At 35.5% G+C, this 72,089-nt stretch overlaps 1 protein-coding gene across 2 annotated transcripts; it reads left to right on the forward strand.

Moving 5' to 3' along the window:
• Positions 1-489: 489 nt before the first annotated feature.
• LOC123548416 (uncharacterized) lies at positions 490-37,173 on the forward strand. 2 transcript variants are annotated; one of them, XM_053546435.1, is made up of 9 exons: positions 490-679; positions 3,716-4,391; positions 8,951-9,178; positions 10,935-11,252; positions 15,407-15,625; positions 19,490-19,807; positions 24,735-24,899; positions 28,584-28,901; positions 33,981-37,173. In XM_053546435.1, the coding sequence occupies exons 1-9, from the start codon at positions 549-551 to the stop codon at positions 36,111-36,113; spliced, it is 4,506 nt and encodes a 1,501-aa protein (XP_053402410.1). In that variant the 5' UTR covers positions 490-548; the 3' UTR covers positions 36,114-37,173. The 2 variants fall into 2 exon arrangements, with proteins under 2 accessions (XP_053402410.1, XP_053402411.1); XM_053546436.1 differs by having other exon boundaries at positions 9,002-9,178.
• The last annotated feature ends 34,916 nt before the right edge of the window (positions 37,174-72,089 follow it).

Raw genomic sequence — 72,089 nt, forward strand, 5'->3', positions numbered from 1 at the left:
TATATCAAACTTTCTTTTAATTATATACAGAATATCTTTCGAGTATTTCACATGTCAAGAATTAAATTTGATGCAGTCTAAAACATACATTCAGAAATCATGAATTATCATTAATCAATACTTATTATTTTAATAGATCTAATTTAAATAGAACATAAACTTCCTAAACGAATCCATAATTCCAGACAATTCCAACACTACTCCTTTAATTTTTAAGGGGCACTTGTGATTTTTCAAGGGAGCTCTGCCTTTAGGTAGCACCTAATTTCATATTATTACATATTAACGACTCTGTATGTCCGCTAAGACAGATCAGTGTAACATACTAAAGCCGAACCTTATAGGTTAGGGCCTGGACCTATATATGCACGAGTCGATCCCTAGACTCTTCCACGCGTTTATCCGACAATATCTGTATTGGTAGTCAGATCAGCGTAAACACGTTAGACTAGCCGATCCCCTGGGATTCTTTTCTGCAATTAAATATATTGTGGCCTTTTAAATAAACACCTATGTTGTCGTTCCTGAAATGCGAGTAAAAATAAAACATGGCATTTACATGTGCAGTAAAGAAATGTTCAAATGGTTCATACTGGCTTAATAAATGGAAAAATCAGTTATGCGAAAAATGCGGCTGTTTACACAAGGAAAGGGAATGCCGTTGCGACCCGCCATTTAGGTTGGTATAATCTGGCGGACTCGTCCCTTAGCCAACTCGTCCCAATTATATCAATTTTAAGTCTGAGGTCCAACGCGACTAAATTTTATGACTATATGTATCCCAGAAAACATGGGGCATTGTTCACAGCGCTGGAACACATATGTAGACCCATTTCAGAGTACAAAACCAGGCCTCAGGCTCAATTTGAAGAATTTCGATGCCAAGACATTTCAACCCCAACTCCTTAGACATTTTGCCCTATAGTTATGAATGGTATATATATGTAAAAAGATGTTAATTTATTTGAAAAGTGGTGTACTAATCCCATTTTTGATCCGATTCTGTCATGTGCATGGTAGGTTAAAAGATATTGATTTTTATTTAAAAAGTGGTGTATATTAATCCCTTTTACAGATAATTAATAAAACTGATTTTTTAATATACTAGTATAACATGTAAAAGAATGACAAAAACAGGATTGTGTTGATGTTTTCTTTTTAAAGGTAATACAGGTTTGGAAATTTAATAGTACCGATGTTAAGATAACTGAGTAAATTAAAACTGATATAATGCTTGATTAAAATATATTTTAGTATTTGTCCATCTGTTTGTCACCACGGGGGGTAGTCCAATAAATAAGCCATAACATGTGCAATTTTACCTTCAAACTTTATTTTTTAATGATATTTTACGTTTTTTATTTCCATAACATGCGATGAAAATAAAAAACGTAAAATATCATTAAAAAATAAAGTTTGAAGGTAAAATTGCACATGTTATGGCTTATTTATAGGACTACACAGGGGGATACATATTGTTTTTGCCCTGTCCGTCCATCTGTGATGTCACACTTCATTTCCGATCAATAGCTGGAGAACCATTTGACCTAGAACCTTCAAACTTCAACCCGGGGCTAGAGGGCGTGGACAGTAGCCTGCATTTCCACTACCGTCCATGAACAGACTCAATCAAACCGAGCCTGCAACATTTTCGTTTTTGTCGTGTTGAGCGACCTGTGAAGTTTCCACTTTTCTCTATTTCATAGGATGGGAGGGCTTATGGAGTAGACGGCTCTGTTGTTTTTGGATCACTTTATCAAAGGTCAAGGTCACAGGGGCCTGAACATGGAAAACCGTTTCTGATCAATAACTTGAGAACCATTTGACCAGAATGTTGAAACTTCATAGAATGATTGGACATGCAGAGTAGATGACCTCTATTGATTTTGGGGCCACTCTATTAAAGGTCAAGGTCACAGAGGCATGAACATTTAAAGCCATTTCGAGTCAGTAACTTGAGAACCACTTGACCAAGAATGTTGAAACTTCATAGAATGATAGGACTTACAGTGTAGATGACCCCTATTGTATTTGGGTCACTCTATTAAAGGTCAAGGTCGCTGCAGACAGAACATAGAAATCTGCTTGAGAACCATTTGACTTAGAACCTTCAAATAATTAGAGACTGATAGGACTTTAAACAGAGTAGATGACCCCTATTGTTTTTGGGGTCACTTCATCAAACGTCAAGGTCACAGGGGCCTGAACATGGAAAACTGTTTCCAGTACATAACTTTAGAACACTAGGCCCAGAATGTTGATACTTAGTGGGATGATTGGACATGCCATGTAGATGAACCAATTATGGTAGCCAACCATCAATGTCTCTTTGACTTTTGCTCCTGTCTCCTTTTGACTTCTTGCCTATATACGATTATGCATTGGGAGAGACATGCGCTTTTCTACAAAAGCATCTTCAGGTTTTACTTTAGTTTGATAATGTTTTATTGCACATATAAATATGGTGCCATATGATGTGCGCAATTGATCTAATACAGTGTGCATATAATATTGTAAAGTTGAATAATAATAATGGTTTAACTCAGTCTCACTGTCTCAGTAACAGAATCTCCTCAAAAACAAGCTCATAATCATACCTGATCAAAAATATTCCCTAAATCTGTGTTTTTAAAGTCATAATTGCCCTCAGAAACAAACTTAAGTCAAAGTAGTACTGGATCAAAACATAAAGATACTTCTGCGGGGTTGAAATGTCTTGGAGTCGAAATGACCAAGGAAATCCACTTTTGGGGTTGAAGTGTCTTGGGGTCAAAATGTCTAACATTCAAAGAATTCTCCTATGTTTGTCTTGAGCTTGGGATTAACGTGGTCTTACTAAAAAGCAACAAGAAGAAATAAATCTTCCTGTTGCTTTTCTAAGTCTCAGACCTGATTATAGGGATTATCAGTACTGTTGTTTCCTGTCACTTGCAATATATACCAATATTTAAAACCACACAAAAAAATAAGACCAAATAAGTACTTGACCAAGGATTATGAAACATTACAGAAATATTATTTAGCATGTGAAGTTGTGCACCAGATGTTTTGTTAGAGATTTCACTCAGTCAGACCAGAGTTATGGGAGACATTAGTTCATTCTGTGAAACTCAACATCATTGCAAAATGCAAGTGTATTCAGTATCAAGGTCATGTACTTGTCCATATAAAGTGACCTTTACCTTTGACCTAATGACCCCATATAGCAAAAGGGTCATTTGTTCACTAACAGACCATGCAGTGAAGTTTGATGGCCTTAGCTGTTGATCAGAAACCACTTGAGGATTCAAGATTACTTTTACCTCATCCTCAGTCTATAGAATAAAGATGAGTTTTACATGTTTTAATACCTTTTTGTTTTTTTAGGTCAAAGATCAAAGACATAGTGATCTTAAGCCTTGAAATGGTTTCTGATTAATAGCTTGCAAGGGCTTAAAATGAATGGACACTTGAGACAAAATTGAACCCCTTGAAGGATTTTGAAGAAACTTGACACAAATGTTTACCACATTGAGATGTCATGCAGAGCACATGTTTTGGATTGCTCGATTCAAGGTCAAGGTCATACTTAGGGGTCAAAGGTCATACCTTCGGGCGCCTGTTGCTCTGCATGGCGGTGCTCTTGTTTGATTTAGAGGGATACAGATTTTTACAGAACAGAACCAAGTTTAGAGAATATGAGCAAAATATTTTAGCAATCATTGTTTGGTTTCAGATTGTACACCTTCCCTACAGAAAATAAAAATCCAGAGAAAAGAGAACAGTGGAAGCAGCTGATTGGCCGCCATGATGGGAAAAGGCTGTGGTCGCCTTCTAAAGATAGTAGAGTTTGTAGCGACCATTTTATAGAAGGAGAGCCAACTTGCCAGAATCCATTTCCAACATTAAAACTTGGTCATGAGGAAAGAGAAGCACATTTCAAACGAAGGAGTCACTTTAAAGGACCTGATCCAAAGAGGCTGAAAGAAACAGCGAGTCTAAAGCCAAATACTGAAAGTGAGATATCAAACGTTGTAGGTCAGGGTCACACTGAAAAAAGAGACGATCGTGAAATTAAAAGTTTTTGTGATAAGCCCGTAGTGTCATCTGTTGTAACGCTTGAAGAAAATGAAGAAATGAGGTTAGGACCAAGGAGACATTACGGCTGTATTTGTAGAAATTACAGAGAAAAAATTATCGATGGACAGAGTATTACATTACATCGGTTTCCAGCAGATGATAAACTAAGAAATGCTTGGATTAAACAGATTAAAATCCATGACCCAAATTTCATTACAGACTGGGCTAATGCTTATGTGTGCTCGGCACACTTTGTTGGTAACCAAATACCTAATGTGTTTACAATAAATAAACAAAGAGAGGGTCAGGAGCAGGTTGGCAAATCAGCAAAGGTAGGTAACTAAACATTTCAGTTCAAAATGTCTTAAGAAGAGCCTTTGGCTTCCTAGAACAAAACCAACTGAAAGAACATAAGGTAGACTCGTTTAATTTCGTGGGTTTAAAATTTTAGTTTGAAAAAAACCTTCTATTTTAGTAGAGATGTAATGAATTCATTGATGTTTCCCTTTTGTAGTCTAACTAATTGTAAGCAGGTCGTGATATTGTGATAAATTTTGCACAGGTCATCTGACATACTGTTAATGTCAGTCTGTGAAATTGGTCTGCCTTGCAGTAAATAAACTGAGACTATACATTCTTGAGACGGCATGCATGGAGATTTCTCTTCAGGGCTTTTTTAGCTAAAGTTGTGAAAGAGCCTGGGCCTGGTCATTTTGTGAAAAATAGTGTGGCATTTGGAAAAATTGTGAAAAAATTACAGGCAGTACTACAAAATTGTGAAAAGAAATATAGTAACTAAATATATAAACTGTGGTTGTAAAGTTGCAATAATAATTACGTGACTAGCAATGGACATTTGTTAAAATAAACTGTTCTTTTTTTGTACACCATTGAAAGGATGTATAATGGGATCACCTGCTGTGGTGGTGGATGGAGGTGTCTGCAAAACTTGTCCATTAAATTTTTCTAACTAAGCAGTTCTATCCAATGTTAACCAAACTTGGTCACAATGTTTATGGGCATACCTCTGCCATATCTAATAAACAACAGTATCTATTAAGTCTCTCTAGAGTTATGGTTCTTGAATAATTCAAAGTAGCAAAAATTGAAAGTACCCACTGCCTGGCTAGAACAATTCTTGTGTTCTTGTTCAATGTTCACCAGACGTGGTCACAGTGTTTATGAGCAGAACATCAGGGCCAGGTTTGATCAGCATTTAGCAGACATGACATTGTGCATTCTTGAGAGTTTTATGTCTAATTATTTATATTGACTATACAAAGTATGGAGAGGTATTCTGCTTGACCCGGCGTCGGCATCTTTCCACGTCCCCTCTTTGGTTTATGTTTTGATGTACTTTCTTTTATCTTTCTTATTACTTGATATATTTGCTTCAAACTTAAAATAGTAATCCCTCATCATCATCCACATCATATGGCACAAGATAACCCTGGCACCTATATTTCATAGAATTTCAGGTTAAAGTTACCGTACACTTTCACTCTACCTTAGTTTTTACTAAATGGATTGTTTTAAACTTAAAGTAACTGTTCCACATCACCATCCACATCATTTGACACAAGGACCATCATTCTAAGTCTAAACTGTCTTGCACCAATATAATATAAATTATGCCCCCTTTTTGCTACGAATTTTAATAGTCGAGCAAGCTGTCTCCTGTGACAGCTCTTGTTACATTGACTTATATAGCAAAAACCTTCAAAAAAGTTTTTTTCTGAAACTAGATTTCAATACTCATCTTGAATAGTTTAAATCATGACCCCTTTTTAGCTCATCTGATTTTTTGAAAAAAAATGATGAGTTATTGTCATCACTTGAGCGGTTGTCGGCGTCGGCGTCGGCGTCGGCGTTGCCTGGTTAAGTTTTATGTTTAGGTCAGCTTTTCTCCTAAACTATCAAAGCTATTGCTTTGAAACTTGGAATACTTGTTCACCATCATAAGCTGACCCTGTATAGCAAGAAACATAACTCCATCTTGCTTTTTGCAAGATTTATGGCCCCTTTTGTACTTAGAAAATATCAGATTTCTTGGTTAAGTTTTATGTTTAGGTCAACTTTTCTCCCAAACTGTCAAAGCTATTGCTTTGAAACTTGGAATACTTGTTCACCATCATAAGCTGACCCTGTACAGCAAGAAACATAACTCCATCTTGCTTTTTGCAAGATTTATTGCCCCTTTTGGACTTAGAAAATCAGTTTTCTTGGTTAAGTTTTATGTTTAGGTCAGCTTTTATCCTAAACTATCAAAGCTATTGATTTAAAACTTGCAACACTTGTTCACCATCATAAGTTGACCCTGTACAGCAAGAAACATAACTCCATCCTGCTTTTTGCAAGATTTATGGCCCCTTTTGTACTTAGAAAATATCAGATTTCTTGGTTAAGTTTTATGTTTAGGTCAACTTTTTCTCTTAAACTATCAAAGCTATTGCTTTGAAACTTGCAACACTTGTTCACCATCATAAGCTGACCCTGTACAGCAAGCAGCGTAACTTCATCCTGATTTTTGCAATAATTATTGCCCCTTTTGGACTTAGAAAATCATTTTCTTGGTTGAGTATTATGTTTAAGTCAACTTTTCTCATAAACTATCAAAGCTATTGCTTTAAAACTTGCAACAGTTTTTCACCATCATAAGTGGACACTGTAAATCAAGAAACATAACTCTATCCTGCTTTTTGCAAGAATGATGGCCCTTTTTAGACTTAGAAAATCATGGGTAGGACAATATTTCTATTACACAAAAAAAATCAGATGAGCGTCAGCATCCGCAAGGCGGTGCTCTTGTTGATACACTTTCACTCGATCTCAGTTATTACTAAATGGATTTGATTCAAACTGAAAATAGTTTCCACCTTATCACCCACATCATATAACACAAGGTTCATAACTCTGGCACCAATTTTTCATAAATTATGCCCTCTTTTACTTAGAATTTACAGTTAATTTTGATGCATTTTCACTCTATCTCAGTTATTACAAAATGCATTTGATTTAAACTTAGAGTAGTTGTCCCACATCATCACCCACATCATATGACACAAGGTGCATAATTCTTGCACCTGCTGAATCATGCCCCCTTTTTGCTTAGATTTATACTAATATAGTGTTTTGATACACTTTATCTTTACCTCTCTTATTACTTTACATTTTTGAACAGACTTAAACTATTGTGCAATATCTTCATCTACCATTGGAGTCATTAAAAACTCCAGTGACAGCTCCAGTTTCAGATGTACCCAGTTTCACTATCCAACATCGAAATAGTCCAGTGCGCTGTCACCTGTGACAGCTCTTGTTTGTTTTTGAAGTTACAGCATAGTAATTTGGACCACATGTATAATTTTTGATACAGGTTGAAAAGTCTTGACCATAACCTACTGACCTACTTTCTTGTTTTTGAAGGTACAGCATATAAATTTGGACCATGTTTAAAATGTTTGATACAGATTTCTATACTCATTTTTAATGTTCTACACCCTGACTACTGACCTACTTTCTTGTTTTTTCGAAGCAAAGAGATTTGGACAGGTTTCAGTAGTTATCTTGAAAAATCTTTTAATATCATGACCTACTCACCTAGTTTTTAGCTCAACTATTCAAAGAATAGGGGAGCTATCCTACTCGCCCCGGCGTCGGCATGAACGTTAGCGTAAGCGTGAGCGTCACACAAATGTTAAAGTTTGCATACCACCCCAAATATTTTCAAAGTCCATTGAGATATTGCTTTCATATTTTGCATACTTGTTTACCATCGTGACCCCAGTCTGTAAAAAGATGGAGGCAACTCTATCAGGCATTTTGACTGAATTATGGCCCCTTTTCAACTTAGAATAAATGTTAAAGTTTGCGTACCGCCCCAAATATTTTCAAAGTCCATTGAGATATTGCTTTATATTTTGCATACTTGTTTACCATCATGACCCCAGTCTGTAAAAAGGTGGAGGCAACTCTGTCAAGCATTTTGACTGAATTATGGCCCCTTTTCGACTTAGAATAAATGTTAAAGTTTGTGTACCACCCAAAATATTTTCAAAATCCATTGAGATATTGCTTTCATATTTTGCATACTTGTTTACCATCATGACCCCAGTCTGTAAAAAGGAGGAGGCAACTCTATCAAGCATTTTGACTGAATGATGGCCCCTTTTCGACTTAGAATAAATGTTAAAGATTGCGTACCACCCCAAATATTTTCAAAGTCCATTGAGATATTGCTTTATATTTTGCATACTTGTTTACCATCATGACCCCAGTCTGTAAAAAGGTGGAAGCAACTCTGTCAAGCATTTTGACTGAATTATGGCCCCTTTTCGACTTAGAATAAATGTTAAAGTTTGCGTACCACCCCAAATATTTTCAAAATCCATTGAGATATTGCTTTCATATTTTGCATACTTGTTTACCATCATGACCCCTGTCTGTAAAAAGGAGGAGGCAGCTCTATCAAGCATTTTGACTGAATTATGGCCCCTTTTCGACTTAGAATAAATGTTAAAGTTTGCGTACCACCCCAAATATTTTCAAAGTCAATTGAGTTATTGCTTTCATATTTTGCATACTTGTTTACCATCATGACCCCAGTCTGCAAAAAGGAGGAGGCAGCTCTATCAAACATTTTGACTGAATTATGGCCCCTTTTCGACTTAGAATATGCTTATTCAGTTATTGTAATGTTAAAGTTTTACTCATTGCTTATATTATACTATCAAGCACTGAGAATAGTCAAGCGTGCTGTCCACTGACAGCTCTTGTTTGTTTTCAAGGCTTTAGCAAAGAAATTTGTTCAAGCAAGCAATTAATCTGAGGTCAGCCATGTATAGGGCCATCATGGCCCTCTTGTTTACAGATTATTTGTTGCTTTTTTCAGATGGTGAGTACCGGTACTGGTACACAAATAAATTGTGGATATTTTATCCAGGAGGCTGCGAAGGCTGTTGAAATTGAAAACATGACTGCTACAACATGTAGCACTCCACTTGCGACTTTGCCTGCTCCATGCAGTAGGTCAGCAAATACAGACAGATTGTACTATTCCAGGAGGGAACCAGTGTTATACTGGATGCATAGGTTCTGTTTGTTGGCCAAGTCAACACAGGTAACATTATTCATGGTGGATTCGCCAAAAGATCTTACCTTCAAGAGTTTTGTATATCCCTGTTTCTCGTATTCTCAGGGTTTTTCATATTCTCGTTTTTTGCCTTCAAGTTGTCAAATGATTTAATGTTTGTTATTTTCTAGACAGGAATGGTTCAAAACTGACACACTGAAAATTTCAAGTGATTTGAATGCATATTGACGAAACTATCAGCATTTTACTAAATTTTTCAAAAAAATCCTTATTTTTTTTCTGGTGGTGTTAGCTTATTTGCCATAAATTATTGATTATGCAATTAATTGTAATATTTCTTGCATAATTTACTACAGAATACATGTATATCTTTTTATAACACAATGGTAATTTTAATGTTTTAAATTCTACAACTTATTTGTGATGAAAAGTCAAATCTAAATCCACGGGAATACGAGAAACTCTTGGTCCATTTCTGCGGGTGAGGATGGTATCAAATACAGAAACAAAATAATTAAATGGGATAATTTCAGTATTGTTTTATGACTCCATCTGAAAGACAAGTGAATTTTCTACAAAATAACACCCAAATGCTGTTTATGAAATGGTTTAATCTGTTATTGGGAATAAAAACAACCCCTTAGGCCCCCGAGAATATGAGAAAACAGGATATTGGGTTAAAAGCTATAATTTCTTCCACCCTTTTTACACACACATCTATTTCAGCTGGATTTTCCTTGAAAAATGTGCATAATTCCACTTTAAGATGAAACAGTCAATTTCATGAAAACGCAAATTTTGACCAGGTATTTTTAGCCCACCATCATCAGATAATGGGCTATTCAGATCATTGCGTCCGTCTTCCGTCCGTCCGTCCGTTAACGATTTCTCGTTATCGCATCTCCTCAGAAACTACTTGGGGGGTTTCGACCAAACTTTGTCAGGATGATGTATTGGTACCTTAGACATGAGTTGACCTTGATCTTGACCTAGTGACCTACTTCCACATTTCTCAAGGTACAGGCTTCAAAATTTGGACCACATGCATAGTTTTGTGTTCTGAATTAAAATTTGACCTTGATTTTTACCTAGTACCTACTTTCACATTTCTCAGCTGGATCCAAGGACTGTGATGACCTGGATTCTGACATGGTTACCTACTTTTAGGATTTTGATCTAGTCTTGAAATTTGGAACATTCAAAACTGGCTCAATGGTAGGTGCCAAGATCACTATGATCTCTTGTATAATAGCTCAACCTTTTGTTGTCACCCTTTAGTTTACCTCCGCTTCATAAAAGTTTTTCATGTCAGCAGGTTTTTCTAAACCTACTAGGCCTAATGTTTTCTTACTTCACATAATAATATGATTATTTGACATCACAATTTGACAAGCTACATAACTAGCTTTCATTTCATCAAAGTTATGCCTCTTTCAGCATAAAAATTTTGTGACAGTTTTGCATGTAAGCATGATTTTTTTCAAGAATTACTTGACCAAATAGCAAATTTCATAAATCTGGCTTACATTTTAGCAAAGTTATGCCATTGGATTTTTCAGTTTTGCACATAGATTTAAGATTTTGCATATAAATACTTTCAATATCAGATCCTGCTTGGTGTTTATCTATATGTATTATTCATAGAATTGTAGCATTTTTTTTTTAAATAAAAAAATTGATTAAAATGTGAGTGAGCAGGACTTATGATTCAGCACTCATGTCTTTTGGAGTCCCTTGTTGCAAATTATGTTGTTCTATAGAAAATGTCCAATTTGTTTTGTAGGAAATAGTTCCCAACAGGGACTACAAACAGGTTTTATATGAGGCCGGACTTGGGGAGAGGACGATAACTTTTTTAAAAGATGCATACCCTGAAAGTTTCAAGTCAAATCTGGAAAATGCTTTTCCTAAGTTAAAGGACTGTTCTGGGTTTGAGCTGCTAAGAACCACCTTAGACAGTAGATTACTGCTGGAGGTTATGAAAATGCCTGCTGGTGGATTCACAGCTGCATACCTGGCAAATGAAAGTAATCTGGGCAAGGCTGTGTGCTACATACGCCCAATGCAAAAAGACATACCCATTGATGAAGGAAGAAAACAGGTATAAAGGATAATAATATACAATGTTATATTAACGTCTAAGTGTAAACAGAGAAACATTGACAAATTAATTACAAAATTATTACTCAAATTTTTTAAGAAATCATCATATTGTACAATGTTGTTTGCATATCAGAAATACCTTTAAGACTCACCATAGAAGAAGTGTGTGTTTCCATGGTAAATGTACATAATTATGTCTCCCACACCACTGTGTGGTGGTAGACATATTGATTTACTCCTCAGTCCTGTCTGTCTATGTGTGTGTCCGTCTGTCACAAATCTTGTCCGCACTCTTTAAGTCGAACAGTTCTCATCCGATCTTCACCAAACTTGAACAAAATATGTTTGCCAATAAGCCCACAGCCAAGATCGATAACTAGCCAAATCGGTCCAGGCACTTTAGAATTATGGCCCTTGAATTACTGAAAATTGGCCTTTTTACTCCTGTCTGCGCTCTAAGTCGAACATTCTCATCTGATCTTCACCAAACTTAAAGAAAACGTGTTTGACCATAAGTCCTCAGCCAAGTTTGATAAATAGCCAAATCGGCCCAGGCTTTTCAGAATTATGGGCCTTGAATTGCCGAAAATCGGCCTTTTCACTCTTGTTTGCACTAGTCAAACATTTCTCACCTGATCTTCACCAAACTTATATGTGTTTGACCATAAGTCTTAATAACTAGCCAAATCGGCCTAGGCACTTTGGAATTATGGCCCTTGAATTACCGAAAATCGACCTTTTTGCTCTTGTCCATGCTCTAAGTCGAACAGTTCTCATTTGATCTTCATCAAACTTGAACAAAATGCGTTTGCCAATAAGTCCTTGGCCAAGTCAGTTACTAGCCAAATCACTCCGGGCACTTTTAGAATTATGGCACTTGAATTACCCAAAATTAGGTTTTTTACTCTTCAAAGGTATATTTGTAGTGAGTGAACAATATATAAAGACTGACATACTATTTAGATGATAAGGCAGTTGTGGGAGACATACACTTTTCTCAAAAACAGCTCTAGTTAATTTAGAGCTCAATAATTCAGAAAATAGAGCATTTCTTCTCACCCAAATGTCAACATTGGCATCACACCTTGGTTATAGTTCTGCGTGTAAGAGTTATCTTGTGTATTGGATTGAAACCCAAGTCATCAGACCTGCTGACATTATTAAGTAAGATAACTCTTGGTTGAATTTAATGTAAATTATGGCCCTTTTAGCTCAGCTTTTCGAAAAACAGGTAGAGCTGTTTGGACTGAACTATGCCATCCATAAAGGGACTTTGAAATAACTTGGCATAAAAATTCAACATAATGAGATGACGTGTCATGCACAAGGCCAAGACTCTAGCTTTAAGGTCAAGATCACCCTTAGAGGTCGAAGGTTAACAAGATCTGTTTCATATCTGATTCATAACTCTGCCATTCATGAAGGGATTTTGAAACTACAGTCGACTCTCATTTGCACGAACTCAGAGGGTCTGTGAAAGCGAGTTTGAGAGATCGGTAGTTTGAGCCATCACTATGGTGGCCATCTTTGTTTATAAACAGAGCTCATGTAAAGTTTTATTTAGCCCAAGAGAGTATTTTTCGGTATGGCAAACATTTTGGCAATCTCTGTTTTTATACGCCCGAAGGAACATATTATGTTATAGCCCTGGTGTTCGTCTGTCCGTCCGTTAGCAATTTTGTGTCCGCTCTGTAACTCTTGAACCCCTTGAAGGATTTCAAAGAAACTTGACACAAGTGTTCACCACACGGAGACGATGTGCAGAGCGCTTGTTTCGGATGACTAGCTTCAAAGTCAAGGTCACAGGGGTCAAAGGTCATATGAGTGTGTTTCGTGTCCGCTCTGTAACTCTTGAACTGCTTCAAGGATTTCAAAGAAACTTGGCACAGATGTTCACCACACTGAGACGACGTGCAGAGCGCTTGTTTCGGATGACTAGCTTCAAGGTCAAGGTCACACTTCGGAGTGTAAGGTCATATATGACTTTGCTGTGTCCGCTCTGTAACTCTTGAACTGCTTGAAGGATTTCAAAGAAACTTGGCACAAATATTCACCATACTGAGGTGACGTGTAGAGCGCATGTTTTGGATGACTTGCTTCAATGTCAGGTTCAAACTTAGGGGTCAAAGGTCATATTTGACTTTGCTTTGTGTATATTGCTCTGCATTGCAGTGCTCTTGTTTTTATTTGGCAGATCCATTCACCACACTGAGGCGACATGCAGAGCGCATGTTTTGGATGACTCGCTTCAAGGTCAAGGTCACACTTCGGGGGCAAAATTCATTTATGACTTTGCTTTGTGCATATTGTTCTGCATTGCAGTGCTCGTTTTTATTTGGCAGATCCCTTTTTTGTTCTCTTACAATAACTTTTTTTGTATTACCTCCCTTTTTTGTTACTATAAATAGCTTATTTTGAAACTTTTTTTAAGAATGTTTTTGTGGACTTAGAATTTTTTTGGAATTTCTTCTTTTTGTTGTTCCTGTCCTTTGGGCTTCAACAGTAAAGTTCTTCAAATTTTGCTCCCATCCTCTGATGTAACCTTTTGGGCATATATTGCCCCGCTTGGCGGCGCTCTTGTTGATTTCTGTTCTCCTTTCACATTCCATTAAAGCATTTTATTTTGTCTGAAGAGCGTTTGGGTCTAATTTTCTTTTAATTCCTTGTTTTTTGGTAGCCAAATCAACTATCTGTCCATTGCTGAGACCTTGACAGTTATTTGACTTGCATATTTCAACATTGGAAATGTGAAATTTATAAGCAATCAGCACTTTTTAAAGTAAAATACAGACATTCTTTGCTCAGATTTTGTTTGACACAAGTCATACAATTCATTACTTAAAACATAAAGTGAACAAAAATCATCTGATTGAATTTGTTTGACCCATACGTGCTAAAACTACTCACACCAATTAAAGCTGTAACACAATAATAGAGCTACCAATTGTTTGCATAATGAAAAGATTTGTGGCAGACAATTTTCCGTTTGACCCATCATGTGTGATTTACATTATATTTAAGCTCAAGGGATTTCGAGGGTTTGTGCGTGACCCGAAACAGAAACGTAATAGGGAGATTGATCATGACCTTTTCATTTTGAGATCAGTAGGTCAAAAGTCATGGTCACATTGTCCAAGAACAGTAGAACTTTTTTTTTTTGCCAAATAACTAGAGAACGCTTTTGTCTAAGATCACATTTGATACGGAGTTCACTTATGACTGGTAAATGGCCCTTAATTATTATGCCCCCCTTTGAAGTAGAAAGGGTATATTGTTTTGTAGACGTCTGTCGGTCTGTCAGTCGGTATGTAGACCAATTGGTTTCCGGATGATATCTCAAGAACACTTGGGCTTAGTATCATGAAAGTTGATATGGAGGTTGGTCATGACCAGCACATGTTCTCTATTGATTTTGAGGTCAGTAGGTCAAAGGTCAAGGTCACAGTGACCCAGAACAGATAAATGGTTTCCGGAGGATAACTCAAAAATGCTTGGGTGTAAATAGGATCATGAAAGTTAATAGGTAGGTTGGTTATGACCAGCAGATGACCCAGAACAATTAAAAGGCTTCTGGATGATAACTCAAGAACGCTTGGGCCTAGGATCATGAAAGTGGATAGGTGGTTGATCATGACCAGCAGATGACCTCTATTGAATTTGAAATCAGTGGGCCAGAGGTCATGGTCACAGTGACCTGAAACATTTAAACCGTTTCCGAATGACAAGTTGAGAACCCTAGGGCCTAGGATCATGAAACTCGATATTGAGGTTGATTCTGACCAGCAGGTGACCCCTATTGATTTTGAGGTCAGTAGGTCAAGGTCACATTGACACAGAACAGTAGAACTTTTTTTGCAAAATAACTAGAGAATGTTTTGGTTTAAGATGACATCTTATGACTGGTAAATGACCCATCTTTATTTATTTGAGGCCAGTATGTCAAATGTCCAGTACACAGTGACCAAATAATTTCTGTTCTTGTGCAGTTACTGAATCCATCAAGGGGGGCATTTCGTGTTCTACCAGCTCTTGTTGATTACAGGTCAGTACTTCAAATGTCCAGTGCACAGTGACCAAATTATTTCTGTTCCTTGTGCAGTTACTGAATGCATCATGTTGGGCCTTTTGTCTTCTACTAGCTCTTATTTTCAGACAGTGAATACCGGTACCCAAATAGAACCTGAGGCTGCTGAGGCTATGGAAATTGAATACATGACTGCTACAACATGTAGTACTCCACTGGTGACTTTTCCTGTTCCATACAAACAGTCATCCTACATGTCAGCAAATAAAGATAGATTGTACAATACAAGGGAGGAACCAATGTTGTACTGGAAGCACAGGTTCTGTTTGTTGGCCAACTCAACACGGGTAACATTATTTATGGTGGATTAGCCAAAAGATCTGGCCACCAAGTTGTAATATATTCTTCAATGTTTAAGATAAAACGGTCAAATTCATGAAAATGCCAATTTTAACCAGATTTTTAGCAATTTAGCTATTCAAATCACTCTGCGTCTGTGGTCCATCGTCCTTCCGTCCGTCCGTTAACAATTTCTCATTATCGCATCTCCTCAGAAACTACTGGGGGCATTTTGACCAAACTTTGTCAGAATGATGTATTGGTACCCTAGTTGTGTCCCCTTTGAAAATCAGACTGGTTCAACAATTTTTGAGTGAGTTATTGCCCTTTGTTTATTTTTATAATTTACATAGATTTATATAGGGAAAAAGTTTGAAAATCTTCTTGTCCAAAACCACAGGGCCTAGGGCTTTGATATTTGGTGTGTAACATCATCTAGTGGTCCTCTACCAAGATTGTTCAAATTATTTCCCTGGGGTCAAATATGGCCCCGCCCCGGGGGTCACATGAGGGAAAACTTTGAAAAACTTCTTGTCCAAAACCACAGGGCCTAGGGCTTTGATATTTTGTTTGTGACATCATCTAGTGGTCCTCTACCAAGATTGTTCAAATTATTCCCCTAGGGTCAAATATGGCCCCACCCTGGGGGTCACATGGTTTACATAGACTTATATAGGGAAAAACTTTGAAAATCTTCTTGTCCAAACCACAAGGCCTAGGGCTTTTATATTTGTAATGTAGCGTCATCTAGTGGTTCTCTACCAAGTTTGTTCAAATTATCCCTGCAGGGTCAAATTTGACCCCGTCTTGGGGATCACATGGTTCATATAGACTTATATAGGGAAAAACTTTTAAAATCTTCTTGTCCATAACCTACAACATTCAAATTTGGACCACATGTATAGTTTTGATTGGCAAAATGAACCTTGACATGAGTTGACCTTGATCTTGACCTAGTGACCTACTTTCACATTTCTGTAGCTACAGCCTTCAAATTTGGACCACATGCATAGGTTTGTGTACCGAAACAAACTTTGACCTTGACATTGACCTAGTGACCTACTTTCACATTTTTGAAAGTACAGGCTTCGAATTTGGACCACATGCATAGTTTTGTGACCTTGATTTTGATCTAGTGACCTACTTCCACATTTCTCAAGCTACAGCCTTCAAATTTGGACCACGTGCATAATTTTGTGTATCGAAATGAACTTTGACATTGAGATTGACCTAGTTACCTGCATTCACATTTCTGAAGCTACAGGCTTCAGATTTGGACCACATGCATAGTTTTGTGTTCTGAATTGAAATTTGACCTTGATTTTTACCTAGTACCTACTTTGACATTTCTCAAGCTACAGCCTTCAGATTTGAAGCACATGCATAGTTTTGTGTACCGAAATGAACTTTGACCTTGAAATTGATCTAGTGACCTACTTTCACATTTCTCAAGCTACAGCTTTCAAATTGGACCACATGCATGGACCACATGTACAGTTTTGTGTACTGAAATGAACTTTGACCTTGATTTTGATCTTGAGCTAGTCTTGAAATTTGGAACATTAAAAAATGGCTCAGTGGTGGGCGCAAAGTTCACTCTGTGATCTCTTGTTTAATAGTTCGACTTTTTGAAATTTTTCAAATAGTTGAACTTTAGTTGTCACCCTTTGTTTGCCTCCACATCGTTAAAGGTTTTGCATGTTTTCTAAAACTACTAGGCCAAATACTTTCAAACTTCACATATATATTTGACATCACAATTTGACCCCACAGGACAATTTACATAACTCTAGCTTTTATTTGATCAAAATTATGCTTCTTTTAACATAAAAAAATTTGTGACAAGTTTGCATGTAAGCATGTTTTTTTTTTTTCAAGAATTACTTGACCAAAAGATTTCAGACCCTCTCTTTGGCATCATGGGATTACATCACCTGGCAAATGTCATGAATCTGGTTTACATTTTAGCAAAGTTATGCCCCTTTCTCATGTTAAAAAAATTGCTAAAACTTTTGCATGTAAGCATGCGTTAGGTGGAAGGGCTTCAAACAGTCAAGCTCTTGTTACTTACACAGGTGTTTTAACCAGATGTTTCTTCTTATCTGGGCATCAGCATCACATTTGCATATAAATATTTTCAAGGCTATATTTTAAAAACTGCTTGGTATTTATCTATTTGTATTATTAATAGTATTGTAGCATTTTTAGCTCACCTGAGCACGAAGTGCTCAAGGTGAGGTATTGTGACCGGTCATTGTCCGGCGTCTGTCATCTGTCAATATTTGCCTTGTGAACACTCTAGAGCCACAGTTGTGACCCAATCTTTATTAAACTTGGTCAGAATGCTTGTCTTTATGATCTCTAGGTCAAGTTCAAAACTGGATTATGTGGGGTCAAAAGTCAAAAACTGGGTCTGTAGGCCAGATCATAGGAAAAGCTTGTGAACACTCTGGAGGCCACAGTTGTGACTCAATTTTTATGAAACTTGGTCAGAATGTTTGTCTTGATGATCTCTAGGTCAAGAATGAAACTGGGTCATGTGGGGTCAAAAACTAGGTCACTAGGCCAGATCAAAGGAAAATCTTATTAATATTCTAGAGACCACAATTTAACTTCGAAACTCATGAAAATCAGTAAGAATGTTTGTCTTGATGACTTCTAGGTCAAGTTTAAATCTAGGTTATATAGGGTCAAAAACTATGTCACCTGGTCAAATCAAAGGAAAAACTTGTGAACACTCTAGAGGCCACAGTTGTGACTCAATCTTTATGAAACTTGGTCAGAATATTTGTCTTAATGATCTCTAGGTCAGCTTTGAATCTGGGACATGTGGGATCAAAAACTAGGTCAGTAGGCCAGATCAAAATTAATGAAAATATTGTTAACACTCTAGAGTCCATAGTTGAAGTTTGAAACTCATGAGAATTGGTCAGTATGTTTGTCATAGTGACATCTAGGTCAAGAACGAATTTGGGTCATGTGGGATTAAAAACTAGGTCATCAAGTTAAATCAAAGGAAAAGCTAGATGATACTCCAGAGGCCACATTTATGATCCTATCTTCATGAAACTTGGCCAAAATGTTGATCTTGATGATCTTTAGCCTAAGTTCAAATCTGGATCATCTGGGGTCAAAAACTAGGTCACCTGTTAAAATCAAAGAAAAACATTATGCATGCAATAGGGGCTGCATTTTTAATTTGATATGCATGAAACTTGGTCAGAATGTTTGTTGGCTTGAAATTTGCATTGATTTTTATATGGGTTAAGTGGGGTCAAAAACAAGGTCACCAGGTCAAATCAAAGAATAAGCTTGTTTACACCCTATGGGGCGCAGTTTTGATTCTATCTTCATAAAACTTGGTCAAAATGTTTATCATGATGTCTTGGATGATTTTAAATCTGGGTCACATGGGGTCAAAAACTAGATCACTAGGTCAAATCATAGGAAAAGCTTGTATACACACTAAAGGCCACTTTTTGCTCTAATCTTCCCATAACTTTGTCAGAGCTTTGTTTTCATGAAATTATGGATAAGTTCGAATCTTGGTCATTTGGGGCAGAAAAATAAGTAACTAGGTCAAGTCAAAGAAAATGCTTGTTTACACTCTAGAGGCCAAGTTTTTTTGTGAAATCTTAATGAAAATTGGTCAGAATATTTGTCTCCATAAAATCACTAGGTAAAACATGTTTACACTGTTATAGATTGTTACTCGGGTGAGCGACCTAGGGCCATCTTGGCCCTCCTGTTTTTAATTAAAAATTTGATTAAAATGTGAGTGAGCAGAACATGTGATTCAGCACACTTGTTTTCTGGAGTCCCGTGTTGTAAATAATGTTGTCCTATAGAAAATGTCCAATTTTGTTTTGTAGAAGATGGCTCCAACAAAGGACTACAGGCAAGTTTTATTTGAGGCCGGACTTGGGGAGAGGAAAATAACTTTTTTAAAAGATGCATACCCTGAAAGTTTCAAGTCAAAACTGGAAGATGTTTTTCCCAAATTGAAGGACTGTTGTGGGTTTGAGCTGCTAAGAACCACCTTAGACAGTAGATCACAACTGGAGGTTATGAAAAAGCCTGCTGGTGGATTCACAGCTGCATACCTGGCAGATGAAAGTAGTCTGGGTCAGGCCATGTGCTACATACGGCCGATGCAAAAGGACATACCCATTGATGAAGGAAATACAAAGGTAAAAGGGATGATAATATACAATGTTATAACATGAAATAAAAGTACAGCCTCAGTTGGTAATCGATCCGACATCAACTCATCCCATAAGATTTTAAAAGAACTTTCTAATGACATCATATACTGCCCATATTTGTACTGGTGTGCAAATCGTTGTGGTTCGGACAAGTTATACGGATGCTTATAAGGCACAAGGAAAAGCGTATTCTTCCAAAATGTCAAATGTCAGAAGCTCTGTGCATGTGCTGAAAGGACATACATTTTAATTAGATAGTATATATCCCATTTGGTTAATAGTAATATTATTTGAGTGGGTACCTAAAAAGTTAGTCATCTTTACAGGTTTTTTTTCTCGGTGTGAAGTAATAGTTAAGTGCACCAATTTACTGAATATATTTATGCTATTCCTTCTGTCCACGTGAAAATAGAAATATTTGATAATTAAAAAATGACCTTTTAAAAATATTTGAAGCAAAATGGACAACACTCTTGTATTGACAGTATTTCACTGACTGAGATTTTCCCAGTTATAGTCTGTATCAAAAGTCTCAACAGCTAAATAAATTCAGTAGAGTATATTGTAAGTTTAATCTACTTTCAACACTTTGAAAGAGCCTACATTGAACTTTTATTTGTTTTTAGCTCACCTGAGCCAAAGGCTCATGGTGAGCTTTTGTGACCGCTCAATGTCCATCGTGTGTCCACAGGTGGCAGTAACGTACCTAGGATACAGTATGGATCCATGAGCCATATGCACTTAAATTTACTACAATTATAATGTTTTCTTAGGAAAAAAATGACAAAAAGCCATTTTGAAAAAAATTTGCTCCTGTGACAATGAGCCATGAGAAAGGTGATCAAGAACAGTTTGACATGTGCACTGCTTCCAGGTCCGTATTTTTTTTTCAAAACAATATTACCTTATTAATGGTTGGCCCCCTTTTCGGCAAAAGATTAATCTTTCAGAAAAACCTTACTTCAAAACCCAGTTCCAAACCGTTTACGCATCATGAGCGACCAACGGCATACGAAACGATAGTGATTTCTCCACTCGAATAAATCCCACACATTTTTCGCACCGAAGTCTCCCCCGTAAAACAAATCAAGTACACCATGTCAGTTAAAAATAGCACTGCAAGCAGTCAGAATAGGCTAAATATAGGCTTACAAGACTAAAAATAAGGTTCAATTCTACTTAATTACTTACCAGTTGTTATTTATTTGAATTTGGTAAATAATCCTCGTGAGCCATCGCTGCTTGTTTATATTCGGGTACTCTTTTGATTTTATCGCTACGTTTGAAATACGTAAACTGTCTCCGCCAATGAAAACGTTCTTTACAACCACCGTCTTGTCAACGGCAATCATGGCAGGCGAAGGTAATTTCCGAAAGCGAAAATGTTAAATAGCGAATTTGTAAGTAACAAAGTAGGGTTGAACCTAGTTTTCGGTCTTGTCAGTTTGTGTTTAGTCTGTTATGAACGGTTATATCGTTATTTTAAACTCGCACTGTGAGCTTGATGTGTTTTAGGGGGGAGACTTCGATGCGAAAAATGTGTGGGATTTATTCGGGTGGAGAAATCACTATCGTTTCGTATGCCGTTGCTCCCTTGTGATGCGTAAACGGTTTGGAACTGGGTTTCGAAGTAAGGTTTTTCAGAAAGATTAATCTTTTGCCGAAAAGGCGGCCAACAGTTGATAAGGAAATATAATTTTGAAAAAAAAAATACGGACCTGGAAGCAGTGCACATGTCAAACTGTTCTTGATCACCTTTCTCATGGCTCATTGTCACAGGAGCAATTTTTTTTTTCAAAATGGCTTTTTGTCATTTTTTTCCTAAGAAAACATTAAAATTGTAGTAAATTTAAGGGCATACTGCTCATGGACCCATACTGTATCCTAGGTACGTTACTGCCACCTGTGCGTGTGTCGTGGGTTGTGCGTCCGTTAACATTTTCAAAAAAAAATCTTCTTCTTGAAAACCACTGGACAGAATTACATCAAACTTAACAGGAATGATCCTTGGATGGTCCCCTTTCAAAATTGTTCAAAGAATTGAATTCCATGCAGAACTCTGGTTGCCATGGCAACCAGCAGGAAAATCTTTAAAAATCTTCTTGTCCAAAAACCCCAAGGCATAGAGCCTTGATATTTGGCGTGTGACATCATCTAATGGTCCTCTATGAAGATTGTTAAAATAAGGCCCCTGGGGTGAAAAGAGGCCCCACCAAGCGTCCCAAGTTTACATAGACTTGTATAGGATCATGAAAAGTAATAGGAAGGTAGATCATGACCAGCAGATGACGGCTTTTGATTTTCAGATCAATAGGTCAAAGGTCACATCAACCCAGAACAGTAGAACTTTTTTTGCCAGATAACTACAGAATGCTTTGTTCTAAGATCAAATTTGATATGGAGCTCACGTTAATAGACTCATAAATGACATATAATTATTGATTTGAGGTCAGCACGTCAAACACCAAAATAATTTCTGTTCCTAGTGCAGTTACTGAATGAATCAAGGCTGGCAGTTTGTGTTCTACATGTTCCTGTTTTTAGCTCAACAGAGCACAAAGTGCTCAAGGTGAGCTGTTGTGACCGGTCATTGTCCTGCGTCAACATTTGCCTTGTGAACACACTACAGGCCACATTAAACCCAATCATTATGAAACTTGGTCAGAATGTTAGTCTTGGTGATCTCTAGGTCAAGTTTGAAACAGGGTCATGTTGGGTGGAAAACTAGGTCAGTAGGTCAGATCAAAGGAAAAGCTTGTGAACACTAGAGACCACATTTTTTACCCAATCTTTTTGAAACTTGGTCAGAATGTTAGTCTTGATGATCTCTAGGTCAGTTTCCAAATTGGGTCATGTATGGTCAAAAACTAGGCCTGTAGGTCAGATCAAAGGAAAAGCTTGGGAACACACTGGAGACCACATTTTTGACCCAATCTTTATGAAACTTAGTCAGAATGTTAGTCTTGATGATCTCTAGATCAAGTTCAAAACTGGGCCATGTGGGGTCAAAAACTAGGTCAGTAGGTCAGATCATAGGAAAAGCTTGTGAACACTATAGAGACCACAGTTTTTACCCAATCTTTATGAAACTTGGTCAGAATGTGAGTCTTGATGATCTGTAGGTCAGGTTCGAAACTAAGTCATGTTGGATCAAAAACTAGGTCAGAAGGTCACATCAAAGGAAAAGCTTGTGAACACTCTAGAGACTACATTTTTGACCCAGTCTTTATGAAACTTGTTCAGAATGTTAGTCTTGATGATCTCTAGGTCAAGATCGCTTTATGAAACTTGGTCAGAATGTGAGTCTTGATGATCTGTAGGTCAAGTTCGAAACTGGGTCATGTGGGGTCAAAAACTAGGTCAGAAGATCAGATCAAAGGAAAAGTTTGTGAACACTCTAGAGACTACATTTTTGACCCAATCGTTAGTCAGAATGTTAGTCTTGATGATCTCTAGATCAAGTTCGAAACTGAGTCATGTATGGTCAAAATCTAGGTCAGTAGGTTAGATCAAAGGAAAAGCTTGTGAACACTCTAGAGACCACATTTGTGACCCAATCATTATGAAACTTAGTTAAAATGTGAGTCTTGATGATCTCAAGGTCAAGATCGAAACTGGGTCATGTGGGATCAAAAACTAGGTCAGTAGGTCAGATCAAAGGAAAAGCTTGTGAACACTCTAGAGACCACAGTTTTGACCCAATCGTTAGTCAGAATGTTAGTCTTGATGATCTCTAGATCAAGTTCGAAACTGGGTCATGTATGGTCAAAATCTAGGTCAGTAGGTTAGATCAAAGGAAAAGCTTGTGAACACTCTAGAGACCACATTTGTGACCCAATCATTATGAAACTTAGTCAGAATGTGAGTCTTGATGATCTCTAAGTAAAATTCGAAACTGGGTCATGTGGGGTCAAAAACTAGAATAGTAGGTCAGATCAAAGGAAAAGCTTGTGAACACTCTAGAGACCACATTTGTGACCCTATCTTTATGAAACTTGGTCAGAATGTTTGTCTTGATGATCTGTAGGTCAGGATTGAAACTTGGTAATGTGGGGTCAAAAACTAGGTCAGTAGGTCAGATCAAAGGAAAAGCTTATGAACACTTTAGAGACCACATTTTTGACCCAATCTTTATGAAACTTGTTCCGAATTTTAGTCTTGATGATCTCTAGGTCAAGATCGAAACTGGGTCATGTGGGATCAAAAACTAGGTCAGGAGGTCGGATCAAAGGAAAAGCTTGTGAACACTCTGGAGACCACATTTTTGACCCAATCTTTATGAAACTTAGTCAGAATGTTAGTCTTGATGATCTCAAGATAAATTTCAAAACTGGGCCATGTGGGGTCAAAAACTAGGTCAGTAGGTCAGATCATAGGAAAAGCTTGTGAACACTATAGAGACCACAGTTTTGACCCAATCTTTATGAAACTTGGTCAGAAAGTTTGGCTTGATGATTTCTAGGTCAAGTTTGAATCTGGGTCATGTATGGTCAAAAACTAGGTCACCTGGTCAAATCAAAGGAAAAGTTTGTGGACACTTTTAGAGGCCACAGTTGTAACTCAAACTTTATGAAGCTATGTCAGAATGTTTGTTTTAATGATTTCTAGGTCAAGTTTGAATCTGGGTCATGTGGGGTCAAAAACTAGGTCATCCGGTCAAATCAAGGGAAAAGCTTATGAACACTCTAGAGGCCACAGTTGTAACCAAATCTTTATGAAATTTAATCAGAATGTTTGTCTTGATGATGTTTAGGTCAAGTTTAACTCTTGGTCATGTGGGGTCAAAAACTAGGTCAGTAGGCCGGATCAACTCTTGTGAGCGATATATAGGGCCATCATGGCCCTCTTGTTTGCTTTTTTTCAAACGGTGAGAACTGGTACCTAAATAAAATGTGTTGGATATTTTAACTAGGAGGCGGCTGAGGCTGTGGAAATTGAAAACGTGACTGCTACAACAAGTTGTACTCCACTTCGGTCATCCTACAGGTCAGCAAATACAAACCGATTGTACTATACCAGGGAGGGACCAATGTTGCACTGGACGCACCGATTCTGTTTGTTAGCCAACTCAACACAGGTAACATTATTTATGGTAGATTCGCCTAAAGATCTTGCCACTAAGTTGTTAGCTCACCTGAGCACTGCTCGATGTCTGTCGTCTGTCTGTTTGTATGTGTGTCTGTCAACATTTAGCTTGTGTATGCAATAGAGGCTGTATTTTTCAGCTGATCTTCATGAAATCTGGTTAGAATGATTACCTTGCTGAAATCTAGGCCAAGTTCGAAAATGGATTATATGGGGTCAAATCAAAGAAAAACCTTGTGTATGCAGTAGAGGCTATATTTTTATGCCCCCGAAGGGAGGCATATAGTTTTTGAACAGTCTGTCGGTCTGTCAGTCTGTCGGTCTGTCCGCAATTTTCGTGTCCGGTCCATATCTTTGTCATCCATGGATGAATTTTCAAATAACTTGGCACGAATGTGTACCACAGTAAGACAACGTGTCGCACGCAAGACCCAGGTCCGTAGCTCAAAGGTCAAGGTCACAGACATTAAAGGTCATTTTTCATGATAGTGCATTGATGGGCGTGTCCGGTCCATATTTTTGTCATCCATGGATGGATTTTCAAATAACTTGGCATGAATGTGTACCACAGTAGGACGACATGTTGCGTGCAAGACCCAGGTCCTTGGCTCAAAGTTCAAGGTCACACTTAGACGTTAAAGGTCAGTTTTCATGATAGTGCATTGATGGGCGTGTCCGGTCCATATCTTTGTCATTCATTCATGTTTACAAAAGCATCTTCTAGTTTTCAATTGATTTTCATGAATTTTGGTCAGAATGATTACCTTGATAAAATTTAGGCCAGGTTCGAAAATGGGTCATCTGGGGTCAAAAACTAGGTCACTAGGTCAAATCAAAGAAAAAACTTGTGTATGTGATAGAGGCTGTATTTTTTAACTGATCTTCATGAAATTTTGTCAGAATAATTGCCTGGATAAAATCTAGATCAATTTTGAAAATGAGTCATATGAGGTCAAAAACTAGGTCACTAGATCAAATCAAAGAAAAACCTTGTGTATGCTATAGAGGCTGTACCTTTCAATTGATCTTCATGAAATTTGGTCAGTATGATTGCCTTGATTAAATCTAGGTTGAGTTTGAATATAGATCATCTGAATTAAAAAACTAGGTCACTAGGTCAAATCACAGAAAAAAAGTGTATGCGATAGAGGCTGTATTTTTCAATTGATCTTCATGAAATTTGGTCAGAATGGTTGCTTTGATTACATCTAGATCGAGATTGAATATGGGTCATCTGGGATCAAAAAGTAGGTCACTCGGTCAAATCAAAGAAAAACTTTGTGTATGCCATAGAGGCTGTATTTTTCAATTGATCTTCATGAAATTTAGTCAGAATGATTGCCTTGATGAAATCTAGGTCGGGTTTGAATATGGGTCATCTGAGGTCAAAAACTAGGTCACCAGGTCAAATAAAAAAAACTTTGTATATGCAATAGAGACTGTATTTTTCAATTGGTCTTCAAGAAATTTGGTCAGAATGATTGCCTTGATCAAATCTAGGTCATGTTTTAATATGGATCATCTGGGGTCAAAAACTAGGTCACTAGGTCAAATCAAAGTAAAACCATGTGTATGCGATAAAGACTGTATTTTTCAATTGATCTTCCTGTAATTTTGTCAGAATGATTGCCTTGATAAAATATAGGCCAAGTTTGAATATGGGTCATCTTGGGTCAAAAACTAGGTCACTAGGTCAAATCAAAGAAAAACCTTGTGTATGCAATAGAGACTGTATTTTTCAATTGATGTTCATGTAATTTTATCAGAATGATTGCCTTGATAAAATCTAGGTCAAGTTTGAATATGGGTCATCTGGGGACTGAAACTAGGTCACTAGGTCATATCTAAGAAAATACTTGTTTAAACTCAAGAAACCACGTTTTGGGTCCAATTCTAATGAAAATTGGAGAGAATATTTGTTTCCATGAAATCACTGGGGCAAACATGTTTACACTGTTACGGTGTGTTTCTCAGGTGAGAGACCTAGGGCCATCTTGGCCCTCTTGTTTAGCTATTGTGACCAGTCATTTTCTGGCGTATTTCGTCCTTTGTGCATCATCTGTCAACATTTGCCTTGTGAACACTCTAGAGACCACATTTGTGACCCAATCTTTATGAATCTTGGTCAGATTGTTAGTCTGGATGATCTCTAGTTTGAGTTCAAAACTGGGTCATGTTGGGTCAAAAATAGGTCAGTAGGCCAGATCAAAGGAAAAGCTTGTGAACACTCTAGAGGCCACAGTTGTGGCCCAATATTTTTGAAACTTGGTCAGAATAATTGTCATGATGATTTCTAGGTCAAGTTCAAATCTGGGTCATGTGGGGTTAAAACCTAGGTCACTCTGTCAAATCAAAGGAAAAGCTTGTGAACACTTTAGAGGCCACAATTTTGACTCAATCTTTATGAAACTTGGTCAGAATGTATGTCTTGGTGATCTCTAGGTCAAGTTTGAAACTGGGGCATATGGGGTCAAAAGCTAGGTCAGTAAGCCAGATCAAAGGAAAAGCTTGTGAACACTCTGGAGACCACAGTTGTGACCCAATATTTATGAAACTTGGTCAGAATGATTGACTTGATGATTTCTAGGTCAAGTTTGAATCTAAGTCATGTGGTTTCAAAAACTATGTCACCCTGTCAAATCAAATGAAAAGCTTGTGAACACTTTAGAGGTATAATTTTGACTCAATCTTTATGAAACTTGGTCAGAATGTTTGTCTTGATGACTTCTAAGTCAAGTTTTAAACTGGATCATGTGGAGTCAAAAACTATGTCACTATGCCAGATCAAAGGAAAATCTTGTCAACACTCTAGGGACCACAATTTTAGTTTGAAACTCATGAAAATTAATCAGAATGTTTGTCTTGATAATCTATAGGTAATCTTAGAATCTGGGTCATGTGGGGTCAAAAACTAGGTCACACAGTAAAATCAAAGGAAAAGCTTGTGAACACTCCAGAGACCACAGTTGTGACCCAGTCTTTATGAAATTTGGTCAGAATGTTTATCTTGATGATTTCTAGGTCAGTTTTGAAACTGGTTCATATGGAGTCAAAAACTAGATCAGTAGGCCAGATCAAAGAAAAAACTTAACACTCTACAGACCATAATTTAAACTCATGAAAATTAGTGAGAATGTTTGTCTTGATGACCTCTAGGTCAAGTTCAAATCTTGGTGACCATATAGGGTCAAAAACTAGGTCACTAGGTCAAATCATATCAAAGGAAAAGCTTTTGAACACTGAAGAGGCCACAGTTGCGACTTAATCTTTATGAAATTTTGTCAGAATGTTTGTCTTGATGATCTTTAGGTCAAGTTTGAATCTGGGTCATGTGGGGTCAAAAACTAGGTCAGTAGGCCAGATCAAAGGAAAAGCTTGTGAACACTCTAGAGGCCACAGTTGTGACTCAATCTTTATGAAATTTGGTCAGAATGTTTGTCTTTATGATGTTGATGTTTAAGGTAAATTCGAAACTGGGTCATTTGGGGTCAAAAACTAGGTAAGTAGGCCAGATAAACTCTGGTGAGCGGTGTAGTGCCATCACGGTCCTCTTGTTTAATTAAGTATGTGATTAAAATGCAAGAGAGCAGGACATATGATTCAGCACACTTGTCTTCTGGAGTTCCTTGTTGCAAATTATGTTGTTCTATAGAAAACGTCCAATTTTGTTTTGAAGGAGATGGCTCCCAACAGGAACTGCAGACAAGTTTTATTTGAGGCCGGACTTGGGGAGAGGAAGATAACTTTTTTAAAAGATGCATACCCTGAAAGTTTCAAGTCTAAGCTGGAAGATGTTTTCCCCAAATTAAAGGACTGTTGTGGATTTGAGCTGCTAAGAACCAGGTTAGACAGTAAAATACAACTGGAGGTTATGAAAATGCCTGCTGCTGGATTCACGACTGCGTACCTGGCAGATGAAAGTAATCTGGGTCAGGCCGTATGCTACATACGGCCGTATCAAAAGGACATACCCATTGATGAAGGAAGAAAACAGGTAGAAAGGATAATAATATACAATGTTATATTAACGTCTAAGTGTAAACAGAGAAACACTGACAAAGTAATAACAATACAATTACTGAAAAGTTTAAAGAAAACGTCATATTGTATATGTTGTGTGTGTAAAAAATGTCTTAAAGACTAACGAAAAAAGAATGTGTTTCCTTGATGGTAAATATACATAACTTAGAGAATTCTTCAGTGTTTGCTCAGTAAATAGAGCTGTTCTCACTTGAACATCAACATTGGCATCACACTTTGGTTAAAGTTTTGTTTGGAAGGTTTCAATTATCTTGTGTATTGGATTGAAACTAGTCATCAAACCTTCTGACATAATTAAATTAGATAACTCTTGGTTGAATATAATGTAAATTATGGCCCTTTTTAGCTCAACTTTTGAACTGGTTTAGCAATTGCTCTCACTTGTACATCTACATATGCATATGCATATCGATTTGATTTTGTTGTCTGCTGCCTTTTCTGAAGAAATAAAAGGGCAGAAATAAGGTGCATTCTTCTTTCAGTCTGTCCCACACACTTTGTGTCCGGTTCATAACTCTGCCATTCATGAAAGGATCTTTAAATAACTTGGCATAAATGGTCACCATTATGAGACTACATGTGTCGCCCTAAGGTCAAGGTCACACTTCCAGGTTAATGGTTAACAGGGTCTATTTTGTGTCCAGTCCATAACTGCAATTCATCAAGGGGTTTTGAAATTTATAAATGTTCCCCATAATGAGACGATGTGTCATGCTCATGACTTGTACCCTTAGCTCCAAGTTCAAGATCACACTTAGAAGTCAAATGTTAACACAAAGTTAAATCAAGTTTTTAGAACTAAATAAGTGTCATGCATTTCTTTGGTTTATCAATTACCCCCCTTTAATATGATAAAACATTTCCTAAGATTTTAATTTGTTTTTTTCTTAACAGATTAAAAATTAAATCACCTTAAATACTTTAAATACATACTGGTTTGAGTTGTAAATTCGGCCAGGTCATAAAATATTCGACCACCCGCTTTAAAGCTTTTTTTTCGAGCCAGATGCTTGAGAACGCATCTGTGTCATCACAAGCACTTGCATTGCAACAAAGTCGGCAAAAAACAACAAGTTGAAGTGAGTAGAAAAAAAGTTGTCCTTCCCTTAAGTTGTGTACTCTAAATAAAAACTAAATTGTCTCGTGGGTCGCGTGACGTCATCGCACGCGCTCCTTTATGCTGAGGGTTAATTTAAATCTAAACTTTATATTACAAAAAGAACATACCCTAACTAGCATAAAACGTGTTAAAACCAAGAAAATGAATATAATATTATTGTCCCTCAACGTCATTGAATTTCCATGTCTGTGTTTTTTCACGGTGACGTCATTTTCTTTGAATTATCCGTTTTGGTGCCATAATACATTTATGCTTTGCCACGAAACGTGCATATGTAAAAAGGTGTTATAATAGCACGTGAGCGAGAAATTCTCTTTACTCTCCTGTTGAAACACCCCCAAAAGGTGATAAGAACAGCAGTTTTATGCTAGAATGTGTGATAAACAGTGACGTAAAAATTAAACTACGTCATGCTTGTGTGAGAAGGATGACAGGCGCTTTTTAAATCTTTTTTGGCAAATATTTCCAGCAAGGTATGCTATTGAAAATTGATTGCAGTTTGTTGAAAAAAGAACAATTTTGGCTGTAGCATCGATTTATTTCCAAGAAAATGTTGAAAATACATCCAACTTTATGTTTAAAAAGTGACTGAATATTTACAACCTCTAGAAGGTAAAATGTGGGGGCTAAACCTGTCTGTTATTTTAAGCGCTGTTTTATTGTTTACCATACTGTAAACAGCCGTTAATGATAACAATCAATGTTGCTTGTATTAAAGCATAAATGGTAGAAATTTTGTACACATCAATTGTAAAACAAAAGAAACATTTATGAAAAACCGCAAAAAGAGGCCGAATTTACGACTCGAACCAGTATATATCATTTGAAAGTGTTCAGCAATTTTAGATTTCTAGACATTTTCAAAGTTCATAGCATCTGGAAGAATTATATTATAATTGTATAGAACTTTATATACATTGTTAGTATGTTGCCCTATTACTTAGAATGTGTTGTATTGGCATGTAATATGTTTTGTAAAAAATGTTCCTTGGTGGGGGACGTTGGTAACTCAGTTAAAAAGTCATTTTTTCTATTACAGTTTCAAATAAATGATACTTATTTAACAGAATAATAAAATAGAGAGCAAAAGTTTTGCTTTGAGGTCAGTCATGCATATTAATTAATCAAAGTAGTCAGGAAAATGCAATACCAAAGGTGCAATACGGAATTTTTTCTGCCTGTTCGTTTTTACTAAAGAAATACAAAGCATATTTTTAAAAGAATTTATGTAATAGATGGAGAATAAATATTACTTAAAGCTTTATTGTTTATGTTAAGAAATTGATCCCTATTGTTATAAGTTCAGAGGTCAAGTTTTCAAAATGCTTCAGACTGAAAAATACGCACTCACTTTTCTCTGAGTGTACAGCCCTTGTTTGGTTTAATGTCAGATCTATTTTATTAGCTTACCTGAGTCAGAGGCTCAAGGTGAGCTTTTGTGACCACTTGATGTCTGTCATGTGTAGTCAGTCGTCCGTCTGTCAACAATTTCTAAAAAAATCTTCTCCAAAACTACTGGGCAGATTTTCACCAAACTTCATAGGAATGACCCTTGGGTGGCCCCCTTCCAAAATTGCTCAAAGAATTAAAATCCATTTAGAACCATGGCAAAAAAGAGGAAAATCTTAAAAATCTTCTCAGAAACTGTTGCCAGATTTCAAAAATATTTTGTAGAAATGATCTCTAGATGACCGGGTCTACCAAAATTGCTAAAGTCATTCTATTTAAGTAAAAAAGATGGTGGCCAGGGAGCAGGGCATACTTCCCCACTATGGCTATATTGTAAATTTCAAAAATCTATTTTGCAAAACCACTGGACAGATTTACACCAAACCTCACAGGAATGATCCTTGGGTGGCCCACTTTCAAAATTGCCCAAAGAATTAAAATCCATTTAGAGCTTGGGTTGCCATGGCAACCGAAAGAAAAATCTTTAAAGATCTTCTTCATAAATGTTTTGTGGAATGGAAATATTCTCAAGGTTACTTTCTACAAAAACTACTTAAACCATTCTATTTCGGTAGAAAACGTGGCTGCCAGGGGTTGGGCTTATTTTCCCTATATGACTATATTGTATATTTCAAAAATCTTCTTCACTGAAACCTAGAGCTTAGATGTTTGGTATGTGGCATTGTCTAGTGGACTTTTACCAAGATTGTTTATGTTATGATACCAGGGTCAATATTGGCCCTGCCCTGTGGTCCCTTGAATTCACATCGAGTTCTATAGGAAAAACCAAATGTTCTTCTCTGAAACCGAAAGGCACAGAGCTTAGATATTTTACATGTAGCATTGTCTAGTGGTACATTGCTAAGATTGTTCAAATCATGACCCAGGGCTCATTAAAGCCCACCTCGGGGCCCACTTAGTTTTTATATTAAATAGGAAAAAGTACTCGAAAAATTATCTGACCGTATTTCCTAGACTGTTTAATTATAATCACCTGATGATCCAAAATAGTTAGGGGTCGCTTGACTGTGACCTTGACCTACTGACCTACTTCTTGTTAGTCCACCTGAGCAAAAAGTGCTCAAGGTGAGCTTTTGTGATCGCCCTGTATCCGTCGTCGTCTGTCATTAACAATTTGACTGTTAACACTCTAGAGGTCACAATTTTGGCCCAATCTCAATGAAACTTGGTCAAAATATTACCTTCAATAAAATCTTTGACGAGTTTGATACTATGTCATCTGGGGTCAAAAAACTAGGTCACCAGGTCAGATCAAAGGAAAAGCTTGTAAACACTCTAGAGGTCACAATTTTGGCCCAATCCTAATCAAACTTAGTCAGAATGTTACCCAAAAAAAAATAATGGACAAGTTCGATATTTGGTCATCTAGGGCCAAAACCTAGGTCACAAGGTCAAATCAAAGCTTGTTAACACTCTGGAGGCCGCATTTAGGACTGTATCTTTATGAAATTGGTCAATGATCTTTAGATCAAGCTCAAATCTGGATCATGTGGGATCAAAAACTAGATCACTAGGTCAAATCAAAGGAAAAGCTAGTTAACACTGGAGGCCACATGGAACTTGATCACATCTATAGGTCAATAGGTCAGGTGAGCGATACAGGGCCTTCAGGGCCATCTTGTTGTTTTAGATGCAGCTTTGAAATTTGGATGACATGTACAGTTTTGCACACTGATCTTAAAACTGACTTTCAGTGACCATTAATATGTCGTACTGACCTACTTCCTTAATATTTTTGCATCAGTTTGACATTTGAAACATGTTTACACAATTGGGTAAAAGATTTCAGTGCTTACTTATATTTGACTTTTTTACTTGATCTCTTACACTTGTCTATGTAGCTCATATTACTCAGGTGAGCAATCCAATGTCTTTCTTGTTTTTTGTTGGTCATCATGACCCTCTTGTTTGTAGATCTAAAATTAGTAAAGTCTGGAAACTTCCAAGTACAGTGATGTACACAACATGTTTATTGACTGGTAGCTTTATTCTTGCCTACCTAGCGGGGAAAGTATACATTTATCCGAGCACACACCAGGGATAGATATTCCTGTCTTTCCCTAGGGAAAAACCTTGTCTAAAATAGCATGCACTAAGGTGACGTCACATAGTACTGGTACCATTGTGACGTCATAAACTTTATAAGTAATGTCAGGAAATATCCAAACCTATTTGTCTCCACGATCTGTTTTTAACATGATAGGCAAGAAAAATGATCTAACATGTCTGCCTGTGTAAGACAGCTGTTTTCCCTACCCTCGGGACAGCATGGATGAAAAACCTCGCTAATGCTCGGTTTTCCATTCCACACTCCCTCGGGTAGGGAAAACCCCGTCTTACACAGGCAGGCATGTAAGATCCTTATATTCTTACATTTGACTTTCTGTCAGATGAGTTAAAAATGTCATGATGTGATAAACAGAATTTGCTTGCATATTTCAGACATGTGTTGGAGCTGAGGACAGGCCAGCTGAGGTGTATTTAGACATTGATTGTGTAAATATTAAGACAGAGGACAACTTTGAGCTTGAGGATGATGTCACTAACTATACTGAGGATGGTGTAAACTTGAATAGCAATGATAATGTCACTTCCAATGCTATGAATGTTGAGATTATTAAAACTGAGAATGATGTCATTGATAAGTCTTTAGATGTTGTTACCCTGAAAGAAGGGGACAGTGCCACTTTTAAAACTGAGAATGATGTCACTGATGATACTGTGGATGGTATCACTATTAAAGAAGAGGTTAGCTCCATTTTCAATAATGAGTATAATATCACTGACTATGCTATGGATAGTGCCAATATTAAAGCAGGGGATGATGTCACCATTAAAATTGAGAATGATATCACTGATAATACTGTTGATGATGTTACTGCTAAAGCTGAGAATGATGTCACTGATAAAACTGAGAATAGTGTAAACTTTAATAGCAATGATGATGTCACTTTCAATACTATAAATGTTGCCATTATTAAAACTGAGAATAATATTAATGATGATTCTTTGGATGGCGTTACTATTAAAGCAGGGAATAGCGCTACTTTTAAAACTAAGAATGATGACACTGATAAAACTGCGGTTGGCATTACTGTTAAAACTGAGAATGATGTCACTGATAGTACTGTGGATAGGTTAACAATTGAAGCAAGGGATGATACTGAGGATGATGTCATTTTTAAGAATGTGGATGATTTCCCTATTGGGACAGAGAATGAAGTCACTGTTATGACAGAGAATAATGTCACCTCCAGGACAGAGGATGGTGTCCCTTTTAATATTGTAGGTGATTCGCTCGAGTATGATGATATCACTGAGGATATCCCTAATCTGGCTGCGAATGTTGATAAGGAGGAAGAGTACAGTCCTGGTGTACTGGGTGAAGTGAATATTAAGAACTCAAGCACATCTTTGGTGTTGGTTGAAATGAGAGACCCAAATACATGTATATATTCTTTAATGAATAAAAACACAAGCACTCCTGTGTTAGATGTTATGGAATGGAAGAACACAGGCACACCCATGGTTCAGGACCAGTTTGAAATTCGCAAAACAATGTCATTGTTGTTCCACGACTATTGCAGTAAATCACCACATGTTAATAATGAAATGAAACCTAACCAGGAAGAGAAATTGAAGCACTATTGTCATCGTTGCACACAGACTAGTGAAACTAGTTCCACGCAGACAGATAAAATTGTATCAAATAGCCCAAAGACCATTATACCAGAGCTCAGAATTGAAGATATTGCACAAGATAGCAGTAGTGTTATGTTCTACACTGGTCTCTCAAATATTGAAACATTTTATGCTCTGTTCGATGAACTGAAAGACATCGACAGAAATAATGCAGGCAATGAAAGCAAGAGATATGATTTAGGAATGTTAAGAAAAGTTGATGAACTTTTATTGGTTTTAATGAGGCTTAGATTAGGGCTGCTTATTGAAGATTTAGCATATAGATTTCATATAACAAAGACAAGTTGTGCACACATATTTGCGAAGTGGATATCACATCTAAGTCTCAAATTAGACATATTAATGGCCTGGCCAGAGTCTCGATTTAAGAGCACTAGAAAGCCTTTATTTAGAAGTAATCGTAACAATACGCTGAGTATACAGTTGATAGAATTTCCTAGAAGTCCCAGTTTTTGTAAAGCATTGATTGGAATAACTCCTGATTCGAAAATCAAGTTCGTATCTGACTTCTATCGACAAACTGTTGATGAAAGAAATCTCACAGAAGCTTGTGGATTATTGGATTTGCTACATCCAGGAGACACTCTTGTTGCTGAGAGATGGTTTCATTCTTTATCAGACTTAACTGCTAAACGTGGCATCCGCTTGTTGTTACCATCTGATAAAAATGACACAAAAATCCAGATAAGTGGGGGAAACAGTTTAAAAGAATCAAAACATGTTAAAGGTTTACAAATGGTTACCAAACTTATAGGACAGAGGATAAGACATTTCAGGATACTTGGGGAAATGTTTGTTTCACTACCAATGGAAAGGGAAATCTGGAAAATTTGTGCTGGTTTAACAAATCTGCAGCCACCAATAATACTTTGATAGCAGATAAATGAGTTAAGTAGAAAGCCGAAGAAAATGGACATTGCAATTTATGTCAGAATTTGTTTATCTTACTTTTTGAAATTCAGATAGACTTTCCAAATGTATATCTTCATATCGTAATAACTGCATTGCCAGTCATACAGTTGAGTTTTGTAAATGAACATATGAGCCGCGCCATGAGAAAACCAACATAGTGTATTTGCGACCAGCATGGATCTAGACCAGCCTGTGATTCCGCACAGTCTGGTCAGGATCCATGATGTCTGCTAACGGTTTCTCTAATTGTAATAGGCTTTGAAAGTGAACAGCATGAATCCTGACCAGACTGCGCAGATGCGCAGACTGGTCTGGATCCATGCTGGTCGCAAACGCACTATGTTGGTCTTCTCATGGTGCGGCTCATATAAAATAAATGTTCCAGGATACTTTTAAAGTATTATAGATTGATGTAGCTTATTTCTACTCCCACATAATTTTTTTCTGGGGAGGGGGCGACACCTAAATTTGCTCTTGTCTGTATGCCAATCCATCCAGATTTGTGTTGTGCATATCTCAAAATGTATTTGACCTAATTCGGGTAAAGTCATTCAACCTCACAGGATTTTTATTCATCATAGGAAGTTGTGCACCTGGTGTTTTAATAGGATTTCACAGAACCAGACAAGAGTTATGGTCCATGACTTAGTCAAAACTATGCATAAGATAGACTTAAAAGTTTGTTTCAAAGGCTCTCGAAATATAATTGATGTAGGATTTTGAAACATTAAAGGAATATTATTAAGTGTGTGAAGTTGTGACCTGGGGTTTGTTTGAGATTTAACTCTGCCAGGCCAGACTTAACCTTGATTTCATAGTGTCAAATATTCTGGACAAGTTTTATGAAAATGAAATAGAAACACTATTATCATCTTTATATTACCATCCTATAATTGCAGGTTAGTAATCTATAACACACAAAGTCCTGTATTTGCACTATCAGGACTTTTACACACCTAATTGTAGAAGTATTAAATAGTGCGTCTTCTTTGCATAAAATAAATTATCTACTTCTTCACCATTATTGTGTCCATTTATGAGATACTTTGGGATCTTGTACACTTTCACCTGATTTTTACGCATGACTTTTGTCATGAAATTTATTTTGGTTTCAGTAATGTTTCTTTGTTGGTCATATGGCAACTTTCCAGCTTTGATGGAGGAGGAAGATGGTGCCTCTCCATGCATTATTTCATCAAGGGCGAGCACCTAGGTATAACCACCGACCTATAAGCAAGCTGGATAGCTTCCTCACATGAGTAATGCAACGCCCCAAGTGAAGCTCGAACGCACATCGGTGAGAGGCAAGTGATTTGAAGTCGGCGACTTTACCTACTCGGCCATGGAGGCCTCATTCAGTAATGGTGACATATGGTACTCGGACTTGCAAGAAGAATCTCCTTACAGCATGGCATCAGTTCATAGATGTCACTTACATCTTGTGTACTATGTATATAAACAAATTTACAAGCCGGAACAAGATCTTCTTTTATAGTTTGGCTTCACCAAATCCAGTCTCATGCCAGAATTGAAACTAAATTACTTGGCCTCTTGCCCTGCTACCTGAGAAAAAGTGTGGCTTGCGAGTACCATTTGTTAGTGTAGTGAAGTCTTCTGCACTTTCTTGAGTCCTGTTATCGATTGAATGTATTGTTAGTTTTGGCATTGTCCGTCCGTCTGTCATCCTTTCGTCCGAAACCGTACTTATGACACGGTTTTGGGTATTTAAATACAACACGGTAGAAATGTTAACTGATGTAGGATATTGCCTCTTTGCAAGTTTCGGCCAGATTGCTTGAGTAAGACAAGATTTATGTCTTTTTGTACATGTATGTATTTATAACATATATAGTGTTTTGTTCCATTTTCTGTCCGTCCGGAGTCATATCTTAGACATGATTTGAAGGATTTCTATTATAAAATCTGTAAAAAAACATCCATTGGAAGCATAGAATGCAACCAAAAAAATAATAATAGCAGACTCCGTTTGGTTAAGTCTATTCATGAGAGGTACACCTCTCACGCCCCCTAGCACCGACTTAAGCGGAACTCTATTATACATCTGTTGGATAGACTCCATGTTCCCAAAGGACCAGAAAATATAAACTAAGTACTGGGAGACTTTTTACAGCCGCCATGGTAGACATGTTAACTGCTATAGGGCAACGGGGTCCTGCAAGTTTCATTTAGATTGATAGAAGACTAGATTTATGGCCCGTTGCAGTTGTTTATATAGTGCATATATAATGTTTTAAATTACATATACTGTGTTGCTGCGCCGTAAAACCCAAATAAATAAATAAATATTCCATGTTTGTTCGTCTGGAGTCATAAATTTAAAAATTAGCCTGTAAAATTCCAATAAAACATGGGAGAAATGTTAACTGCTATAAAGAAATGCGGCCCTACAAGTTTTAATTGGATTACTTGAGGAAGACAAGATTATGGTCCTTTGTACTTATATATACAGTACATAAGTTGTCCATTTTCTGTCTGCCGGAGTCATATCTCAGATATAGTAGAAATGTTTAATGCTCTAGAGAAAGGCGGCCCTGCATGTTTCAAACAGATTGTTTGAAGAAAATGAGATTTATGGCCCATTGTTCCTGTATATATAGTACGTAAATAGTGTTTTTATTCCATTTTCTGTCCCTCGGAAGTCATATCTCAGACATGGTTTGAAGGATTTCAATAAAACATCGTAATAATTGCAATTGGGAAATGTGGCCCTGCAATATTTAGTGAAATTGCTTCAGGAACACATGCGTTATGGCCCTTGGTACATATATAATGCTTACTACATAGGGTATTTCTTTGCAAATTTAATTTCATTGTAAGGTCCTTTTTGCTATGGAATATTGTGACCAAGGCTTAGTAATATAGAGATTTCTTCTTGTGCATTCTGGACATTGAGGTCAAGGTCACTGTTACTGTAGAGAGAAATTTGTTTCTGCTCAGTAACTTCGGTAACGAATAGGGTATTGCGTCAAAACCTGGAATTTAGGAAGCTTGCATGGGTGCAGTGTATATAGATGCATTTTTTGGTTGCTTAGGTAAAGGTAATCGTTACTACAATAGATAGGTGGTTTTCTCATGATAACTTACAAATGAGGTAAGCATACTAATTCTAGTAAATACGTAGCTTTCATAGAGAACTATTTTGTCAAGTTCATTTTAGGTAGCTTGGGTCAAGGTCATTGTTACAAAATATAGGAAAATGGTTTCCATCAATAATTGAGAATGAGTAGCTTTCATAACAACTGAAATACAGTTGCATTTTAAGTGCTTTTTAACGGCAGAGAATGCTTCTTCATGGGTAAAGTCTGTATCGCGTTCAGCAGGCGATACCAATTCACTGCTTGTTTATTGTATTTTAATCAGAATCTCTCTTGTCACTGTTCGATTGCATTGAAGTGTCTCTCCATCTAATGTACCGTAAGAGAATGAAGACAAAATCATCTTGACCTTCAGAAGAATTTGTGTACTAGTACATACATCTATTAAAAGACTGTTAAAAATACCATGCACGAGAGTTGCAAGCCCATTCTGAATAAATTCTTTATCAGGTGTTTTGGATGCACATTCCTTTTCGAACAGATCGCTCAGGTACAAGTCGAATTTATCTTGTCAAGTTTGTGATTCCCATCGTGGTCAGTTACATTATTTTGTTATCAAACTGGTACAGTCTTTGATTTATCACAAAATGCAACATTTAAAAGCACCTTCACTTATCATATCTAGACCGTAAGCGATTATGAGCAAGATTTGTCTAGTTGGTCTAGTCTTAGAGCACCTGGTTAATAAAAGAAACCGATGTTGAATATTTATACTAGTAAAGTCTCGTGGGCCAAATCGAACCATGTGGTATAGTGCACATACGTTTATATCCCTCTGTTCTGAAATTCTGTCTACTGTGTTTCTTCAAATCCAAATTACATATATTCTCAAAACTGTTTGATCAGGTTGTATTTTTGTTTATCCAGAGTTACGTGACCTTGATTTAGCGAAATGATTTATTTCACCAGATGCCTGCAGATCTCTTATTTCGAATGCTTATGCGTATATGATGGTTGTCGATGAGGTCAAAGTATTTACCGCCGAATCATATGCGTTTGATTTGGCAATAATTGCTACGCAACTTTTAGCACATACAAGTAAATACTGGGGAAAATGAGTGGTTTGTTGCAGCAGTCGTACATACTGTCGAACACTGGTAGGCGGGTATAGGTATTAGCTAACGGTAATGTCACCTTTTTATTCGCGTCGCAAAAGCTCTGCAGGAAATGGATTTCTGAACCCTTAGAATAATTAAAAGCAACATTTCCCAGTTAAACTTTCGAAAACAAATAACAATTTTGATAAAATTTCTTAGGCCACAATAATTATTGTAGCCTACACGGGAATAATATTTTAAGACACCGCGACTTTACTGTTTATGACACAATAGGAAGCTGGTGAAAAATGCGTTTGGTCCGTGTTCGAATCGCATCTTTTTAGCTCACCTGAGCAATGCTCAGGTGAGTTTTTCTGATCGTTCGATGTCTGGCGTCTGTCCGTCTGTCTGTCTGTCAACATTTAGCTTGTGTATGCGATAGAGTCTGTATTTTTCAACTGATCTTCATGAAATTTGGTCAGAATGATTACCTTGATAAAATCTAGGCCGAGTTCAAAAATGGGTCCCATGGGGTCAAAAACTAGGTCACTAGGTCAAATCGAAGAAAAACCTTGTGTATGCGATAGAGGCTGTATTTTTCAGTTGATCAAGATGAATTATGGCCAGAATGATTACCTTGATGAAGTCTAGGCCGAGATTGAAAATGGGTCATCTGGGATCAAAAAGTAGGTCACTAGGTCAAATCAAAGAAAAACCTTTTGTATGCAATAGAGGCTTTATTTTTCAATTAATCTTCATAAATTTTGGTCAAAATGATAACCTTGATGAAATCAAGGCCGAGTTTGAAAATGGGTCATCTGGGGTCAAAAACTAGGTCACTAGGTCAAATCAAAGAAAAACCTTGTGTATGCGATAGAGGCTGTATTTTTCAATTAATCTTCAAACATTTTGGTCAGAATGATTACCTTGATGAAATCTAGGTCAAGTTCGAATGTAGGTCATCTGGGTCAAAAACTAGGTCACTAGGTCAAACCAAAGAAAAACCTTGTGTATGCGATTAAAGGCTGTATTTTTCAATTAATCTTCATGAATTATGGTCAAAATGATTGCCTTGATGAAATCTAGGTCAAGTTTGGATATGGGTCATCTGGGGTCAAAAAGTAGGTCACTAGGTCAAATCAAAGAAAAAGCTTGTATATGCGGTAGAGGCTGTATTTTTCAATTAATCTTCATGAATTTTGGTCAGAATGATTGCCTTGGTGAATTCTAGACCGATTTCGAAAATGGGTCATCTGGGGTCAAAAACTAGGTCACTAGGTCAAATCAAAGAAAAACCTTGTGTTTGCGATAATGGCTGTATTTTTCAATTAATCTTCATGAATTTTGGTTAGAATGATTGCCTTAATGAAATCTAGTTCAAATTCGAATATGGGTCATCTGGTATCAAAAAATAGGTCACTAGGTCAAAACAAAGAAAAACCTTGTATATGCGATAGAGGCTGTATTTTTCAATTGATCTTCATGAAGTTTGGTCAGAATAATTGCATTGTTTAAATCTAGGTCAAGTTCGAATATGGGTCATCTGGGAACAAAAATTAGGTCACTAGGTCAAATCAAAGAAAAACTTTGTGTATGCAATAGAGGCTATATGTTTCAACTGATCTTCCTGAAATTAAGTCAGAATGATTGCCATGATGAAAGCTAGGTCAAATTTGAATTAGGGTCATCTTGGGTCAAAAAGTAGGTCACTAGGTCAAATCAAAGAAAAACCTTGTGTATGCGATAGAGGCTGTATTTTTCAATCGATCTTCATGAAATTTGGTCAGAATGATAGCATTGATGAAATGTAGGTCAAGTTCGAATATGGATCATCTGGGGTCAAAACCTAGGTCACTAGGTCAAATCACAGAAAATACTTATACTCAAGATTTTTGCTTCAATTTTAATGATAATTGGTCAGAATATTTTTTTCCATGAAATCACTAGGTCAAACATGTTTACACTGTTATGTTGTGTTATGGTGTGTTTTTCAGATGAGCGACCTAGGGCCATCTTGGCCCTCTTGTTTATTAGAGGAATCTGATGTACCCGGATTGAATCATAGACTTTTCACAAGCAAGTTGTAGAATTAACCGACATTGAAGAATTCCCAAGCTGGGTTTAGAATCACAAAAAAAGTAGTCGTCAAGACAGTATACGTTCGATACCAAATACAGAATGCAGTACTCCGCCCGTAATGTTTAATTGAGTTCAAAATCGCCTCACCATTAATCGATCTGTACATAGAAATCATTGATGAGATATTAATTAAGTGACTCGTATGAACGCTCAAGAAAATATTAAGTTCAATCGAGCAGAAAATACTAATAAAAAACACCTTTATCTCATCTAAAAGTTGCGTGATGTTGTTCGACCGGAAAGGAAAATTGATTTAATGAGTGAGAATTATTGAATTTCAAATAAACCATAAATACATGAACAAATATTAAAGACATAAAGGCTGCAGAAAGAATGGCTTTCTTCATTTGTGGATAAATCATATTTTTATTTTATTTTTGCTTTGAGACCCTGTAAATAATACTCGGGATTCTATAAATGCTTTTCAGATATTGCCATTTTCAACAGAACTGTTTATGTCAGACTGGTCAGTTGGGAACACATGCACGTACATTCGCACGCACGCACGCTTACAAATTATGTGATACAGAAATCATACAACGCATGTTATTAAGGAAGACACGCTCTCTACTTTTTACTAGAATTACAATGTTTGCTTTCTAAAATGTATTTAATCAACAAATCGTGTGTAATACAGAAGAATCCGGTTGTATTCAAATATTGACTCATTGCGATATCAAAATAGAAATTCTTAAACTGCCAGCAGAATCCAATAGTTGGTACTGTGGGGTAATTGGAATTAAGCGTGCCACGCTTTATAACTGGTCTGTTTATTATAAGCGTTTTCTTTCAATACCATCATATTTCTCAAATGAATGTACAAACTATTATTTTGACCTGACTTTTTCGTATGTTACCCATATGGTTGCATTCAAATGTTCCATTGTTGATGCTACTGTGAGCGAGTAAAGTAGCAAGTCAACTCGCGGTCATCTTTAATGTAAGTAAACTATGATAATTGCATCTCTGTGTTTGCGGCCTCTCCATTTATCATGAAACATAATGGATACTATTTGCACTCGATGCATGCCAAGTACTCTCCGCCGAATGTTTAACAAAGTCCTGTATTGTTTCTGGAGTCTCTCAGATGTTCAGGATTAGTAAGAAGAAGTTCCTTTAAAAACTTGCTGTTCAAGAAATCCTGATACTGATTCAAGTGCCTTTGATTTTATTCCCGATGAAAGACCATCAGTCATTTAGTAAAATCAATGTACGTATAAAAGCTTTCAAGTATACGCTCGTACAGAATCCGATAATGTTAACAATTCACAAACTATGTAGTTTCAACCCGTGACAAAACAAATATTGCACTAGAACGCCACTTCCCCACCACAGCATATTTTACTATATAAGATGTTAGCTGAGTAAAATGTTGTTTACATTCTAATCCATGTGTTTTTTGTTTTTTTTTTTCATTTTAACCATTTTTATCGAAAACATGGGTAGTGTCGAGCAGTGTGTTTGTTGTCTGGTGGAAGGGTGTATGTAGAACAATGTACACATATGCTCACATATACTGTGTGTTCATACATAATAAATATATGTTCACATACAATGAAGTTATGCTCACACGTAATGTGTTCATACATAAGTTATATATGTTTACATATATTGTATGTATGCTCACACACAATGCTTGTATGTAAAGCGAAAATAAAAGTACGCTCCGCGCAAAAGTTGGAAATTATTTTAGAATGAATTCTATTACATTATTTTTGTTTAAAAAATAATTTAGGATAAAAGTGAAAACAACCAAACAGGTTATCATGTTATTGTTTTAGTTTCCTATAAAGTTAGTCTAATTTCATTGATATTATCATTTTAATCGATCCGTCAAAATACATATATTTTGCTTACCGTGTAATTTGGTTCAAATGACGAAAGATTTGCTTTTTGTGTGGATGCATATTTGGCACCCGGAGCAATTATTGCGCATGTGAATAGCGCTTTAAATAAATAATGTAACGAAATCATCATAAATTGAAAAATAAAAATTTGAAGGTGACAAGTGTCCATTTTTAAACGGAAATAATAAAAATTGGATTTGTTAGAAAAACCAAAAAAGTATTATATATTCATGTGAGTGCGCGGGTGTTGGGGATGGGGAGATGTCCCCCTTCGGCAAATTACAGACTACTTAGGAGAAAGTTTGAAAGATGTTTACTGACTTCTAGATCTATGTCCTAACTCACGCAAGTTTGTCTGAAAATTTCCCTGAAAGTGCAGCTTGTGACCTTGACGGGGGAGACCATATTTTCCTGACGGACATTTTAAAGTGAAATCAGAAATGTTCATATTAAACCGATTTTGATTAATCCGCCGTGATAATTGGGTTCAGAAAGGGTCACTTTCAAGGTTTTTGATTTAATCTTCGTTTGAACGGTCAGCGATTATCTTATCTGTAAATTGACCCCATGTCGGGATTAGCTGACATGTGTTTATTAAGATAAACTTTTATCGTTTTATGACATCCTTCATCAAACCGTTGTCAAGACTAGCTTGACAGTTTTGAAGTACCGTAAATGGTCTTTAAAAACTCAAGATTCAAGATTCTTTATTAAGTAACGCTGCTTGTTAAAAACACACTAAACAGGTCCAAATACGTATAGTTGTTCCAGGTTTATTGTATCGTTGCTTCGGAACATAATTTTACCCTTAAACTCGACCTTTTGTCGCTGTTTAAAGTTTTATCACTAAATTATATATATAAAAAAATAATTCAAAATAATAATAATAATAATAAAAATAATTTAAAGTGGAAAAATGATATATATTTAAAACATTTTTTTTCTACATTTTTGTTATGGTTATGCCAAAACGCCAGTATCTAGTTTCTTAAGAAAGAGAGTGTGCAGTGTTTTGAGCTATAAGTGTGATGTAACCAATTTACTGGTTCTAAAATTTTCTTCAGACCCAACAAAGGAAAACAAATATTATATCATAATTTTTCTCTGGTATAATGTAATACTAAAATTCCATAATTTAGTTTGAAAAAGAAATATAAACAACGCATTAAAATTCGTACAAGGATACACTTGTCAAGAATGTCAAACTTAACAAGAATTCGCTACAGTAAATACGGTAATAAGAAAAAAAAAAAAGACTTCCTGTTATTAATTTTCAGTGCTATTAAAAATGCAAATAAACGCGCATCGGACATCTCTGGTTGTTAAGCATCTCAACATGTGCTTATCGTGTTCATTCAAGCATCGGCGCTCGTAAAGTTCAGACGCGTAATTACCACAAAGGTGTAAATTTTATGACAGACCAGTCAGTCTTCCTTCAACGTTGGTCGGATTAAGAAGTTTATAAAGACAAATGAATTTAAAATCGGTTGATTAATATTCTACGTTTTAATTTTGTTTGACGATTATTAAAAGCCACACACTTTTCTTATGAGTGTCGTATAAAACATTACTAGAATTTTTTGATATAAGGCACAGGACGGAGTTTAAACTTATGAAAATGGATTTTACCGGTTATGTGACTTTCTCGTGCATAATGCTTACAGTGATTGCACAAGTGTTAAGCTGTGACATTACCAATTGTAATGCGAGCAATGGAACTGTTTGCAATGAGCAGGGAACTTGCGATTGTGGCGTTTGCAAGTGCAAAGGCTTTTACTCGGGACCCACGTGCGAAGAATGTCCCACGTGCCCGTCCCCGTGCGAGATTTACAAAGACTGTGTCGGATGTAAGATATTTGGGACTGGCCCACTTGGACCAATGGCTTGCCTTCTTAAGTGTGAAGAAATTGCAACATTCCTCCCCGTCGATAAAAGTGATTTTGATAATTCCAACGACGAAAGGATATTATGTAGGACATTGTTTAAGACATTAGACGACAACAAGGCTTGTATGGAGATGTTTAGGATCGGCGGAATGACAGATGGATATCGGGACCTCTTTGTACGCACTGAGCACGACTGCAACGTTAAATACATTCCTACACACCCGCCTGTTATAGAAGTACCAATGGGGACAGTAAGTGTCAAGAAAAGCGGGTCGGATGACGGACGCCAGGAGAAACCGGAAGATGCCGGGGCTGTGTCTGGCACAAACCAAGGTCAGCAAGTTGGTAATAATAGCGCAGCATTGAGAACTGTTTCCAAATTTCTGATAATAGTAATGGCAGTGCTATCTTCCTTTCTGTGATAAAACGTTACATTCTCAAGGAATAAATTCTGCACTAGTGTAATGTGATTACGTCTTTGCGGAGAGAGAGAGAACGTTTCAGTTTTATTAAAGAGACTGTTTCATAGCTGGAGTAAAATGTTTAGTTCCCTCAGGTACTCATAGTCTTTATTGACAAAAACTTTACTTACTGACATTTGAAATGTTGCAAGCCACCGTGTACAAGATTGTTTTAAGGTTGTCAGTCTGTATTTGTTCAACGTTATCTTCTAATCATGAAAACACATTTATGTTCACTGAGCCCTTCATACATGCAATATTTTCACTGGAAGTATTTTTAATTTTGATTTTTTTACTATCCCAACCAAGATAAAGTATTTCTAGAATGTTAAACTAATGGAAAGAGATACTTTTTTTTATTAAAGGGAGATAACTACAAAGATCTATTTCATATAGAGAGTTAATTCTATGTATCGGACTTTTTTTGTTATTGACATCTTTTTCGGAATGTGCGAAAATGTAAAATGTCGGGGAAAGTTGCTTAAATTTGATTGGACGCATTTAAAATATATTTCGAATGCATTTTATGACAAATTCTGTGACTAATTTTTATCCCAAATGAATGGAGTGAGTCAAAAGTGCATGTCTAGCGTGCCGCAGAAACATTATTTTCGAAGGGAAAAACACCATGAAAACCATTGTAAATACCCATGCAATTCAAATAAGAATTGTTTATAATTCAGAAGCGATGCAACGCAATTCATGAGTCAGTCAGGTTCATAGTTTTTATTATATAGGGAATTTTCGACATACAAAAAAGCACGAACATTTATTTTTATAAAAAAAGCTATGAGCAAGTTGCTTTAAACCAAACAATATATGAGATAATAATTTATGATGTACATTAGTTATAACTCTGTGAGATAACTCATTAACTGCGGATGTAACATGCTCGAAATTGACGTGCATGTGAAAAAAATGCGCAAGGATGCATGTTTGGTGCGTTTGTGTTGCTGACTCTGCAGTGTGTGGCGATGACTGCTATACCAGTGTGCGATATGTGTTTATCTTGTTACTTTCTAAGAATATACACTGGTAATGAACGCTGATGGACGCTTAATTGCATGATTAAATTGGCGCGTATGTTTGGCGCGAGGTTCTCATTTGTAGATAATACACCGTAACATATGATCTTGTGATAATAAACATGTACACTTGTATTATAACATTTACATATAATTGCGAAAAAAAAAATGTTTAGCAAATAATTTTGCTAATCTCATGTTAGATATGTCATCAACATGATCAATAGAAAATTGTTTAAAATATCCAGCTGTAATAAGCACAGTGTTTCATGATTTTGTTACTTTGAAATAAATATGACCAAAGGATTGAACTGTGTTTTGATGCTCCGAAACATTTATTCGCATTATTCTCGCATGTTTGAATCCGGGGCGGGAACGTATTCGGTAGGGATTAAAATTTTAACCAGTCAGCTTTATCAAAAATCAGCGGTAGAATGTACTCGTCATTGACCCATCCACTGAATATAAATGTGTATGCATATTATTTTAACTTTTCATTTAACACAGAAAAAGATAATTCACCAATCTAGTTATAAAAAAAACACCTACAGGCATGCGAGTTAATGGCACGATACGGGTATTAAATGTGTTTTCAGTAAATTTGTTCAGAATAATTTATTGGTGTTCGCGTAATTGAATGTTGTTGTTTAATAAAATCTAAATATTAATAATGTATTTGGTAGAATCTCATTTATCTCTTACAGCGTAGGCCATGATAATCTATTTTTATACGACATATTAGGTACGCGCATTGATATTGCGAACTTCTAATTTTAAGCAAAAAGGAAGCGTTTTTATGTTTTATTGTGACATTTTTAATGGTTATACAAACGTAATGTTCTACTTTTCTGTTTTCTGTTTTCTTTTATTTCGAAAAATGAAGTGACCGTCTGCCTTACAGTTCTATATAGTATGTGGTGTTTTCTCGAAAATGTACAATTATTCTATGATAATGACAATGTATGATTTTGAACATTTTCATATATATACTGTTAATAAATATGTCAATATAAATATAAGTGCTTGTTATTTTCTCTTGGTTCTGACAGCTGCATATAATAAATGGTTTTATGACACTTGACCAGTGGTCGTTAATCTCCCGGACTGTTTGCATTGATTTATCTTGTTTATTTTCCAAAATTTGGCACTGCAGCAGATGACCACTTGACACATGACACATTGCACTTGATTATGTAATATACACAACACGTTGTAGTATTCATGACAAAGATTTTGGAATCCCGTGTCACGTAAGATCTCATGAATGTAGGGATCTCACCCCTTCACAGTTAGTAAATTCGAATATGTGGCTGGTCGGACCAAACCTGGAAATTCCACTATTTGTGTTTCACCGGTAGGGACTGGTTTGTTGTCAGTTCGACTGTCCATCGTCTGATTTAATCTGTCACAAAAAGTGGATAGTTTTACATGAAACCTGGTACTGTAATGGAAGCTGTGCATTAACAGAATATGCGCATTTTTAACATTGTTCTGTATGTGTATCTGTCTGTCTCGAAAAGACGGACCATTAACAGATGAATGTGATTATGCTTGTACTTTTGTTTAATTTGCAATATCATAAAATGGTAACAAAGTACATGTATGACAAAATAAAGGACACGGCAATAGGTTTGAAAGTTAAATCAAATTATTAAGAGAAACGTAGTGACCGGCAATGTGAAGCTGATGCATTGACGGTTCCAATACATGCAATAGTTTGTAACATTGTGTGACTAACAAAATACATTACTTGAAATAGGAACCCTTGAAATGTACCGTGATTTTGACTGGTAGAACAATGTCCCTAACTTTTGAACTAAAGAAAACACGACACTCACTTGTTACAAGTGTGCGAATTGAAAAATAGTTTTCCTAAATTGAAAACTGAAACCCTTGATGGTAATCTTTTCATTTCATCAACAATGTATATACAAAATAAACTCAGCATCCCTTTTATATCGACACAAATGTAATATAAATAACTCGTATTTTGTGTGTGATGTGACATTAATTGAAAACAATAATGACTCAAGTAAGTTCATTTTTCTCTCCATTGGCATTTAAATTAAATTGTAATTGTCGTAGCCTTAGGTTGTAATTTCATTTTTTTTCTCTTTCATTATGGGGTTAATGGTTGATAGATTTTTTTTTTATCAGGATTTACATCAAAATACCCGGACATAATGTGAGCTATATATAGTTACACATTGTAAATATTTTTTTATGGTAGTAGGATGTGGTGTATTGTCAGTTTATTCATCATCATTATCATCACCGCCACCTTCAACCATCATCATTAGTATCATTGTCTTTCTCCTCCTTATCATCATCATCCATCATCATCATCATCATCATGATCGTCGTCATCGTCATCATCAGATAATAATAATAATAGTCATCATCATCATCATCATCATCATCATCATCAACAACAACAATAACAACAATATAAATAAGAGTGTACAATGTGTTCATGATGACTGGTTCCCATGCCAGTTATCAATAAAGGCTTATCTTTAATACCATCGTATATAACCAGTGGCTTCAGAATTTTTCGTTGAAGCAATCTTAACCCGTAGAAAAATATAGTATCTAATTTAGAGCTTCTGCCCTATAAAATACCCAGAAGATCCTTTCAAGAGGAAAGATAAAGATCTAAATGAGAAAACTGTTGATAACCCAGTTTTTACATATCTGCACGCTTCATGCTGAGTTATGCTTCATGCCACTCTCTTACTGACTTCTTATACTTAATTTGTTTTAATTTATTTGGTGCCACGCCTGCTGACGCACTAGAGGAGTTAGGAACCGGAAGTATGCAAGCGGTGCGGGATGAGAAGTCGACATATTTTCGCGATGGTAGCGACGTTTATCAAATCTTGAAACAGAAGTATACAAAGATTAAATGATGTTCCTTTGTTTCAAGTACCCTAATTTCCTATGCTTTGGTTAAATTTTTAAGCGAACCACTCGCAGACGTTTTGCTAAGATGTAATTGCCTTACACATATTCTCAACTTGTATTATTTCTGTAAAGTGATCTTTGCTATACACTTGATTCTGAAATATATTAAAAAAAAACCGTTCCGCTAACAAGTTTTAATATCAAATGCGGCCTTTTACAAATACGAGTTATTTGTTTGAAAACCATTTTTGAAGCAATCTCTTTTAATTTTTTGAAATACAGTTAGACATGTATTAAGCAGCCGGCATAGGGAGTAACATAGACTATAGACTAGCCACTAGACTGATCAACTTTTGTAATTTTTCTCCTATTTGATGTGATGGTGACAAATGCAAGTCTATTTTAGAGATTTTCGCAGAGAACTGGCTTTTAATAATAGTATCATTGACATTGATAACACCCCTAAAATCCGCGATGTAAAATTTCGGATAGTACTGAACTATGATATTGGACATAGGATATAGACTGGCTATATTCACAATTTATACTGCTTAATACAGGTGACCACTGAGCCGGGTTCATCTGTACCCTGTATGGATATTTTTTCGTTATTTCTTTTTGTAAACATTTGTACCCCATGTCAAAGAAGATACTTAATATAAGCGTAAAACAGATTTCTCTAAAAAAAAACCCTTCTTACCAATTAAAAGGATTATGTAATGCACATTTCCCAAAGTACAGAAAAGAGCAGCTACGTGAGAATTTGGGGTCTAGATAATAAGGTTTCATGCTATCGCTCAAACCCGAAAATAGGAATTGGGGTTCTGCTGGATATAAATGTAAGGAGAAAATGGAAGTTTTGGTGGTGATCAGTGGGAAAGAAGATTAGACCAGGGAAAAGGGAGGATCATTTGGATGGATGGATGGAAAGAAGTAATTGTCTTACCTTTGAAGAAGTTCAGTATGAGAGGAAATATGCTTTTTACATAGTACACGGACAAAGAACTTGGTTTTGTTGCCGGTCTTTTTGAAATTAAAACTGAAGCTTTGTTTAATCACCTTTAACACAAATGAATGTAACTTAGAGGGACTGATTTCTACTTACTGATGTCCCAAATTGATGTGCTTCTCTATAGTTTTTCTGATTTCCGGAATAACCTGATGAGATGCACGAATAAAGATAGGTCAAATAATTGGTTAGCCAACATTTAAAATTAATGCTAAAACAGAATCAGCTGGCTATCGGATTACGTCAACAAAGGAAGGAAGAAGATAAACTGTTACCAAAAATATTACTCATCTTTTGAAATATATTTGATTTACTACATGGATTTTTTTTAACAAGAACTAATATTTTAGTCGTTAACTGACTTTGCAGAAACCAGATGTGCATGCAGGATATGTCAGCTGTTAACTGGAAAATGTCAAAATGTGCAGCACGTGCTAAAAGCATGATAAATGACAAGCATGTGAAATTATTTAAAAATAAAATTAAAATTGCCGATTTATTGTATGTGAAGACACCAGGGTCACTGAAATAATCTTCTTAACACACCAGCATCATATTAACTAACGATTCTTAATTAAAACTACTCCAGATGCTCTGTATTTTTTATGAGTAATCATCAGTTCTATTATCGTAAAAGTAGCATTTTGCATATTGGAAACAGAAACGTTTGTCTTTCAAAACCATGTTCATTTCCGAGCAAAAGTGAAATGAAAAGCCTAAAATTTTCTCATAATACAAATGTATAAACTGTGGACTTATATTTACTATAACATAATTATACTATTGTGCTTAAAATGATTAAAATTCCCGCAACACTTAGTCCCCGCCCGCTTAGCTCAATAGGGAGAGCGCAGACATACGGATCGCGGGGTCGTGTGTTCGAGTCCTGGGCGAGGCGTATGTTCTCCGTGACGATCTGGTAAAAGACATCAACATCATTCGTCCTCCACCTCTGTTTCATGTTGGGAAGTTGGCAGTTACTTGCGGAGAACAGGTTTGTACTAGTACAGAATCCAGGAACACTGACCGCCGTTACATAACTGAAATACTGTTAAAATGTTAAAAACGGCGTTAAACACAAAACAAACAACAACAACAACAAAAAATAACAACACTTAGTCCTTAAAACGGGAATTCAGAATGATATTAAAAATTTCAGGCTCTGCATGTTAATGTCATCCAGTCAACAATCTCTCAGTGTTGTGATTTGTTTTAACCAAAGATATTCCCATCATTCATTATGTTAAATGTGCATGCATAATGTAACATGCAACATGTAACATGTTTCAGTCAAATAAATATTCATACACACGAATGATAAAACTCATACTGAGCTTTATTCAGCTGGAGGTGAAAAAAGTCCTTGTCATATATTTTTGCTCATCGTTGAAACTTGACTGAAAATTATGTTAAAGTTCCATAAGGCGTTAAATTTTATGTTAAAAACGGATAAAATAACTGTCCAAATACGTTATTCATAAAAACATGGTTAGAAAAATAATACTTTTAATACTGCACATGAACTTTTACTGTTAGAGCCATAAAACAATGGACTAAATGAAACTTTCTATTATGTTAATCAATGTTCAATTAAACCTTGGTCAATACTAGAGAAAATAATTAATGAAAACAGGATTTACCATTATGAGAATATATTTTACATCGATAATGGAGTGTGGCAGTCAGATTATGAACAAAGGCATTATGAGCCATTAAAAAACTATGAATTGTTCTCAAGTGACAATGCTTCTGCAAAGCAAACTCCAAAATAACAAAGAGCAATGTTTATTCATTCAAGCGTAGGCCATGTTCCGTATTTCTTCCCGATGTTCATATTTGCAATCGTATTCTGTCTAGGTGGCACAGTTCACAAAATTCTCGGTCCGGAGAGTTTAATGTCATTAATTCTGTCTAAAGAGCAATCATTACAAGAATCTCGTGCAAATTGACCACGTGATTGTTCTAACACCTGTACTTTCCCATATACTTCTCCGAGTATATATTAATCTAGACAGTGACTGACACTGGTCTGCAAATTTCATCAGTGTTCTCTACAGGTATCAACGGCATAGCGTCTGTCTATATTTTACAAGAATCCCTACCAGCTGTTACTTTCATGACCGTTTGACCGTCTGACATACTGCTCACGGAGAAAAAATGGTAATAACAAATTGGACCAAGTCTGTTCAAAAACTATTATCACCAGATCACTAAATTCTTCTATACAAGTATGCACTGTAATCATTTTTTTCAAGAAATAAATCGGATAGAACAGAATCCGTACCCGAACTAGATCGAATCCACAGAACTACCAAGTTAGGTTCGCACTTATTTTTAAATTATTTTCAAATATTAAAACATGCGTTATGGACATCTGAGTCTCCGTTGAAAGTGAGTGGAATAAGAATGTGTAAGGAAAAATATGGCGGTGGTATGTTCAAACACCGCTAGACTCAAATCCGTACCTGATCTTTAAAGCAACAACTCCGTATCAAGTGATAATCAAACAAACTAATGGAACTTTGCCCTAACTTCTTCATATAATTTGTTGCACGGTGTTTTAAAATTGAAAGTTTAAACGAGTAAAGAAAACCAGGTAAATTTGGAGAGAATTCAAACTTCTTCGCTGTTCTACACTGTTTTAATTTCCAAACTGTTAAACTGGAAAATGTACAAGAGGTTTTTACTTTCTCTGTTTTTTTTTGTAGCTCGTCGTGACATTCAAATCAGGTTTGTCTGACATTCAAACGAAGTTTTTATGGTATTCAGACTAGGCCGGCAACTCATTAAACCTAGGTCTCTTAGGCATTCAATTTAGATCAGCATGACTTTCAAAGTAGGTTTACATGACATTTAAACTAAATCTCCATGACATTCAAAACAGGTTTTCATTGTGGGCACCAAAACATACAATTTCCAAACAAGTAAACTGGAAAATACACGCGAGGCTTTTACGTTCTCTATTTAATGTTTCCGGTTAGATAGTTTTTTGGCATTTAATTCCTGAACGACAATAGAAACAGGGTGATGTATTTTACTGCCTCCTACGGCTTTTCGTAGGAAAGTTTTCCTCGGAAGGGAACATAGAAATTTGACTGAGATAGTAAAGAGTGTAAAAATGAAAACACGGAAGAAATCTAGTTAAAGTCAATGGCGGTCTCCGGACATGATAACAGCTGCCAAACGTTGCTAAATAAGGCTGACCAATTCACGAAACGGGAACAGTACGAAAACTATCCAGTTTGCAACAATCAAGAAACCGCCGAAATGATCTGTTTTGGATTTTACTGCCAGAACGCAACCCAAGGAAACACTTACAGGTGCTTCAGTAAAGTGCATTGTGTGCTTTTTTTCTTAAAAAAGCAGTAGAATCATTAACATCAGGTTGGCATATAATTCAAAGTAGCTCTTCATGAAATTCAAATCGGGTTTGCCTGGCATTCAAACGAGGACTGTCTAGCATTCAAACTAGGTCAGCAACCTACTTAACCTAGGTCTATAAGGCATTCAATTTAGGCTGGCATGACATACAAAGTAGGTTTGCATAACATTCAAACTTAGGCTGCATGACATTCCAAACATGTTTTCATTGAGGGTAATACTAGGTATACATATCATTAAAACTAGGTCACAGTAGCTGTACATGACATTCAAACGAGGTTTGCCTAGTAATCGAACAAAGACCCTTGAGCTTAAAGGTTTACATGACATTCGCGATGGGTAGACAAAGATTGAATATCATGGATACTTAGTTTGAATGTTGTTATACACAACTTTTATGAATGCTACGGCGAGCTAGATTTAATGTCAAGCATTGTTTTATATGCTTGAATCTAGGTCACCGTAGCATTAAACAAGAAATATCTTTAAAAATGATGGTCGGCGAATTATAAGAAGTTTATGATTTTTTCATCTAACATTCATCTCTCATCTAACATTTTTCAAACTGCAAAACTAAACACCGCACTTTAACAATTTAAATATTTCTCTTTTAATTTTTCGCAAAGGTTTCGTAGGGTTGCAATTTTGTTTCGTTAATCCTTAGACCAATAATTACAGCAGTAGTTTGATGAAGATTCATGAAGCGGTTCATTAGATGAGGTCATTAAACGTGTTTAGATTTTTAGCTAAATTGGTCCCTATCCCCATTTGTAACAAAATAGCAGGAGACCTTACGATATTGTTACACATCGAGTTTGATAAAAACCCATTACATTTTAATGGTTAATGCGAAGAAAGGCATATCTACTTTGAGCTATAGTGGTCCCTAATAGGGCCCAAGTTCCTATATAAATAAATTTGGAAGAGGACCTTATAATGATGCTCCAGACCAAGTATGACAAAGATCCACCAAGCTGTTCATGGGACGCTGTATAAAGGCAGGTATATTTCTAGTTTTAGCTCTAGCAGCCCCTAAAAGGGGTCAAATGTCCCAGCTGAACAAAGTTGGCTGCGGGCCTAATAAAGATGCTACAAATCAAGTTTGATTAGAATACATGAGAAAAAATCAATTTAAAGATTTTTTTATTTATTATTTTTATTTAAGAAATAATAAATCTGTTCCTATATTTTATCAGTTAATAAAATATGGGCAGGAGTTTGGATGCGTAATAATTAAATCACGAGTGCGTAGCACGAGTGATTTAATTATTCGCATCCAAACGACTGCCCATGTTTTATTAATTGATAAAATCATTGGAACATATTTATTATTTCGATTCTAACAAAGCAAATAATTCGCATTTTACAGTACTACATTTTCAGCCTAATACGTCATTCGGGTCATATGCTGTTACAATTTACCCCCTATGGTTAGAAAGTGTTGCATAGCCAATGGAACGTATATATATTTGTTTATTTTTTATCAGAATTTTGAGAAGTATATATAATTTAGCAATCTAACAGCTCGCAAACTAATTATGAACAGAATCATCAAAATAAGCGAGTTGACCCTGTATTACGAGTGACGAGATTAACTTTTATATGACGTCACATCATTATGACGTCATACTTTATGTCATATATTTATGACGTCACCGCTGAATCATAATTAAGCTAATTGAATTCGCTCGTAGAGATCAGAGCGTGTTTTACGGTCCTACACTTAGGTCAGTATGACTTTTTATTATATTTATGTTTTTGAAATGCTGTTTTCAACCGTTTGGCCCTGAAATAATTCGTATGTAATGGAACTAAAGTAGAATCTCTTATGTTACAATCATAGGGGGTGAAATGTAACAGCTAACCATATTTTATCGTAGATTCTAACACGATCCGCAGCAACTGCTATATAAACATATAGCGAAATCGTCTATACATGAATCTACGATAAAATATGGTTGGCTGTTACATTTCACCCCCTATGAATGTGACATAAGAGATTCTACTTTAGTTCCATTACATACGAATTATTTCATGGCCAAACGGTTGAAAACAGCATTTCAAAAACATAAGTATGATAAAAGTCATACTTTATGTCATACATTAATGACGTCACCGCTGAATCATAATTAAGCTAATTGAATTCGCTCGTAGAGATCAGAGCGTGTTTTACGGACCTACACATAAGTCAGTTTAACTTTTTATTATATTCATGTTTTTGAAATGCTGTTTTCAACCGTTTGGCCATGAAATAATTCGTATGTAATGGAACTGAAGTAGAATCTCTTATGTTACAATCATAGGGGGGTGAAATGTAACAGCCAACCATGTTTTATCGTAGATTCATGTATAGGCGATTTCGCTATATGTTTATATAGCAATTGCTGCGGATCGTGTTAGAATCGCTGATTCAGCGGTGACGTCATAAATGTATGACATAAAGTATGACGTCATAATGATGTGACGTCATATAAAAGTTAATCTCGTCACCCGTAATACAGGGTCAACTCGCTTATTTTGATGATTCTGTTCATAATAAGTTTGCTAGCTGTTAGATTACTAAATTATATATACTTCTCAAAATTCTGATAAAAAATAAACAAATATATATATGTTCCATTGGCTATGCAACATTTTCTAACCGTAGGGGGTAAATTGTAACAGCATATGACCCGAATGACGTATTACGCTGAAAATGTAGTACTGTAAAATGCGAATTATTTGCGTTGTTAGAATCGAAATAATAAATATGTTCCAATAATTTTATCAGTTAATAAAAAATGGGCAATGGATTCGTATAATTAAATCACTCGTGCTACGCACTCGTGATTTAATTATTACGCATCCAAACTCCTGCCCATATTTTATTAACTGATAAAATATAGGAACAGATTTATTATTTCTTAATTCATGAATCTTTGGACAATGACGTCACACGTATAAAAATGTGAAGGTCAAGCAAAACATACAATTGTAATTATTTCAATATTTCTGTTTCATAAGCAAAGTTTGACCGTAGTCATATCACATAGATAAACTGAATGCAGCGTACCTTCATTTTTGTGTAATGAGATTCAGTCATTATATAGCATATATATAATAAAACAGATTTCAACTGAGTTCAATATTTGCATACCATACTAAAGAAAAATATTCATATTACATGTATAATAAATCAGTTAAATAATTTATAACAAATATATCAAAGCAAACAAGTACTCATTTTAATATGCAATCTGAATAAGTCACAAAAGCAAGAAACCTTTTCATATACAGACGACAATTGTAACAAGGAAAATCTTTTAAAAAGCACTTCTCTACATAAAAGACTCTTATCACACCCTTATTCATGTGATACGCAGACCGTATTCAGCTCTTTCTTTAATTTGATATATGTTGGTATTTGAACAGGTTTTTATCATATTTATTAAACTTACTTATCATTTTGAGATATATCAATATTCTTGCTAAAAATACTGAGCCAAAGTTAGCTTTAAAACTGTGAACAGCGTCGTTTAGGATAAACGCTGTATCTACATTTCACTCAGCGTAGCACAATCAACAGAGTGAAAGAAATTGACACTCTCGTCCAATCAGGCAGAGTGTTGCATAAATCTTCAATTTCGATAAATTATCTATAATGCGTTATCAAGTAGTTTGATTTGCAAACTGAAGTCACGTGGCATAGGTAACGAAAACGAATTTAGACGGCGTCGCCGAAAAAGTTGTGTATAACATTCAAACTATGTCAGCATTGCATCTCCATGATATTCAATCTTTGTCTGCTCCTGTGATTTTAGATGGCGTGTGTATACTGCTTAAAAAGTGTTGATGGGGTCTGTAAATCATATATTTATCAGAAGAATTATATTATCAAAAAATATTTGTTTCAATAATATTACACCAGATCGTATAAATTATTCATTTCTGATTTGACATAAATATTTACGTATATTATTTAGTACCGACCATTAATTTTGTTGTTGACTACTTGCTGTCAGTATGTTTTAATGTTTTTCGACAGTTGTTCGGTCTAAAGATTAAGGGAAGGTTAGATGTTACATGTATTTTATGAGTTTACAGACGCTCATGGTTGAAGGTTATGTACTTATTCCTTCCTGTTTTGCTTTATTAATTTCTTTGATAAAAGGATCTGATAACAGTGAGAAATGATGTGAAAATTGATACAGGTCGAAAGAAACAAGACTAGCAAGAGATCAAAGGAAGGCTAGTAAAGATCTGCCTATCTGTCTACACCACAGTCCATCCAACTGTTTATGTGTTGGCAGTGAATTTTTGTTAAGTGCATTTGCGATACTGTTTGTTTACATAGACGTATTGTTTAATGTATTGAGGCATTGATACTATCCTTACTCTCATATAATGCATTTCATTTTGCAGAACAAACTTAGCAATATACACAAAGTCATCAAGTCCATAGGTTTATACCACGTTTTGGCCATGTTTTATAAAATTTTTTCATTTCATTTTGCAGAACAACCTTAGTAATATACACAAAGTCAACAAGTCCATTGGTTTCTACCGTCATGTTTTATAAATTCTCTTTATTTCATTTTGCAGAACAAACTTAGTTATACACACAAAGTCATCCAAAATTTTACTCGAGTCCGCGGGTTTCTACCACATTTAAGCGGTTGAATGACATCTCTCACTTCCCCGTGTGATTTTTCAGCGGATTTCTCAAAGACTGGCAACATTTTTAAATATTGATTACTTCAGCAAGTTGTTTAAGCCGAGAGTTTTTTACCATGTTTTATAAGTTCTCTTTATTTTTGTAATAGTATCCTTTTGCCGAGTCTCTGCATTTATAGTTATGTAGCCTATCTCTGACGCTAATGTGATGAGGTGAGCTTACATAAAAAAATGATTTCCAGAAAAAAGAAACAAACGTATTTTTGATTATAATTTTAAATGAATAAGGCACACATAACAGACTTTTAACATTTGCCAGCTGCTATACAAATTCGCATGTTGTACACTATGGTATGGTTTTTATATTTCTGTTACATGTCCTCGACCGTATGTAGTGTTCAACATAGCCGTAAGTCCAATTTATTTATTATGCACATTTGAAATTAAACTGATTAGCATACACGCGTAAAACATAGGCAAAGTATTTCAATGCGTAAATAAACCGAACATTACTTGATTATAACGTAGAAATATTTAATACATATTTTTTTTTTTATTATTTATTAAAATATAATTGATGAACATACAGGTCAAGTATTTCGGTTGGTTGGCGGGGCAATATATTAACGAGAATACGGCATCATGGAAACTCGGCATTTCTTAGTGTTCGTGAGTTTGCGGGATCTAATGTGCTAGGTTTTTGGTCATTTTATTTCTTTAAAAATATACTGCAATTATCATTTGTTTGCATATTTTCATTTTTCTTAATTTTCTTTTTTTAGATGTATGTGACAGGGACACCGACAGAAATATTTTCGACTGAAAATATTTTTATATCATATGACAGCAGCACTTCCAGTAGCAAGCAGCTGCATTCGTCGCTTTCCTGTTTCTGTGAGTTTCAGACGATATTTCCTCTAAGCAGACGGTAAATATCTCAAAATAATGGTCTAATGAAAATCATGATATCGAGCAATAAATCTCTTTTATAATTAACATGCATTACCGAAGAAACGGCTGACTGAAGACCAGAAGCATACTAGATGTATGGAAGTTTACAGGGTGTTCTGATGCCACAGGTATCAGACTAAGAAGTTCCCCTTTTTCCAGTCAAGACTAAAATCGATGTCACATGAATGAGTGTTTAGCGCCTTAATTTGCGTCTCATATATCTGGCACTAGACTAGCCACTAGACTGATAATAACTATATTTCTATATTTTTCCCTTTTTTGACAAATTCAATTTCATAGAGACAAAAGCCAGTCTATTTTAGAGATTTTCACTCAGGACTGATGTTGAAATTATCAGTCTAGTACAATCCGAAATGCTCTCAGAGAGATGATTGGCACCTATGGCTATTAGATTACCCATGGATAATTTGGTACATCATGCTAGTGGTCAAGTGTTGTGCTGCTAATCATAAATCTGTTTACCTAACTGATTTTTAATGGTGATAGTTGAAGATCCATTCTCATCTAGAATAAACCATTTTGCTACTTTTGAAATCTTGATGGGTCATCTTGCAAATATATTTATTATTCTAACACGATCCGATTCATTTTCCTATTAAACAAAGAAGGCTGGAAACAGTGAATTATTAAACAACAATTCACTGTTCTGACGTCACAACTATTACGTCATAGCGTCAAGCGGCGTAGCAGCGCGCTGGAAAAGAAACCGATTGAAAACGGGCAAATATTTAATGCATGCCGACAAGGGTGTACTTTTAAGTCCTTGATAACGTGTTAGAATCGAAATAATATATCTCATTTAGTGAATTGTTCTTGAATAAATCACTGTTTGTCGTTCAGATGCGTAGCATTATATCACTCGGGCTGCGCCCTCGTGATATAATTCCTTCGCATCTGAACTCCAAACAGTGATTTATTCAGCGACAAATCACCGATGAGATATATTATTTCTAAAACAATAATATGTTTATTTTATTTAAAGGATTCTTCTAATTATTAAAATTCTGAAACTGAGGAATGGATTTTAAAAGTTTATTACAGCATGTCTTTGTCAAAGGTACATTTTAAAAAATATGTAGAGTTCAATTTTATTCAAACGATTATATAAAGAAACTGCTTTGTATAATATGTGTCAAAAAAGAAGATTATGATTGCTACCATATAAAACTTTTCAAAGGTGTTAATAAAACCGAGACTTGTTGTCCCATTGGAAAGCCAGTAGATATAGATAAATTTATGAGAAAGCTGTACCAAAATTAAAAGAAATACAAGTGTCACTGTAGCACCAAACAAAAAAAAGACGTTTTATTTTCTTAACAAAGATTGATAAATAACAAAACTATTGAAGGTCGATGCATATATGGAAGGCTGGTGCACCATTCTTATTGCCAGATATCTAATGCTAATCGCTAAATACAATATTCTTACTCTCATAATAAATGCGAAAATTTCAAATATCTATTGTTATAATGCTGAAAGATAATGCTGATTGTCCATTGATTTTATGAAATAAAGATCTGCATCATGTTTTAAGAGTCTGATTTGAAGCATCTTCTACCATGTCATGCCAGAATCGGACAATGCATGTTAGCATTCAGCTTTGTATGGAGGGTCTGTGCGCCATGCTAATTGCCGAATGTCAATTTTAATGCTAAATGCCAATAACTTTATGCTAAATACATATTATTTAATGCTAAATGCCATTTTTTATTTAACTATATGTCATTTAGCACTTTGCAATTAGCATGGCGCACCGTCCTTCCACAGTATTGTTTTGCCATCGCATTTGACAATTATGACTCATGTTTAAGATTTAGCATTTGGCATTAAATATTTTGCATTTGGCATGTGACATTTTTCAAATGAAAGGGCGGAGTTATAATGTTAACTCCTAATGCTATATATTTTATGCGAAATATCAAATGCTTACTTGTATTTAGAGTATTAAACATTTTAAACGTTAAAATGAAGTATTTGGTAAATTGAACAAGCCTTCCATGAATAAAACTGTACTATATATTATAAACTAAATAGCAAATAAAGTGGTCTAATAAGATGTAATAACCAGCGCTTAAAATTTCAAATAATGTTACTTTATAGTATACATAAGATTTGCAACCATCTCCAGTCCTCTCTACACTGGCGATTAATTGAACAAATGCATGTACCTTATAAGAGATATGTAACTAAATGTTAATATGTAGAGTTACATTTTCAACACCAAAACACCTTGAAACCACATGTCTCTATTTAATATTATATTTTTCACAAATCAATTAATTTTTATTTCAAAACATTTGGCTCTGCTAATCTTTACTAAAGATTATACAAGTATGGGGTTTTCTTGACTTGTATAGTAGTAGTTAACTTACTGGAGTTAACTTAAGAATATTATATAACTTAAGTATACAACATGCGAAATTTGCACAAATAAGAAACACAAGAATTATAAGCTTAAATGTATATCTAACTTTGAGACGTTTCTATCTTCTGCAGAAATGTGCTTTCGTGTATTTACATATAGATTTTTAAAGCTAAAAAATCCTCAGAAAAGTCATAGACCTTCTAACTAAGAGAATACAGGATAACAAGAAATGAAAGCATTCTGTCCGAATATTCTCAGAGCAAGATTGCAGATTTATGTTTCACTGTCCTTCAAATACAACACTTCAATATGCATTATTCAGCCCCTGAACCTGGAAATTCATTAATGCACCAAGAGGTGATACCACTATATTATATGTGCATTCCGTCTATTAACATTCAAGGTTTTAACACAAATATCGCAAAAGCTAACTTTTTCCGCTACCAGTTCAGGGAAAAAAACACATCTGTTTTACTCCTTTATTGTTCAATTACAGTTTAATTCCTTATGTCCATTTTATGACAAGCCATAGGAATGTGTATCTTTCAGATTTTCCAATCTAACTTCAAGTACCAATACTGAGAAAGGAAAATTCATTTCTGATAAAATTTCAACTCAGCTGACCCCTGCAGTTGTAAATCCCAGCTACCAGATGGTCTCAATAAATTGCATAAACATGTGGCAGTAAACCACTGATCTCTACCAGTTAGGCTGTGGTCAGTTCTTGACATTGATTGATAACAAACCTAAAAAGAGCTTTGTGAATTTTCGGATTGTACTAGACTATGATATTGGACATAGAATATAGACTGGCTCAGTTCACTACATTCAATCATAAAAATGTAAAAAGATATATCATAGTCTAGGAGCTAGTCTAATCTGGCACTGTCCCCCAAATCCTAAAATGACTAAAATACCATGACAGTTTTATAACAATCCATCAAAAAAGTCAAAGTTGCAATCTAAATTTTTGGGTGGTTCAAAATAACAGCATTCCCCAATACCATATATATCTCCCTTTTATCATTAACTCATAACTATTAAAGATATTTCGAGTATTTTTTAATGATAGCAATTTTTTTCATATTTATAGAGACTGGATACAAAAACAAACGAACGAACGAACGAACAAACCAAAACTGTAGTTACTGTGTACCAAAGGGTCACGGATTCCATTGATTCATAGGTTCTAGCTTAATGGAGACGAGAATCAAAGTTTCTGGCTACATCTGAATTTGACAATGGCAAATTTGCTTTAAACACAATATGCATCTTTCTCTGATACGGGGCGCGAAAAATAAGCATTTCCGTTTCCTGCATCTAAGGCTGTTTGTTTTCCTCTGAATTTGTTTTTGTCCGATCAAATTACGTTTTGAAGACTTGTTTAGTTGTTTTCTTTCTGTTCTTCTATTTCAAACAAGAATGTGGGAATGCTTTCTAATAATCTACTGTTTTTAATTTTCTTTTGAAGAAAAAGGCCTGTGGGCACCATTGATAAGCAAACTGTGGCTCAAAATTACTTTTAATAGTTATTAATCAGTCTATATTTAGAAAATGCACGATAAATATAAATATTTTAAAGAGGAATGCTTTTTGTGATATTGGTGCAGCTGCTATTTTTTATGGTGGCACCTTCTCGCCGCCATACATATACTTCAAGGGTATACAATTTCTGCATATCCATGTCGGACAGCAGTCTTCCTTGTCCATAGCACGGTCCAAATAGTCATTAGCATAGAGCCTGCCTTTGCGTAATGCAGAGAGCCTGTCTGTGCATCACAAACTGGTGTTCAGAGTGACCGCCGGTGTCCCGACAAAACCGAAAGTAAGGGGTTTTAAATAATTCCATTTACATTTCGGCTTATTTGTCAGTATTTTTTGGAAGAATATTGAAAAATGAATACAAGTAGTGCGCTTGATATGTATGATATCAAAGCAAAAACTCGTTAAAGACTGTGGAAAAAGTCTGGCTAATGTTCCATGTCAATACACCATAACTTATTTCATCGAGTTTGCGAGCAAAATCGCTGATAATTAAAAAGTAAACACTACAATACATAATGAAGACATTCTAATGTCCCGTGCTCTACTTAGTTTTGAGCAGCATACCTATTATCATGGATGGCAGCTTGATTTCTCGCCTCCTCTACCTACCTGGACATTGTTTATAGCAAAGAATCACGAAACGGGAACAGTACGAAAACTATCCAGTTTGCAACAATCAAGAAACCGCCGAAATGATCTGTGTTGGATTTACTGCCAGGACACAACCTAAGAAAACACTTACAGATGATTCAGTGAAGTGCATTGTGTTTTTTTTTCTTCAAAAAGAATCTGTTCTTTTTTTTTTTAAATAAGGTTCGCAGGACATTCAAATTAGTTCTTCATGAGACCAGCATCTCATTCAACCTAGGTCTCTAATGCTTACAATTTACGTCATCATGACATTCAAAGTAGGTTTGCATGACATTCCAACTGAGTCTCCATTACATTCAAAACATGTTTTCATTGAGGGCATTAAAACTAAGTATACATATTATTAAAACTAGGTCACAGTAGTTGTACATGCCATTCAAACGAGGTCTGCCTAATAATCAAATGAAGACCCTTGCACTCAAACTAGGTTTGCATGACATTCAAAATAGGCAGACATGGCATTCAAAGTAAGTCTCATTGACATCAGAACTAGATATGCATGTCACTAAAACTAAGGCTTCATTGCGTTCGAAATAAGTCTGCATGATTTTAAAATTAAGTCTTAATGTCCTTAAGACTAGGTCTGCATAGCATTCAAACTAGACTAGCATGTTATACAACTTATGTCTCAACGGCATTCAAACAAGATTTACATGAAATTCAATTTTCAAGTTTCTGTGACATTCAAAATAAGTCTGCATGGCATTAAAACTCTTCATAATATTCGAAACAGGTGTGCCCGACATCCAAACTTATTCTCAATGTCGTTCAAACTATGCTTGACATTAAATCTAGGTCACCGTAGCGTTCAAAAGAGGTGTACATAGCATTCAAACTATGTCAGCATTGCATTCAAACTAAGTCTCCATTATATTCAAACTTTGTCGGCTTGATATGCAACATTCCTGTTGGATACTGAATAAAAAGTGTTGGTGGGATTTTTGGTGAAGTATTATGTTGTCAAAATTGAATTTTACGATACTTTTACACCAGATCGTATAATTTATTTATTACTCATTTGACATCAATATTTATGTATTTTATTAAACACCGATCATTAATTTTGTTGTTAATTACTTGCTCTCAGTATGTTTTTAATGTTTTTCGACAGTTGTTCGGTCTATAAATTAAGGGAAGGTTAGATATTGTATTTTATGAGTTTACAGACGCCCAGGGTTGAAGGTTATGTACTTTTTCCTTCCTGTTTTGCTTTATTAATGTTTCCCTGATATTGGATCTGATAACAGTGAAAAAAGGATGTGAAAATTGATACAGGTCGAAAGAAATAAGACTGGCAAGAGACCAAATGAGTGCTAGTAAAGATCGACCTGTCTATCTACTCCACAGTCCGTTCAACTGTTTATGTGTTGGCAGTGAAGTTTTTGCGATACTGTTTGTTTACATAGACTTACTGTTTAATGTTTTGAGTCATTGATACTATCCTAACTCTCATACAGTTTTGCATTGCACTTCATTTTGCAGAACAACCGTAGTAATATATAGAAAGTCGTCAAGTCTATCGGTTTCTACCTCTTTTTGGCCTTGTGTTATAATTTCTCTTTATTTCGTTTTACAGAAGAAATTTAGTAATACACACAAAGTCACGATCCAAAGTTTTACATCGAGTCCATGGGTTTCTATCACATTTTTGCGGATATTCTATTTATTTTTGTATTGGAAACAGTTATACGCACTCGGTCCTTTTTGAGCAATCTGCAGATCAAACACACATATTAATAGCATCGCAAGAACACTTTTTCCGAATCTTTGTATTTATAGTTCTGTAGAATATCTCTGACTCTTACGTGTTGAGATCAGCTTAGAGAAAATTGATTTCTAAAGAAAAGAAACATTGATTTCTATTTATCTCAGTTTTCTTTTGTTTTATATGTATGTGACAGGGACGCCGACAGAGATATTTCCTACTGAAAACATTTGTATATCATGTCATGTCATATAATATCATATCATATCATGATCATATATCATGATCATGTATATATCATGATCATATCATATCATGACCATATCATATCAGATCAGATCAGATCAGATCAGATCAGATCATGAAAATGACATGACATGACATGACATGACATGACATGACAATGACATGACATGACATGACATGACATGACATGACATGATATGATATGATATGATATGATATGATATGATAATGATAATGATATCATATCTGACAGCAACACTTCCAGTAGCAAGCAGCTGCATGTGTGGCTTTCCTGTGAGTTTAAGACGATATTTCCGTTAAGCAGACGATAAATATCTTAAATGTTCTGATGATAATCATCAAGCAATAAATCTACGGCTGACTGAAGACAAGAAGCAGTAGATACACTTTGTTTTACCTGGTGAGTTTTCTCCTGGATGTTTGGATACGATAGGTATCTGGCTAAAAAGGACGAGACTAAAATCGATGTCACATTGCACCTTAATTTGCGTCTTATATATCCTCGCACTGTCCTCACAATCCTATAATTACTGAAATATCATGACAGTTTTATAACATTTTGAGGTTCAACATAACACACGTTACCCAACGACTACCACTATTAGAGATTTTTTTTAGAACGATATCAAATTGTTTTATATTAGACTGCAAACAAACGAAAACGTTAGTTACTGTGTACCAGACTCTGAGAGTGGCTCAGATTCGCTACTACGGAGACTCTAGCTTAACGGAGACGAGAACCAAAGTTTCCATGGTTACATCTGAATTTGGCAATTGCGAATTTGCTTAAAGCACAACATACATCTATGTATCTTTCTCGAATACGGGGCACGATAAATAATCACTTCCATTTCCTGTTTGTTTTTCTCTGAATTTTTGTTTGTGTCTGATCAAATTACGTTTTAAAGACTTGTTTATTTATTTTTTGTTCTTCTATTTCAAACAAAAGCGTGAGAATACCGTTAATTACTTTCTTTTGAAAAAAGAAGGCAGGTTGGCACCACTGATAAGCAAAATTTAGCTCAAAATTGTGTTTAATAGTTATTAACCAATCTATAATTAGAATGTGCACAATAATTATAAATAGTTATATTGGTGCAGCTGCTATGTTTTATTGTGGCATCTTTTCGTCGCCATACAAGTACTTCAACTTGTATATAAGTATAAAAATTAAGTTTTGAGATAAATTTTCTGTCAGGTTTAAATATAGAAGAACTATTTCAGATGCTTCACAAATATTTTCTCAGTTTCGTGAATTTTCACTGGTCAATCCCATCACACTGTAAAACTGTTATGAAACTTTTTGCCAAGTTGTATGCACTGCAATACTGAAAGCGGGTAAATAAATTGTTGGGATGGCTGTTCACTGTATCCATGAATGATTTTGGTTATACATGTAGTCCTTATATTAAAGATATCCAATGGCCAAATTTATTTATCTTTACTATATATATATATATTAATTTCGCATGTAGAGGTACATTAACAAAATTCCATGCAGTAACAGTTAATTATTAAATAAACAGCCAGTTTTTTTAGTGGTAGTACACATTTATACTGTGTTTATCTATACTTGTATCCTATTTTAAATCTAATGCATAGTGCTGTTAATACACATGAACTTGTTAATTTTATGTGTACATAAACTATATGAAGTAACTGTTTATTTTTTTTGAATATAAAATACCTATTTATAACTAAGTTAAAAATAGTGTTCACAACACCGTCCAAAACCCAGTTAAGAGCATATCAAAAGGACGAATTAGGGCATCAAATGTCATATCCCCTGCACACAATAACATCAAAACAACTACAGTGTTTAAAGATACTTCAAGAAAACTTAAATGCATTTTGTTCATTTTATTAGAAACAGCGTCCTCTCTTCTTACTTTCATGCAATTTATCTGGATTACCACCACACCATCCTCTCCAGCCACTCTTTGAAAACTAACAAAAATTACTACTACTGTTGTTACTAAGATTACTTCCACCATACATCTTTTGTACGCAGACGATGTCGTTTTGATAGCAGATGATGAGACGGACATGCAACAAATGCTGTCAAAACTTAATGACTGGTGCACATTAAATGGAATGGCTATAAATGATAGTAAAAGTAATGTTGTGCACTTTCAAATTCTGACCAAATTCTGTTAACAAATCTGACTTTATCTTTAAAAAACAACATTGCCTATGTTGATAGATATGTATACCTAGGCATTGTGATCACAGAACATCTTGATTACAATATAACGGCGAAATTTGTCGCTCAAAGTGCAAGTCGTGCTGTAGGACTACTAATGGCCGATTTAAAAATAATGGCGGCTTTCCTTATGATGTTTATACAAAATTATATAATTCCTTGGTTGTCCCTGTCATTTCATATGGAGCTGCAGTTTGGGGAATAAAATCTTTCTCTTTCATAAATGCAATACACAACAGAGCAATGAGATTTTATCTTGGGAAAATACACACCTAATGCTGCAGTTGCTGGTGAAATGGGGTGGCAACCAATTATAATCGAACAATGGAAATGTGTCTGCAACCATTGGAGCCGTTGTCATAGCCAGCCTAATGATAGGTTAAACAAAAGAATCTTTCAATGGGCTTTAAATAAAGGAAGCGAGAGATCTAAGAACTGGCCCTTTTTGGTGAAAGAAAAACTAAAGAGTTTAAACTTGGAAAGATTTATTCAACCTTCCTTGTCTGCTATAGACCTTAAGCAAAGAATCACAACGGCTCTCATGGATGTACACATAGATAAATGGTTTAACGACTTGAACCAAGTTGGTAGTATTAGTGGACTAGGAAATAATAAGTTGAGACTGTATAGACAATTTAAAACAGAATACAAGACGGAACATTGCTGTAAAATTAGCATGCCTTATCTCCACAGAGCTGCACTTTTAAAGTTCAGAAGTGGCGTTGCAACAATCCGCACAGAAACCGGCAGATATGAAAATTTGCCCGTACAAGACAGATCCTGTCCATTTTGTAAAGACTGTGTGGAAAATGAGTTGCATGTCTTAATTTCCTGCCCTATTTACACAAGTTTAAGAACAGATTTATTTAACAAATCTGAAAGCATATGTCAAAGATTTTCTCTGCTGGAAAACATAGAAAAGCTGAAATTTCTTTTCACAAATGAGAAACTTGCAAGAACGTTTGCCAAAACCTGCTATGATATTTTAAAACATAGAAATAACCTTTTATATAATAAGTAAGTCTGTAAATTATAATACAGTAGTGTTTAATCCTTTTACGTTTTAGCAAAATAGTAACTATTTTAATTGTTAAAAAATCAATCTTAGTGTTTATATGTACAATAAAGTCTCCCAAAACATATACTTTGATGGAGCTATATGTATTAACTACCACCATACCACATTCTGTCTGAAGTTATTTTAGTGCAAGTATATAGTAATATTTTATATCTGTGAGTGCATTGTTAAACAATTAGTTAATAAACAATAGCTTTTTACTCAAATAGTCGCATTGCATTGAAATCTTATTATCCAGATTTATATGACAAAGTTTAAAGTAATTTTCTTTTCTTTCTCTCTTTTTTATATTAACAATGGACTCACACAGTTAATCATTTTATCAGCAATGTCTGTAAATTACAGGTTTTTATGTATATGCCAATGATATGTATGTACATTACCAATAGTCTCTTGTAATTCTTCAAAGAATGGCCATTATAAACAATTAGTGTATTTTTAAATGTAATGTATTTTTATGCAACTAACTGCATATGGATGAGACTTAAAGACACTGATTCTGGTATGCCTGGTATGTGGCCTATGGAGATGATAAGGTCTGCGTATTGGCGATAAGGGCCAATACACAAGTCGGGACCATTGGTAGACTTGCTTCTGTTTATCATAATAAGCTACTGTAAAGCTACTGTGCAGTAAATAAATTGCAGGTGATATTTCTCACCTTTATAGCAAATCAGTTCTCACCTTTATAATGAGTTTAGAAAGCTTGATTGAATTAGGGCTAAATAAAAAAAGTGATAAGATACAACAGTGTTTTTATCATATTTTAATAAAGTAAGTTTTTTAACAATTACATCTCATTATTGCCGTTTTCTTTATTATCAAAAATATAAAAAATGCATTCAGGCACATAGCTTTCAGAAGAAATAAATTATTGTGAATTTTGAACAATGATATAGAGGATAATTGTTGGTTTCGGTGTAATATCACGTTATAATTTCACCGAGTGGGCACCAAAAGTGATATTTTCACGAGTGGCGCAGCCACGAGTGAAAATAACAACTTTTGGTGTTCACGAGTGAAATTACCGTGATATTACATCGATACCAACAATTTTTCTGTTTATTTTATGTCTAAAACTCTACTTTTGTTGTGTTTATTTCAATAAAATGTCGAAATTTGCGGGAATTTTTATCAGGAAGCATCGCAAAGATGACGTCATTTTAACGACGTCATCGTCATATTGTTTCCGGCTTTCAGTACGCTCGGTAAACTTTTTGACGTTAATCCGGGTATCAGATTTGATAATTTTCACTGAGTGGCCAGTGAGTTTATCAGGATATAATTCACCGTTATATTTCGATAAACCACCGAAAAACATAAAATAAATATCTTTATTGCTGGATTTTATTATACATAAAAGAAAGTTAACATTATTTGGACAACACAAGAGGAATTAAACATTTTAATATATAACATCCTTCTGTCTATATACCTTCTTTATCTATTAAAAATGCATCTGAACGCTTCTTTAATTTCTGATAAAATCCAGCAATTATCTTTTTTCTTTTCTTTTTTTTTATTTTGTCACTTTTGCTAAAAATATTATAATCATTGAATAAACAAACTTGTAATTTCTCTTATTAAGTTTTGAAGAATTATTTTATAGTGAGAACTGCTTTGCTATAAGAGTTATAATTTAATTGGCCAGGACATTACTCAACATGACTGAGCAATCAAAATTAGTATCTTA

The sequence above is a fragment of the Mercenaria mercenaria genome, chromosome 6 (genome assembly GCF_021730395.1).
Source record: "Mercenaria mercenaria strain notata chromosome 6, MADL_Memer_1, whole genome shotgun sequence".
NCBI classification, from domain to species: domain Eukaryota; kingdom Metazoa; phylum Mollusca; class Bivalvia; order Venerida; family Veneridae; genus Mercenaria; species Mercenaria mercenaria.

Coding starts and splice junctions, on each gene's coding strand:
- LOC123548416 (XM_053546435.1), top strand. CDS start 549: ATGGCATTTACATGTGCAGTAAAGAAATGTTCAAATGGTTCATACTGG. Junction 15,626..19,489: donor TGTTGGCCAACTCAACACGG/GTAACATTATTT, acceptor TTTGTTTTGTAG/AAGATGGCTCCAACAAAGGA. Junction 19,808..24,734: donor TTGATGAAGGAAATACAAAG/GTAAAAGGGATG, acceptor TATTTTAACTAG/GAGGCGGCTGAGGCTGTGGA.